This window comes from Oncorhynchus masou, chromosome 28, assembly GCF_036934945.1.
Source record: "Oncorhynchus masou masou isolate Uvic2021 chromosome 28, UVic_Omas_1.1, whole genome shotgun sequence".
NCBI classification, from domain to species: Eukaryota; Metazoa; Chordata; class Actinopteri; order Salmoniformes; family Salmonidae; genus Oncorhynchus; species Oncorhynchus masou.
The window spans coordinates 2,743,730-2,806,420 of record NC_088239.1 but is presented as its reverse complement, the minus strand read 5'-3'; the positions used below and the strand labels follow the sequence as shown (position 1 = coordinate 2,806,420).

Here is a 62,691-nt window from a genome sequence, read left to right as displayed (position 1 = left end):
ATGTTTTCAGAAAATGGACAGGGACTCTGCTGTCCTTGTTTACCCCTTACTCTGCTGTCCTAGCTTCAGGGAGAAGATGGACAGGGACTCTGCTGTCCTAGCTTCAGGGGTAGATGGGCAGGGACTCTGCTGTCCTAGCTTCAGGGGGAAGATGGGCAGGGACTCTGCTGTCCTAGCTTCAGGGGGAAGATGGGCAGGGACTCTGCTGTCCTAGCTTCAGGGGGAAGATGGGCAGGGACTCTGCTGTCCTAGCATCAGGGGGAAGATGGGCAGGGACTCTGCTGTCCTAGTATCAGGGGGAAGATGGACAGGGACTCTGCTGTCCTAGCATCAGGGGGGAGATGGACAGGGACTCTGCTGTCCTAGTATCAGGGGGTAGATGGACAGGGACTCTGCTGTCCTAGTATCAGGGGGAAGATGGACAGGGACTCTGCTGTCCTAGCTTCAGGGGGAAGATGGGCAGGGACTCTGCTGTCCTAGCTTCAGGGGGAAGATGGACTCTGCTGTCCTAGCTTCAGGGGGAAGATGGACAGGGACTCTGCTGTCCTAGCTTCAGGGGGAAGATGGACAGGGACTCTGCTGTCCTAGCTTCAGGGGGAAGATGGACAGGGTCTCTGCTGTCCTAGCTTCAGGGGGAAGATGGACAGGGTCTCTGCTGTCCTAGCTTCAGAGGGAAGATGGACTCTGCTGTCCTAGCATCAGGGTGAATATGAACTATGCTGTCCTAGCTTCAGGGGGAAGATGGACATGGTCTCTGCTGTCCTAGCTTCAGAGGGAAGATGGGCAGGGTCTCTGCTGTCCTAGCTTCAGAGGGAAGATGGGCAGGGACTCTGCTGTCCTAGCTTCAGGGGGAAGATGGACTCTGCTGTCCTAGCTTCAGGGGGAAGATGGGCAGGGTCTCTGCTGTCCTAGCATCAGGGGGAAGATGGACTCTGCTGTCCTAGCTTCAGGGGGAAGATGGACTCTGCTGTCCTAGCATCAGGGGGAAGATGGAGTCTGCTGTCCTAGCTTCAGGGGGAAGATGGGCAGGGTCTCTGCTGTCCTATCATCAGGGGGAAGATGGACTCTGCTGTCCTAGCTTCAGGGGGAATATGGACTCTGCTGTCCTAGCTTCAGGGGGAAGATGGGCAGGGTCTCTGCTGTCCTAGCATCAGGGGGAAGATGGACTCTGCTGTCCTAGCTTCAGGGGGAAGATGGACTCTGCTGTCCTAACATCAAGGGGAAGATGGACTCTGCTGTCCTAGCTTCAGGGGAAGTCTGGTTCCACCATTGGGGTGCAAGGGCAGAGAAGAGCTTGAACCAAGAGGTAGGGCCAAGAGACCTGAGGTGGCAGAACGGAGTGTTGTGGTTGGGGTGTAGGGTTTGAGCATAGTCTGAAGGTAGGTAGGGACAGCTCATCTTGCTGTTCCGTAGGTAAGCACCATTGTCTTGTAGTGGATGTGAGCTTCAACTGGAAGCCAGTGGACTGTGAGGAGGAGTGGGGTGACATGAGAGAACTTGGGAAGGTTGTAAACCAGGAGGGCTGCTGGGTTTGATGACACAAGCGTGGAGCCCTGACAACAGCGAGTTGCAGCGAGTTGCAGTAGTCCAGAGATGACAAATGCCTGGATTAGGACCTGCACCTCTTCCTGTGTGAGGTAGGGTCGTACTCTACGGATGTTCCTCCTCCTGTGTGAGGTAGGGTCGTACTCTACGGATGTTCCTCTTCCTGTGTGAGGTAGGGTCAAACTCTACGGATGTTCCTCTTCCTGTGTGAGGGAGGGTCGTACTCTACAGATGTTCCTCTTCCTGTGTGAGGTAGGGTCGTACTCTACGGATGTTCCTCTTCCTGTGTGAGGTAGGGTCGTACTCTACGGATGTTCCTCTTCCTGTGTGAGGTAGGGTCGTACTCTACAGATGTTCCTCTTCCTGTGTGAGGTAGGGTCGTACTCTACGGATGTTCCTCTTCCTGTGTGAGGGAGGGTCGTACTCTACGGATGTTCCTCTTCCTGTGTGAGGTAGGGTCAAACTCTACGGGATGTTCCTCTTCCTGTGTGAGGTAGGGTCGTACTCTACGGATGTTCCTCTTCCTGTGTGAGGTAGTGTCGTACTCTACAGATGTTCCTCTTCCTGTGTGAGGTAGTGTCGTACTCTACAGATGTTCCTCTTCCTGTGTGAGGTAGTGTCGTACTCTACAGATGTTCCTCTTCCTGTGTGAGGTAGGGTCGTACTCTACAGATGTTCCACTTCCTGTGTGAGGTAGGGTCTCTTCCTGTGTGAGGTAGGGTCAAACTCTACGGGATGTTCCTCTTCCTGTGTGAGGTAGTGTCGTACTCTACAGATGTTCCTCTTCCTGTGTGAGGTAGTGTCGTACTCTACGGATGTTCCTCTTCCTGTGTGAGGTAGGGTCAAACTCTACGGATGTTCCTCTTCCTGTGTGAGGTAGGGTCGTACTCTACGGATGTTCCTCTTCCTGTGTGAGGTAGGGTCGTACTCTACAGATGTAAAGACACATGAAGACACACTGGTAACATAACACTATAACTCTATAACACTATAACACTACAACACTACAACACTACAACATAACACTGTAATACTACAACACTATAACACTGCAACACTACAACACTACAACGTAACACTGTAATACTACAACACTACAAACACTACAACACTACAACATAACACTGTAATACTACAACACTACAACACTACCACGTAACACTGTAATACTACATCACTGTAACACTACAACACTACAACACTACAACACTACAACGTAACACTGTAATACTACAACACTACAACACTACAACACTACAACGTAACACTGTAATACTACAACACTACAACACTACAACATTACATAACACTGTAACACTAATATAACACTGTAACACTATAACATAACACTATAACACTACAACGTAACACTGTAATACTACAACACTATAACACTATAACATTACACTATAACACTACAACACTACAACACTATAACACTATAACACAACACTACAACACTACAACACTACAACACTACAACACTACAACACTATAACAATGTTACACCGTAACACTGTAACACTACAACATTACAGTATTAAATAACACTACAATAAAACACCATAACATAACACTTTAACACTATGGCATGAATATATAACACTATAATACTAGAACACTATAAGACTATAACACTTCATTCTATAGCAAGACTCCTGATCTAATATCATCTCCCCTCAACTGCCCTCAGAGTAAATATCATCTCCCCTCAACTGCCCTCAGAGTAAATATCATCTCCCCTCAACTGCCCTCAGAGTAAATATCATCTCCCCTCAACTGCCCTCAGAGTAAATATCATCTCCCCCTCAACTGCCCTCAGAGTAAATATCATCTCCCCTCAACTGCCCTCAGAGTAAATATCATCTCCCCTCAACTGCCCTCAGAGTAAATATCATCTCCCCTCAACTGCCCTCAGAGTAAATATCATCTCCCCTCAACTGCCCTCAGAGTAAATATCATCTCCCCTCAACTGCCCTGAGAGTAAATATCATCTCCCCTCAACTGCCCTCAGAGTAAATATCATCTCCCCTCAACTGCCCTCAGAGTAAATATCATCTCCCCTCAACTGCCCTCAGAGTAAATATCATCTCCCCTCAACTGCCCTCAGAGTAAATATCATCTCCCTCAACTGCCCTCAGAGTAAATATCATCTCCCCTCAACTGCCCTCAGAGTAAATATCATCTCCCCTCAACTGCCCTCAGAGTAAATATCATCTCCCCTCAACTGCCCTCAGAGTAAATATCATCTCCCCTCAACTACCCTCAGAGTAAATATCATCTCCCCTCAACTGCCCTCAGAGTAAATATCATCTCCCCTCAACTGCCCTCAGAGTAAATATCATCTCCCCTCAACTGCCCTCAGAGTAAATATCATCTCCCCTCAACTGCCCTCAGAGTAAATATCATCTCCCCTCAACTGCCCTCAGAGTAAATATCATCTCCCTCAACTGCCCTCAGAGTAAATATCATCTCCCCTCAACTGCCCTCAGAGTAAATATCATCTCCCCTCAACTGCCCTCAGAGTAAATATCATCTCCCCTCAACTGCCCTCAGAGTAAATATCATCTCCCCTCAACTGCCCTCAGAGTAAATATCATCTCCCCTCAACTGCCCTCAGAGTAAATATCATCTCCCCTCAACTGCCCTCAGAGTAAATATCATCTCCCCTCAACTGCCCTCAGAGTTAATATCATCTCCCCTCAACTGCCCTCAGAGTAAATATCATCTCCCCTCAACTGCCCTCAGAGTAAATATCATCTCCCCTCAACTGCCCTCAGAGTAAATATCATCTCCCCTCAACTGCACTCAGAGATAATATCAGCTCCCCTAAACTGCACTCAGAGTAAATATCATCTCCCCTCAACTGCCCTCAGAGTAAATATTAGCCTGCGCAGAGAAGCACCACATTAAATTTCACTTAACTAGAGTTTTCCCCATTAGTTATCACTATCAATGTTTACATTTACTGTGAGAATTGTGGTTGAATCAAAGCAATGTTAGCCACTTCCAATGCAACATACCGAAACAAAACAAACTATGCAAGACTTAGTATGCAAAACTAACTATGCAAGATAATTTGTTGTAGGCAGAACGCATCGGAGTAGGATTCTATTGCATTGATATGCATGATTCAGCCCATACTCTACACAGACCAGTGAGATGTAACCAATCAGAGCTGCAGTAGGTCAGGCCTATACTCTACAGACCAGTGAGATTTAACCAATCAGAGCTGCAGTAGGTCAGGCCTATACTCTACACAGACCAGTGAGATGTAACCAATCAGAGCTGCAGTAGGTCAGGCCTATACTCTACAGACCAGTGAGATTTAACCAATCAGAGCTGCAGTAGGTCAGGCCTATACTCTACACAGACCAGTGAGATGTAACCAATCAGAGCTGCAGTAGGTCAGGCCTATACTCTACACAGACCAGTGAGATGTAACCAATCAGAGCTGCAGTAGGCCTTTTGCAAATAGACCATTACCATATATGGATCTGTGTCATTGACTTTGAACTGGACTGTGTTTACAGTATGAGCGGTCGTGAGTAGACGCACTTGTTTGGAGATCAAGCGAGAGCTGCATGTAGCCACGTGTGCACAGTTATAGATCATTTGTAGTCACCAATGGGGGAGAGATTGCTTCCTACGAGAGCACAAAACGTGGACTTTTCTAAGCATCTTTGAAAAGCGAATTGGATGAAGAGCTTTTTCTTTTGTCTTAAAGGTGTTTTATTTTTTATTTTTTTGGTTGTTGTATAAACTAAGTAGCCAATAGGCAGAGGGTAGCATCATTTGTCTGATTCTCTGTAATAATGGTAGACCGGAAATTTGCTCAGTGTCGAAAAAAACGAGAGGGAACATTTGTGATGAGTACAATGTGTTGTCTTTATCTGCTGTGGTCTAGTACTGTGTTTTGCTAGCTAGGACCATCTACTTTAAGTGTTGCCTGTTCCCCCAATGTCCTACTTAGTGTGTGAACTGCTGACTGATCATAATTTGCAGTTAGTTGTTGACACATCACCCAAGATTAAGGAGCAGGGCAATTTGTTGATATTGTTGTGTTGGTAATCAGAGGCTGTATTGGAGGGGAAGTGGTTTCACCTCTGCTAGACAATTAGGAATTATTTTTAGTACTTCAGTCTCCCCTGGTTTCTCAGCGGTGGTCGTGTCAGCGGTGGTCGTGTCAGCGGTGGTCGTGTAAGCGGTGGTCGTGTCAGCAAAACTAAGACCGTCTTCGAGGAAGGTTCCACACCACTCTCTCACTTGAGTAGCTTACCTAGTTATTTTCTGATGATCTCATTTTGCTCTTTTGTAGCTTTGTCAACTCTGTGTGTTTTCTAAACCTGTTCACTCTTCTCCCTGTAGGCTTTACAGATACTCCCCACCCCTTGGCTGCAACTCTTCTAATTTAGTTCACCCCTGGTGCACAACCCTTTTGGGAACTGCCCTTCAGACCTTTGACTTTTTGGCCCTGACGGAGACCTGGATCACCCCAGAGAACACTGCTACTTCAGCTGGTCTCTCTTCACCTCACTATGTTTCTCTTATAGTCTGAGAGCATCTGGTCGTCACGGTGATGGCACAGGGCTACTCATTTCTCCTAAGTGGAGATGACCTCTTTTCTGGCTGTGACATGCTGTCACTTTCACTTGTCCACTCAAACTTAACATTATTGTCATCTATCTCCCACCAGGTGCCCTTGGAGAGTTCCTCAATGACCTTGACACCTTGGAGAGGTGACGATGGCTCACCGCTCTTAGTACTCGATGACTTCAACCGCTCACCGCTCTTAGTACTCGGTGACTTCAACCGCTCACCACTCTTAGTACTCGGTGACTTCAACCGCTCACCGCTCTTAGTACTCCATGACTTCAACCGCTCACCGCTCTGAGTACTCGATGACTTCAACCGCTCACCGCTCTTAGTACTCGGTGACTTCAACCGCTCACCGCTCTTAGTACTCGGTGACTTCAACCGCTCACCGCTCTTAGTACTCCATGACTTCAACCGCTCACCGCTCTTAGTACTCGATGACTTCAACCGCTCACCGCTCTTAGTACTCGATGACTTCAACCGCTCACCACTCTTAATACTCCATGACTTCAACCGCTCACCGCTCTTAGTCCTCGGAAACTTCAACCGCTCACCGCTCTTAGTACTCCATGACTTCAACCGCTCACCGCTCTTAGTACTCGGTGACTTCAACCGCTCACCGCTCTTAGTACTCCATGACTTCAACCGCTCACCGCTCTTAGTACTCGATGACTTCAACCGTTCACCGCTCTTAGTACTCCATGACTTCAACCGCTCACCGCTCTTAGTACTTGATGACTTCAACCGCTCACCGCTCTTAGTACTCGATGACTTCAACCGCTCACCGCTCTTAGTACTCGATGACTTCAACCGCTCCCGCTGTTAGTACTCGATGACTTCAACCACTCACCGCTCTTAGTACTCGGTGACTTCAACCGCTCACCGCTCTTAGTACTCCGTGACTTCAACCGCTCACCGCTCTTAGTACTCCATGACTTCAACTGCTCACCGCTCTTAGTACTCGATGACTTCAACCGCTCACCGCTCTTAGTACTCCATGACTTCAACCGCTCACCGCTCTTAGTACTCGATGACTTCAACCGCTCACCGCTCTTAGTCCTCGGTGACTTCAACCGCTCACCGCTCTTAGTACTCGATGACTTCAACCGCTCACCGCTCTTAGTACTCCATGATTTCAACCGCTCACCGCTCTTAGTCCTCGGTGACTTCAACCGCTCACCGCTCTTAGTACTCGGTGACTTCAACCGCTCACCGCTCTTAGTCCTCGATGACTTCAACCGCTCACCGCTCTTAGTACTCGATGACTTCAACCGCTCACCGCTCTTAGTACTCGATGACTTCAACCGCTCACCGTTCTTAGTACTCGATGACTTCAACCGCTCACCGCTCTTAGTACTCGGTGACTTCAACTGCTCACCGCTCTTAGTACTCGATGACTTCAACCGCCACCGCTCTTAGTACTGTGACTTCAACCACTCACCGCTCTTAGTACTCGATGACTTCAACCGCTCACCGCTCTTAGTACTGGTGACTTCAACCGCCACCGCTCTTAGTACTCGATGACTTCAACCGCCACCGCTCTTAGTACTCCATGATTTCAACCGCCACCGCTCTTAGTACTGATGACTTCAACCGCCACCGCTCTTAGTACTCGATGACTTCAACCGCTCCCGCTGTTAGTACTCGATGACTTCAACCGCCACCGCTCTTAGTACTCGGTGACTTCAACCGCCACCGCTCTTAGTACTCCGTGACTTCAACCGCTCACCGCTCTTAGTACTCGGTGACTTCAACCGCCACCGCTCTTAGTACTGGTGACTTCAACCGCCACCGCTCTTAGTACTCCGGACTTCAACCGCTCACCGCTCTTAGTACTGATGACTTCAACCGCCACCGCTCTTAGTACTCCATGACTTCAACCGCTCACCGCTCTTAGTACTCGATGACTTCAACCGCTCACCGCTCTTAGTCCTCGGTGACTTCAACCGCTCACCGCTCTTAGTACTCGATGACTTCAACCGCTCACCGCTCTTGGTACTCGGTGACTTCAACCGCTCACCGCTCTTAGTCCTCGATGACTTCAACCGCTCACCGCTCTTAGTACTCGATGACTTCAACCGCTCACCGCTCTTAGTACTCGGTGACTTCAACTGCTCACCGCTCTTAGTACTCGATGACTTCAACCACTCACCGCTCTTAGTACTCGATGACTTCAACCGCTCACCGCTCTTAGTACTCGGTGACTTCAACCGCTCACCGCTCTTAGTACTCGATGACTTCAACCGCCACCGCTCTTAGTACTCGGTGACTTCAACCGCCACCGCTCTTAGTACTCGATGACTTCAACCGCTCACCGCTCTTAGTACTGATGACTTCAACCGCTCACCGCTCTTAGTACTCGATGACTTCAACCGCCACCGCTCTTAGTACTCGATGACTTCAACCGCTCACCGCTCTTAGTACTCGATGACTTCAACCGCTCACCGCTCTTAGTACTCGATGACTTCAACCGCTCACCGCTCTTAGTACTCGGTGACTTCAACCGCTCACCGCTCTTAGTACTCGGTGACTTCAACCGCTCACCGCTCTTAGTACTCGGTGACTTCAACCGCTCACCGCTCTTAGTACTCGATGACTTCAACCGCTCACCGCTCTTAGTACTCGATGACTTCAACCGCTCACCGCTCTTAGTACTCGGTGACTTCAACCGCTCACCGCTGTTAGTACTCGATGACTTCAACCGCTCACCGCTGTTAGTACTCGATGACTTCAACCGCTCACCGCTCTTAGTACTCGATGACTTCAACCGCTCACCGCTCTTAGTACTCGATGACTTCAACCGCTCACCGCTCTTAGTACTCGATGACTTCAACCGCTCACCGCTCTTAGTACTCGGTGACTTCAACCTCCCGATGTCTGCCTTTGCTCAATTTCTTTGCAACTGTCTCTCCCCCTCCTTTCATCTTGACCTCACCCTTTCCCAGAAGCCTCCAACTCAACGACTTCCTCTTTACTAGAGGTCTACTAATCTAACTGCAACCCCCCCCAGGCTCCTGAGTGGTGCAGCGGTCTAAGCACTGCATCTCAGTGCAAGAGGTGTCACAACAGTCCCTGGTTCGAATCCAGTCTGTATCACATCCAGCTGTGATTGAGATTCCAATAGGGCGGCGCACATTTGGCCACAGTAGGCAGTCATAGTAAATAAGAATTTGTTCTTAACTGACTTGCCTAGTTAAATAACTACTTTGTTTCCTTTTCTCCAACCCTTAGCCCCTGACCAGATGGTCAAGCGCCATCGCAATCTTTGCTCGCTCTCCCACTACTCTATCCTCTTCTATCCTATGATCTCTGCCTTCTGATAAATTCTTCTCCCTCCTGTCTCCTGATTTTTGCCTCTTTGACTCAACTCCTTTCCCCCTGGCCAGCTCGGCCCTCCCCTCCTGCTCCGTGGCTGAGTGAGGTTGATGACATCCGCTCCTCATTCACTTAGCCTATTGGGACCAGTGGACTCTACACCACCTCTTTCTCCCCTCTCTCCAGATGAAGTCCTGCAACTAGTGAGGTCTGGCCATACAACAACCTGCCAGCTCGACCCCATCCACTCCTCTGTTCTCCAGACCATCTCTGGAGGCCTTCTCCCTTTTTTCTCCCATCAACTCTTCCGTGGCTGCGTCAACTCATCTCATGTCAAACTATAGACCTGTGTCCCTCCTTTTCTCTCTCCTCAGTTCTCATCCTCCTAGATCTATCTGCTGCCTTCGACACCGTGAACCATCAGATCCTCCTCTCCACCCTCTCAGGACTGGGAGTCTCAGGCTCTATCAGATCCTCCTCTCCACCCTCTCAGGGCTGGGTGTCTCAGGCTCGATCAGATCCTCCTCTCCACTCTCACAGGGCTGGGCGTCTCAGGCTCTATCAGATCCTCCTCTCCACCCTCTCAGGGCTGGGCGTCTCAGGCTCTATCAGATCCTCCTCTCCCCCCTCTCAGGGCTGGGCGTCTCAGGCTCTATCAGATCCTTCTCTCCACCCTCTCAGGGCTGGGTGTCTCAGGCTCCATCAGATCCTCCTCTCCACCCTCTCAGGGCTGGGTGTCTCAGGCTCTATCAGATCCTCCTCTCCACCCTCTCAGGGCTGGGTGTCTCAGGCTCTATCAGATCCTCCTCTCCACCCTCTCAGGGCTGGGTGTCTCAGGCTCTATCAGATCCTCCCCTCCACCCTCTCAGGGCTGGGCGTCTCAGGCTCTGCCTCCTCTCCACCCTCTCAGGGCTGGGAGTCTCAGGCTCTATCAGATCCTCCCCTCCACCCTCTCAGGGCTGGGCGTCTCAGGCTCTGCCTCCTCTCCACCCTCTCAGGGCTGGGTGTCTCAGGCTCTATCAGATCCTCCCCTCCACCCTCTCAGGGCTGGGTGTCTCAGGCTCTATCAGATCCTCCTCTCCACCCTATTAGGGCTGGGTGTCTCAGGCTCTATCAGATCCTCCTCTCCACCCTCTCAGGGCTGGGTGTCTCAGGCTCTATCAGATCTTCCCCTCCACCCTCTCAGGGCTGGGTGTCTCAGGCTCTATCAGATCCTCCCCTCCACCCTCACAGGGCTGGGTGTCTCAGACTCTATCAGATCCTCCTTACCACCCTCACAGGGCTGGGTGTCTCAGACTCTATCAGATCCTCCTTACCACCCTCACAGGGCTGGGTGTCTCAGACTCTATCAGATCCTCCTTACCACCCTCACAGGGCTGGGTGTCTCAGACTCTATCAGATCCTCCTCTCCACCCTCACAGGGCTGGGCGTCTCAGGCTCTATCAGGTCCTCTCCACCCTCTCAGGGCTGGGTGTCTCAGGCTCTATCAGATCCTCCTCTCCACCCTCTCAGGGCTGGGCGTCTCAGACTCTATCAGATCCTCCTCTCCACCCTCTCAGGGCTGGGCGTCTCAGGGTCTATCATCTCCACCCTCTCAGGGCTGGGCGTCTCAGGCTCTATCATCTCCACCCTCTCAGGGCTGGGAGTCTCAGGCTCTATCAGATCCTCCTCTCCACCCTCTCAGGGCTGGGTGTCTCAGGCTCTATCAGATCCTCCTCTCCACCCTCTCAGGGCTGGGCTTCTCAGGCTCTATCAGATCCTCCTCTCCACCCTCTCAGGGCTGGAGGTCTCAGGCTCTATCAGATCCTTCTCTCCACCCTCTCAGGGCTGGTTGTCTCAGGCTCTATCAGATCCTCCTCTCCACCCTCTCAGGGCTGGAGGTCTCAGGCTCTATCAGATCCTTCTCTCCACCCTCTCAGGGATGGGCACAGTGTTGCCATCCCAGAGTACAAAGAACCTTGGTGTGACCCTGGACAACACCCTGTTCTCTGCAAACATCAAAGCAGTGACCCACTCCTGCAGGTTCAGGCTCTACAACATCCGTAGAGTATGACCCTACCTCACACAGGAAGTGGTGCAGGTCCTAATCCAGGCACTCGTCATCTCCCGTCTGGACGACTGCAACTCGCTGTTGTCAGGGCTCCCCGCTTGTGCCATCAAACTCCTGCAACTAATCCAGAACGCTGCAGCCCTCCTGGTTTTCAACCTTCCCAAGCTCTCCAACGTCACCCCGCTCTTCCGCACACCAAGAGGAATTGTCCCTCCCTACCTTCAGGCTATGCTCAAACCCAACACCCCAACCCGAACACTCAGTTCTGCCACCTCTGGTCTCTTGGCCCCCTACGGGAGGGCAGGTCCTGCTCTGCCCAGTCCAAACTCTTCTCGGTTCTCGCACCCCTGCAGTTAGGACATCAGAGTCCCTGCCCATCTTCTGAAAGCATCATAATTAATCCCTCACCTCGACCTCAACTTAACCCCCCCTCATCAGTCAATTGTTTTAAGTGTCACATGTTGAATGTCCTTCCCTGTAACTGTGCTGAAAATCTATTAATTTGATTTTGAAAAACACACATTATTTACTAATTGTTGGTAACAGTGATTAGTCTGCTGTTTGAGTCAGCATCAAGGGTGCTTTGCTATTCTTGGGGATGACTTTTGATTCCCTCCAAATAGGAGTGGCAATATAGTCTGCTATCTTCCAAGCTGTCAGACCCCAGTGGCATGTCATTTCTGATAGACCTCTTCCACACTCACTTTACAATGGTTGTCTTTCATAATCCGGTCAGTTATGCATGGATGTGTTGGTTCAGAATTAGTTGTTGGCATTTCGTGCCTGAATTTGCTTTTGCCAATGAAAAAGTCATTTTGTGACGAATGAGCCATCTGATTCAATGAATGATGGAGCCGCTTTGTTTGCCCAAGGTTTCATTGACGGTGCTTTTTACTGTCATTCTCTTTGTAATTTCTCTTTGTTTCGTAATGTTTCTTCTTTTTGCTTAGTCACATGATTTCTCAGTATGTATGACGATCAGCTGTGTAGCCTTATTTGCCATTCCTTTTGCCTCATCCCTCTCAAACATGTTTTTGTTCCTCATTAATCCAATTCCTCATTAATCCAATTCCTCATTAATCCAATTCCTCATTGATCCAATTCCTCATTGATCCAATTCCTCATTGATCCAATTCCTCATTAATCCAATTCCTCATTAATCCAATTCCTCATTGATCCAATTCCTCATTGATCCAATTCCTCATTGATCCAATTCCTCATTAATCCAATTCCTCATTAATCCAAGGGGATTTAAAAAAAATAATTTTCTTAATGGATTTATGCTTATTAGTAGCTTCAAGAAACAATTTCATAAATGTGTCAAGTATGGTGTCTGGTTGCTCCTCATTACAGACCAGCAAACATTCTTTACATCTTCAACTTAGGAATCATTACAACACCTCTTATACGCTTGTTTGGGCTTTTAGGCTGGGTTTCTGTATAAGCACTTTGTGACATCTGCTTATGTAAAAAGGGCTTTATAAAAAAAATATTTGATACATTAGGCCCAGCCTTTAGAACTTTGGTTTTCTAGATATGATAGATATGATATTATAATCACTACATCCTATGGATCTGGATACTACTTGTCTTGCCCGACTCATGCCTCTCCCTTGAGATGAATGAGCAGGCGAAGGTTACCCCAGCTTCAGGCCTATTACCTACGGATGTTGCCGTTCCAGCCCGGTTCCAATTCTAGTGACCCGCTGGTACCACCCGCTGGTACCACCCGCTGGTACCACCCGCTGGTACCACCCGCTGGTACCACCCGATGATACCAACCGCTGATACCACCCGCTGGTACCACCCGATGATACCACCCGCTGATACCAACCGCTGATACCAACCGCACCACTGGTTTTACACTCTGCAGCCGACAGCTGAAAGGAGAAACCTTTATTAAAAAACACTCAGCGAGATGCTCGGGGGGTAGGGCGACCCATAGTTCATCAGGCTCTAGAGTATACTGTTTCCCTCGGCAACGGTTATCATTAAATAAATATTAGTTTGACACCTACGGGTACGCATCACCCACCCTTCATCTGTGGACCTGGAGTTACTCAACGTAATGGGACCTAGTGTCCTACAAAAACAAGAAGGTATCTGTCACGCCCTGGTCGAAGTATTTTATGTTTTTCTTCATTTATTTGGTCAGGCCAGGGTGTGGCATGGGTTTTTGTATGTGGTGTGTTTTGTATTGGGATTGTAGCTTCGTGGGGTGTTCTAGATAAGTCTATGGCTGTCTGAAGTGGTTCTCAATCAGAGGCAGGTGTTTATCGTTGTCTCTGATTGGGAACCATATTTAGGCAGCCATATTCTTTGAGAGTTTCGTGGGTGATTGTCCTGATGTCCCTGTTCTGTGTTTATTTACACCAGTATAGGCTGTTTCAGTTTTCGTTACGTTCATTGTGTTTGTTGTTTTGTAATTTATTCGTGTTTACGTCAGTTTATTAAACATTGATCGCAATCTACACGCCGCATTTTGGTCCGACTCTCCTTCACACCGAGAAAGCCGTAACAGAATCACCCACCACAACAGGACCAAGCGGCGTGTCAAAAGGCAGCAGCAGCAGAAGATACATAATAAGGATTTCTGGACTTGGGAGGAAATGCTAAACGGAGGAAGACGCGAGGAGGAAGAACTGAAGGCGGTGAAAGCGGAGAGGCGCTGGTATGAAGAGGCAGCACGGCGACGCGGATGGAAGCCGAGAGTCAGATTTCTTGGGGGGGGCTCACAGGGAGTATGGCGACGTTAGGTAGGAGACCTACGCCAACTTCCTGTAGTTACCGGGGGCTAGAGAGACCGGGCAGGCACCGTGTTATGCTGTGGTGCGCACGGTGTCTCCAGTGTGGGTGCATAGCCCGGTGCGTATCGGCCGGGCTAGACTGAGCGTCGAGCCAAATGCCATGGCACCAGCCTTGCACACGGTATCCCCGGTTCGCCTGCATAGCCCAGTGCGGGCTATTCCACCTCGCCCACCTCGCCGCACTGGCAGAGCGACCGGGAGTATTCAACCAGGTAAGGTTGGGCAGGCTCGGTGCTCAAGAGCTCCAGTGCGCCTGCACGGTCCGGTCTACCCTGTACCACCTCCACGCACCAGCCCTCCGGTGGCAGCTCCCCCACCAGGCTTCCTGTGCGTGTCCTCGGCCCAGTACCACCAGTGCCAGCACCACGCATCAGGCCTACAGTGCGCCTCGCCTCTCCAGCGCTGCCAGAGCCTTCCTCCTCTCCTGCGCTGCCGGAGTCTCCCGCCTGTCCAGCGCTGCCAGAGCCTTCTGCCTCTACAGCCAGACTCTTCCAGATCCGCCAGTCAGCCAGACTCTTCCAGATCTGCCAGTCAGCCAGACTCTTCCAGATCCGCCAGTCAGCCAGGAACTGCCAGAACCGCCAGCCAGCCAGGATCTGCCAGATCCAACTACCTGCCTGAGCTTTCTCTCAGTGCCGAGCTGCCCCTCAGTGCCGAGCTGCCCCTCAGTGCCGAGCTGCCCCTCAGTCCAGTGGGGTTCTGGGTGAGGACTACTAGGCCATGGTCGGCGGCGAGGGTGGACTATCTAAGGACTCGAGGAGGAGGGACTAAGACTTTGATAGAGTGGGGCCCACGTCCTGCGCCGGAGCAGCCGCCATGGACAGACGCCCACCCGGACCCTCCCCTATGGTTTTTGGTGCGTCCGGGAGTCCGCACCTTGGGGGGGGGGGCTGGGTTCTGTCACGCCCTGGTCGAAGTATTTTGTGTTTTTCTTCATTTATTTGGTCAGGCCAGGGTGTGGCATGGGTTTATTGTATGTGGTGTGTTTTGTATTGGGATTTTAGCTTAGTGGGGTGTTCTAGATAAGTCTATGGCTGTCTGAAGTGGTTCTCCATCAGAGGCAGGTGTTTATCGTTGTCTCTGATTGGGAACCATATTTAGGCAGCCATATTCTTTGAGTGTTTCGTGGGTGATTGTCCTTAGTGTCCTTATGTCCCTGTTCTGTGTTTATTTACACCAGTATAGGCTGTTTCGGTTTTCGTTACGTTCATTGTGTTTGTTGTTTTGTAATTGATTCGTGTTTACGTCAGTTTATTAAACATGGATCGCAATCTGCACGCCGCATTTTGGTCCGACTCTCCTTCACACCGAGAAAGCCGTAACAGTATCGTTACCATGTCAGCCTTAACATCCTAAAACATTTCTACGTTTCCTATTTGTAGAAAGACAGAGGAACCCTCTAGTTCGGTCAGCCTGACTGGTTAGGGTCAACAAGATTGTTCTGGGGGGAATCCACTTTCTTTTAGTTATTCAAGCACAGCCCTTTACACTTTACTGTCTCTTCTAGAGGAAATGTGTTCCTCAAGAAGAATATGAAAGATATGTCCCTCTGTGGGTAAAGAGCCTCTGATGTCTTAGAAGAATTCAGAAGATGTAACAGACTTCAACACCAACGTTCCAAAAGTTGAATGAAAAAACAACAGTAGTAGAAACCGCAAAAATAACAACAAAAAGCTCCTCTAAGCAAAACGACCATTCTAACCGTTAAACAATTACTTATATATACTGTCAATCAATAAATCAATCAAATGTATTTATAAAGCCCTTTTTACATCAGCCGATGTCACAAAGTGCTGTACAGAAACCCAGCCTGAAACCCCAAACTGCAAGCAATGCAGGTGTAGAAGCATGGTGGCTAGGAAACTCCCTAGAAAGGCCAGAACCTTTTAGAAACCTAGAGAGGAACCAGGCTCTGAGGGGTGGCCAGTCCTCTTCTGGCTGTGCTGGGTGGATATTATAACAGAACATGGCCAAGATGTTCAAACGTTCATAAATGACCAGCAGGGTCAGATAATAATAATCACAGTGGTTTCAGAGGGTGCAACAGGTCAGCACCTCAGGAGTAAATGTCAGTTGGCTCTTCATAGTCGATCATTCAGAGTTAGAGACAGCAGGTGCGGTAGAGAGAGAGTTGAAAACAGCAGGTCTGGGACAGGTAGCACGCCCAGTGAACAGGTCAGGGTTCCATAGCCGCAGGCAGAACAGTTGAAACTGGAGCAGCAGCACGACCAGTTGGACTGGGGACAACAAGGAGTCATCATGCCAGGTAGTCCTAAGACTTGGTCCCAGGGCTCAGGTCCTCCGGGAGGGAGAGGGAGACAATTAGAGTGAGCATACTTCATTTCACACACCGGATAAGACAGGAGAAATACTCCAGACATAACAAACTGACCCTAGACCCCTGTCATATTCCCCTACACAACTCCTCCCTCAAAATCGGCTACATCTGGTCCATACTGGACACCCCCGCCCCAAACCCCCAGTCCTTGTTGCTCACGTTATCTTCCAGAAGGACGTCAAAGGAGGAGGTTGTAGAAGTTCATGTTTAATCACACCTCTCTAGGCCTCCGTTCTGGTAATTCCCCCGGCTCCACCTTTGACTCTGCTGATGCTGGTGTCGAAGGTGAAGGTCCTGTTTTACTTTCACAACGACTTCCTGCCTTTATGGCTTCCTGCTCCCTCTGATCCAGAATCAGCTGTATAGACCTCCGAATACAACAGGTGTAGACCTTACAGTGAAATGCTTACTTTCAAGCCCTTAAACAACAATGCAGTTAAATAAAAATACCTATAAAAAAAGTAAGCGATAAGAATAACAACTTATTGAAGAGCAGCATTAAATAACAATAGCGGGGAGAAATACAGGGGAGGGTGGAGCAATGCAAATAGTCTGGGTAGCCATTTGATTAGCTGTTCAGGAGTCTTATGGCTTGGGGGTAGAAGCTGTTCTGGAGCCTCTTGGACCTAGACTTGCCTGCTGTGCGGTAGCAGAGAGAACAGTCTATGACTAGGGTGGCTGGTGTAATTGACCATTTTTATGGCCTTCCTCTGACACTGCCTGGTATAGAGGTCCTGGACGGCAGGAAGCTTGGCCCCGGTGATGTACTGGGCAGTACGCACTACCCTCTGTAGTGCCTTGCGGTCGGAGGCCGAGCAATTGCCATACCAGGCGGTGATGCAACCTGTCAGGGTACTCTCGATGTTGCAGCTGTAGAACCGTTTGAGGAGCTGAGGACCAATGCCAAATCTTTTCAGTCTCCTGAGGGGGAATAGGTTTTGTCGTGCCCTCTTCACGACTGTCTTGGTGCGCTCAGCAGGAGTGAGGGTTACATCCAAACCTCGGGTCACCACATTCTTTAGGGCAGATTTCTTTAGCATTAGTAAAGATGTGATCAATACGTGGATGATGTCGTTATTGTGTTGTTTGTAAATACCCTGGTAGGTTGACTGCAGGAACTGGTTACAGTTGGAAGATTTTTCGTTGAGTGGGCAGCTTGATGAAAGCCAATCAATATTTAAATCACCCAGAAAATATACATATCTGTTGATATCACAAACATTATCAAGCATTTCACACATATTATCCAGATACTGACTGTTAGCACTAGCTAGCTGTCTTCTGTGATATGTGGTTGTGTTGACTTGTATTTCCGTCCACTTCAACTTCGTGTCTAATTCCAGTGCTTTTTTTCTTTGTTGTGCTAGTCCATAATGCGTGTCTCCCTCCTTCCTAGGAGAGAAACCGTATATCTGTGAGATCTGTGGGAAGAGTTTCACCAGTCGTCCCAACATGAAGCGTCACCGCCGGACCCATACGGGGGAGAAGCCGTACCCTTGCGAGGTGTGTGGTCAGAGGTTCCGTTTCTCCAACATGCTCAAAGCGCACAAGGAGAAGTGCATCCGGGTCAGCAACCCCATGGTAACTGACAACAACGACTCGCTGGGCATCGACCCCTCCTCCCCAACTGTTTCTGCGGACCCTGCTGCGATTGGTCAGGTGGTTTTAGGGGCGGTGCTCCCGGGGGCAATGCACCACCATGCCACGCCCCTCTCCCTCCCCCTGATCCACTCCCTGGGGGGGCTGCCCCACACCCCCGCCCCCCACCTCCCCCTTTTCCACCCTTCTTCTCTGGCAGGATGGGCTCCAACATCTAGCTAACGCACTCCGCTCTGCTAACAGACCAGACCGCTAGCATCCATCTACTCTACAACGCTCTGCTAACAGACCGCTAGCATCCATCTACTCCACAACGCTCTGCTAACAGACCGCTAACATCCATCTACTCCACAACACTCTGCTAACAGACCGCTAACATCCATCTACTCCACAACACTCTGCTAACAGACCGCTAGCATCCATCTACTCCACAACGCTCTGCTAACAGACCGCTAGCATCCATCTACTCCACAACGCTCTGCTAACAGACCGCTAGCATCCATCTACTCCACAACGCTCTGCTAACAGACCGCTAGCATCCATCTACTCCACAACACTCTGCTAACAGACTGCTAGCATCCATCTACTCCACAACACTCTGCTAACAGACTGCTAGCATCCATCTACTCTACAACGCTCTGCTAACAGACTGCTAGCATCCATCTACTCCACAACACTCTGCTAACAGACCAGACTGCTAGCATCCATCAACTCTACAACACTTTGCTTACAGACCGTTAGCATCCATCTACTCTACAACACTTTGCTTACAGGCTGCTAGCATCCATCTACTCTACAACGCTCTGCTAACAGACTGCTAGCATCCATCAACTCTACAACACTTTGCTTACAGACCGTTAGCATCCATCTACTCTACAACCAGTCAGCCAACCCCCCCGCCCCCCTCCACCGACTTCTGAAGTAATCAGACTATCTATGAGAGGAGGGGGATTTACAGGAGCAGAGCGAGACATGGATGGAAGGAGGATTCCTTCATATAACCACATCTCAGCCTGAAGACCAAGGCATCTTAACTCGGCTCTGGTCTCTGTGTGGATTCTGCAGTCTGAAGACCAAGGCATCTTAACTCGGCTCTGGTCTCTGTGTGGATTCTGCAGCCTGAAGACCAAGGCATCTTAACTCGGCTCTGGTCTCTGTGTGGACTCTGCAGCCTGAAGAGGTGAAGGATCATACAGAGGCTTCTTGTAACATAAACAGTATAAATGCATACACCTACCATGTGGAAATGTTTTTACTGTGTGGAATAGTTCATCTCTGCCCTGGCCGTTGAGAGTTCAGAGGGACTTGTAAAATGACAACATGCATTACATCTGTCGTTTCATTGTTTTCATTCTGCTTACCACAAAGCCACACCCTTTAATAAGACCATGCTTGTAGCACAATGTAACATTAACACCTCCTCCGACAAACTAGTTACTGGTGAGATTAATGACCCCTTCTCATATTAACTAGCTATTTACTGGGTTGATTTTGGGGCCTAAACTCCTCCCCTAGTTGGTCTGTGTGGAATTAGTTCTCTACAAAAGGTTCTAGGTGTTCTGTGTACAGTGAGTTCACTCTGAAAGTTTACCTCTCTGTCCTAACAGAGGTATATGGAGCCAGACGTCTCCTGCAGAGCCCTGTCTCCCTCTTCTCCTGATCCTCATCCTCCTCTCCCCTACCCTTCTCTCTCCTCCCCTCCTCTATTGTCATCCTCCTCTCTCCCTCCTCTTCAGACGTCTCCTGCAGAACCCTGTCTCTCTCTTCTCCTGATCCTCATCCTCCTCTCCCCTACCCTTCTCTTTCCTCCCCTCCTCTAACGTTATCCTCCTCTCTCCCCCCATCATCAGACGTCTCCTGCAGAGCCCTTTCTCCCTCTTCTCCTGATCCTCATCCTCCTCTCCCCTCTCTTTCCCTCCTCTTCAGACGTCTCCCGCAGAGCCCTGTATCTCTCCTGTCCTCACCAGACGTTGCCTACAGAGCCCTCTCTCCTCCGTTCTCATCCTCCTCTCCCCTCTCTCTTTCCCTCCTCTTCAGACATCTCCAGCAGTGCCCTGTCTCTCCTCTCCTCACCCTCTATCCTCCTCTCCCTGTTCTCACAGTTGTAGTCCATTCCTCACAGTGAATGGACTCTATTAGCCATCAGACCAGACCAACAGGAACCATCATTCTCTTAGCCACCTGTTCTTCTGATCTGTCTGTTAAAACACGCATCTGGCATCGCAATAACCAACTCCCGTGAGCTCACATGCTAGTGAGATTATTATAAAGCCTCTAAAATCAATCCTGCATCTTATTTTGAACCTTAGTGTTATTTAAGATGTACTCTTTTTGTGTGTTAAATGTTAAAATTGTGACAGTTTGTGTAATTTGTGTGTGGCAACATTATGCCATTATATAAGGTGTTTTAGAAGGTTATGACTAGACAGTCACGTTGGAAAGGTTATGACTAGACAGTCACGTTGGAAAGGTTATGACTAGACAGTCACGTTGGAAAGGTTATGACTAGACAGTCACGTTGGAAAGGTTATGACTAGACAGTCACGTTGGAAAGGTTATGACTAGACAGTCACGTTGGAAAGGTTATGACTAGACAGTCAGGGTTAGGGTTTTGCAGTGCACAGGAGAATGCAGTAAAGTGTGTGTGTGTGTGTGTGTGTGTGTGTGTGTGTGTGTGTGTGTGTGTGTGTGTGTGTGTGTGTGTGTGTGTGTGTGTGTGTGTGTGTGTGTGTGTGTGTGTGTGTGTGTGTGTGTGTGTGTGTGTGTGTGTGTGTGTGTGTGTGTGTGTGTGAGAATGATCAGTAAAGGTTGTGTGAAACAGTCAATCTGACCCTGAATAGATGAACAATCAGCCAATCAGCTTGAGATTCCCAAAGTGGGAAGTAAAGTGGAGAGACATTTATCTGACTTGTCGTCTATTGCTGATGTTTAGAAACCACTGTACAGAGCTTGGATTGTAGCCTATTCCTGCTCTTTTCAAGTAGTGTAAAGTACTGAAGTAAAAATACTTTAAAGTACTAGTACTACTTAAGTAGTTTTTGGGGGGTATCTGTACTTTACTATTTATATTTTTTACAACTTTTACTTTTACTTCACTATGTTCCTAAAGAAAATAATGTACCTTCTACTCCATACATTTTGCCTGACACCCAAAAGTAGTCATTACATTTTGAATGCTTAGCAGGACAGAAAATGGTCCAATTCACACACAAGAGAACGTCCCTGGTCGTCCCTACTGCCTCTGGTCTGGAGGACTCACTAAACACACATGCTTTGTTTGTAAATGATGTCTGAGTGTTGGTGTTGCCCCTGGCAACCATACATTTTTTTTTTACATGAAATTTGTGCCATCTGGCTTGCTTAATATAAGGAATTTGTTATTATTCGTAATTTTACGTTTGATACTTCAGTATTTTTAAAAATAAATGCTTTTAGACTTTTACTCAAGTAGTATTTTACTGGGTGACTTTCACTTTTACTTGAGTAATTTTCTATTAAGGTATATTTACTTTTACTCAAGTATGACAATTGGATACTTTTTACTCCACTGATGACATCACGGACGCTAGCCCGAAATCTATCAAATTTCACATTTTTTTTAAATGCTGTTAAGAAAAACCAATCATATCTGCTCAATGGTCTACTATCTGAGGAACAGTTTAGATATATTGGAGAAAGGTGAATTATTCCTTATGAAGGTGAATTATTCCTTATGAAGAAGATACAGTGTAATTGGTTCCACTAGTTTACTCAACTTTTCGGTCAAAGTTTTACATGAACGTAAACATTTTAGTTGGCCCAAACTTAGCTCCAACATCAGAAAATGTAAGCAAAAATGTTGCTGATTTAAAAACGTGTTTGCTCAAATTGTCTCATATGTTCATTCAACTATATATCTGACCTAATAGACGGCTGTGGAACCAGTTACTTAATGATATTTAGTTGGAACAACTCCTTTTTTATTTATTGCAATTTTTATAGTATATTAGATAGAACTCTGGAGAATTTGTATACCTGTAATCTATTGCGCTAATCCCAAGCTAGCTCTGTAAACTTAGTTAAAGGCAATCATAGCAAACATATTGTCTCCCCAAAATGTGCAATCTTTGGCTTCACAATGGCAAAATGTGTAGAATAGCAGGAAATTAGCTTTAAAACTGCACATTTTTCTCTTTGCACCATGGAAAAATGTGTAGTTGCAGGAAAAATGCTTTAAAACGAAAAATGTTTATCTCAGTCTCATGACACAATGTACAGAATAGCATTATTAAACTGCACATTTTTTTCCCTGTGCCCCATGGCAAAATGTGCTAAAATGTAGAAAGTTAGCAGTAGTCTGGCTCTGGAAGAGCAGGAGAAGAGGAGGAGATGTACAATTATATAATCATCTCCAGAGTACTGTGGGACTGTCATGAGATTTTCCCCATCAATAGACAATAGCAGCTATTATATTATCCATGGGTCTATCTCTATAGTAGATTCTGTTATATTATCTATGAGTCTATCTCTTAGTAGATTATGTTATATTATCTATGAGTCTATCTCTATAGTAGATTCTGTTATACTATCTATAGGTCTATCTCTATAGTAGATTCTGTTATATTATCTATGAGTCTATCTCTATAGTAGATTCTGTTATACTATCTATGGGTCTATCTCTATAGTAGATTGTTATACTATCTCTGGGTCTATCTCTATAGTAGATTGTGTCATATTATCTATGGGTCTATCTGTATAGATAGTTGATGGAAATGAGATGCCATGGAACTGAATGTGATGTAGGTGGGTATTGGGTTAGTTAGGGCTGGTTGGTGGATATTGGGTTAATTAGGGCTGGTTGGTGGGTATTGGGTTAGTTAGGGCTGGTTGGTGGGTATTGGGTTAGTTAGGGCTGGTTGGTGGATATTGGGTTAATTAGGGCTGGTTGGTGGGTATTGGGTTAGTTAGGGCTGGTTGGTGGGTATTGGGTTAGTTAGCTCTGGTTGGTGGATATTGGGTTAGTTAGGGCTGGTTGGTGGGTATTGGGTTAGTTAGGGCTGGTTGGTGGGTATTGGGTTAGTTAGGGCTGTTTGGTGGATATTGGGCTTGTTAGGGCTGGTTGGTGGGTATTGGGTTAATTAGGGCTGGTTGGTGGATATTGGTTAAGGACGAATGGTTGGTGGATATTGGGTTAGTTAGGGTTGGTTGGTGGGTATTGGGTTAATTAGGGCTGGTTGGTGGGTATTGGGTTAATTAGGGCTGGTTGGTGGGTATTGGGTTAGTTGGGGCTGGTTGGTGGGTATTGGGTTAGTTGGGGCTGGTTGGTGGGTATTGGGTTAGTTAGCTCTGGTTGGCGGGTATTGGGTAAGTTAGGGCTGGTTGGTGGATATTGGGTTAGTTATGGCTGGTTGGTGGGTATTGGGTTAGTTAGGGCTGGTTGGTGGGTATTGGGTTAGTTAGGGCTGGTTGGTGGATATTGGGTTAATTAGGGCTGGTTGGTGGATAATGGTTAAGGACGAATGGTTGGTGGATATTGGGTTAATTAGGGCTGGTTGGTGGGTATTGGGTTAGTTAGGGTTGGTTGGTGGATAATGGTTAAGGACGAATGGTTGGTGGATATTGGGTTAGTTAGGGCTGGTTGGTGGATATTTGGTTAATTAGGGCTGGTTGGTGGGTATTGGGTTAGTTAGGGTTGGTTGGTGGATATTTGGTTAATTAGGGCTGGTTGGTGGATATTTGGTTAGTTAGGGTTGGTTGGTGGATATTGGGTTAATTAGGGCTGGTTGGTGGGTAATGGGTTAGTTAGGGTTGGTTGGTGGGTATTGGGTTAGTTAGGGCTGGTTGGTGGGTATTGGGTTAGTTAGGGCTGGTTGGTGGGTATTGCGTTAGTTAGGGCTGGTTGGTGGATATTTGGTTAATTAGGGCTGGTTGGTGGGTATTGGGTTAGTTAGGGCTGGTTGGTGGGTATTGGGTTAGTTAGGGTTGGTTGGTGGGTATTGGGTTAGTTGGGGCTGGTTGGTGGGTATTGGGTTAGTTAGCTCTGGTTGGCGGGTATTGGGTAAGTTAGGGCTGGTTGGTGGGTATTGGCTTAGTTATGGCTGGTTGGTGGGTATTGGGTTAGTTAGGGCTGGTTGGTGGGTATTGGGTTAGTTAGGGCTGGTTGGTGGATATTGGGTTAATTAGGGCTGGTTGGTGGATAATGGTTAAGGACGAATGGTTGGTGGATATTGGGTTAATTAGGGCTGGTTGGTGGATATTTGGTTAGTTAGGGCTGGTTGGTGGGTATTGGGTTAGTTAGGGTTGGTTGGTGGGTATTGGGTTAGTTAGGGCTGGTTGGTGGGTATTGGGTTAGTTAGGGTTGGTTGGTGGGTATTGGGTTAGTTAGGGTTGGTTGGTGGGTATTGGGTTAGTTAGGGCTGGTTGGTGGGTATTGCGTTAGTTAGGGCTGGTTGGTGGATATTTGGTTAGTTAGGGTTGGTTGGTGGGTATTGGGTTAGTTAGGGCTGGTTGGTGGGTATTGCGTTAGTTAGGGCTGGTTGGTGGATATTTGGTTAATTAGGGCTGGTTGGTGGGTATTGGGTTAGTTAGGGCTGGTTGGTGGGTATTGGGTTAGTTAGGGCTGGTTGGTGGGTATTGCGTTAGTTAGGGCTGGTTGGTGGGTATTGGTTAAGGAGGAATGGTAGTGGTGGTACTACTGCTATAGCACTTTGGGTCAGAATGTGGTTGCAACTTTCCAGGATCGTCCAACCAGGATTTCTAGAAACCTGGGGAATGTATTCAACATTCGTGGAAGGTTGCAACCCTACATCAGAACGATGTGTAAATGTACATCAATAGCCAAATGAGTAACAAGAGAAAGTAGTATTGAATAGGTACTATTACACAGAGAGCATTACTTTACAGCCATCTCTTTATAGTCTTTGCACTCTAAGATGCTTGGTGATGGATCGGTGCTTGATTGGCTCACAATCAATATATTTACTGTATCTTAAAGAGTTTTCAGTGCTGTGTTGCCATTAGAGAGAGATAAGCATCCCTAGTATCAGATCTGAAGGATTGTGGGTAATGGAACTTGGTATTTAATTGTGTGAGTATGTTTATGTTTTTCATGAAAAAGCACTTACTGGCCAACCCTGTTAATTGATCAAATGCTTTGAATCTGTGTGATCATGTCTAACATGATAATGGATAAGTTCCACTCGAAGGAAAGAGAAGGGACATTTAAATGGTCCCTGTTTAGTTAACATGTCCTTAAACCAGGGTATGTTGGAGCTGATGAGTTGGTTCTCAGAAGTGTGATTGTTTGCATTTTGCATTCATTATAAAAAATAAAAAATGTTTGTCAAAAAGTGAAACCAGGCTGGTCCCGCCGGCCAGCTAGGTTAGGGCCGGGACGTTGAGTGTTTTTTGTAAAGCCTGTTGGGATTTGTAGTTCTTGGGATAAGCTAAAAGATAGAGGCTGTAGTCCAGTAGGGTTGATTCTGTGGCCTTCAGCTGGAAGAAAAGTGGTTTGAATTTCGACCTCTGAGGAATTTACTTTTCTATGTTCCTTCTGGCTGGTGAGAAGACCGTGTGTATATTAAGGCTTATGGAGACAGAGTTAATGTTTTCACAATGGAGGGTCATTGTTTCCTTATGGTCTGTTCTAGTGTTACATCTAATGTTTCAAAGAGAGGTTGGTGGTTCTGCACATGTGAGGTTGGGTTAGTGGGTCTAGTAAACGTCCAGTTCCGAGGAAAAGAAAGGCTGACATTTACCATAATAGAAATCAACAATGTCATACCCGAATCAAAACAATTTAAAGGTTTTCATGTACCTAACTACCGCTTCCTACTGCTGCATTAAAACCAGTCATATTGTGTCTACCATTTGTTGATTCTATACATTACAGTGTAAACCCAATGTCTTAGTAGACTGGTCTACATAGACCATGACTATACAGTAGTTGTATGGGCTAGCTATATAAACACCGTACTTAAACAATGAGCACTATAGTGTCTAGAGGTGCTATTAACATTACATGTATCCTATCGGTTTGTGATTATCATGTGTAACACAGGAGACTAATTCAATATTAAACAATACAGATATATTATTCCAAAATTGTTTCATGTTGTTATTTCTGTGTGTAGAGCGGAGTGATGTTTGAATTAAATGTTTTGGTTTCATATGATTAAATTGACTGTTATGTTTTATTGATGGCATTCACTAGCTGAAATTATTCTATACTGTGTTGATACCACTGGTGCAGCAGCTGTAAAGACTGCCCACTGTAGGACCCAGCACTACTCTCTCTGAACCCTGTTCAGCAGGACATCTTGGAAACTTCAGACAGAAATATGTTATGTAGAACAAACACGCCCCTCTGACATGTAGACCAAGGAATCCTATTGGCTCTATTTGTGGCATTTCTATCTGCAATGATCACAACATTGGAAACTGAAGGTGGCCCAGTTCTCATCTGGCTCCTGTGTCATACTGAGGGATTTACTAGTGTCACAGCTGATGGACATTTAATGAATGAATTCAACAATAACACAGATGATTTATCTTCAGTTAGACCATTTTAATTGACACAATGTATCTACACAGTGAAAAGCATTCATTCTTTCCCCACTCCAGAAGTCTGCTCTACGTCTGCTCCCGTGAACTGCTAGCATTATATGTGAGTTAAACTCTGTTAAACTCAGAGGAGTTGATTTGGACACAGCGAGTTTGGGGGGTACCAGAGAGCATCACAGTAGAGTCCTCTAGAAGTGTTGATAATAGAGTCCTCTAGATGTGTTGTAATAATAGAGTCCCCTAGAAGTGTTAATAGTAGAGTCCTCTAGAAGTGTTGATAATAGAGTCCTCTAGAAGTGTTAATAATAGAGACCTCTAGATGTGTTGTAAAAATAGAGTCCTCTAGAAGTGTTGATAATAGTCCTCTAGAAGTGTTGATAATAGAGTCCTCTAGAAGTGTTGATAATAGAGTCCTCTAGAAGTGTTGATAATAGAGTCCTCTAGAAGTGTTGATATTAGAGTCATCTAGAAGTTGTTGATAATAGAGTCCTTTAGAAGTGTTGATAATAGAGTCCTCTAGAAGTGTTAATAATAGAGTCCTCTAGAAGTGTTGTAATAATAGAGTCCTCTAGATGTGTTGATAGAGTCCTCTAGACCTGTTGATAATAGAGCCCTCTAGTTTTGTTGATAATAGAGTCATCTAGAAGTGTTGATAATAGAGTCCTCTAGATGTGTTGATAATAGAGTCCTCTAGAAGTGTTGATAATAGAGTCCTCTAGAAGTGTTGATAATAGAGTCCTCTAGAAGTGTTGATAATAGAGTCCTCTAGACCTGTTGATAATAGAGTCCTCTAGACCTGTTGATAATAAAGTCCTCTAGACCTGTTGATAATAGAATCCTCTCGACCTGTTGTAATAGTAGAGTCCTCTAGAAGTGTTGATAATAGAGTCCTCTAGAAGTGTTGATAATAGAGTCCTCTAGAAGTGTTGATAATAGAGTCCTCTAGATGTGTTGATAATAGAGTCCTCTAGAAGTGTTGATAATAGAGTCCTCTAGACGTGTTGATAATAAAGTCCTCTAGACCTGTTGATAATAGAATCCTCTCGACCTGTTGTAATAGTAGAGTCCTCTAGAAGTGTTGATAATAGAGTCCTCTAGACGTGTTGATAGTAGAGTCCTCTAGACCTGTTGATAATAAAGTCCTCTAGACCTGTTGATAATAGAATTCTCTAGACCTGTTGATAATAGAATCCTCTAGAAGTGTTGATAATAGAGTCCTCTAGAAGTGTTAATAATAGAATCCTCTAGAAGTGTTGATAATAGAGTCCTCTAGACCTGTTGATAATAAAGTCCTCTAGACCTGTTGATAATAGAATCCTCTAGACCTGTTGTAATAGTAGAGTCCTCTAGAAGTGTTGATAATAGAGTCCTCTAGAAGTGTTGATAATAGAGTCCTCGAGAAGTGTTGATAATAGAGTCCTCTAGAAGTGTTGATAATAGAGTCCTCTAGAAGTGTTGATAATAGAGTCCTCTAGATGTGTTGATAATAGAGTCCTCTAGAAGAGTTAATAATAGAGTCCTCTAGAAGTGTTCATAATAGAGTCCTCTAGAAGTGTTAATAATATAATCCTCTAGACCTGTTGATAATTGAGTCCTCTAGACATGTTGTAATAATGGAGTCCTCTAGAAGTGTTGATAATAGAGTCCTCTAGATGTGTTGATAATATAGTCCTCCAGAAGTGTTAATAATAGAATCCTCTTGAGATGTTGTAATAATAGAGTCCTCTAGATGTGTTGATAATAGAGTCCTCTAGACCTGTTTATAATGGAGCCCTCTAGTTTTGTTGATAATAGAATCCTCTAGAAGTGTTGATAATAGTCCTCTAGAAGTGTTGATAATAGAGTCCTCTAGATGTGTTGATAGTAGAGTCCTCTAGAAGTGTTGATAATAGAGTCCTCTAGATGTGTTGATAATAGAGTCCTCTGGACCTGTTGATAATAAAGTCCTCTAGACCTGTTGATAATAGAATCCTCTAGACCTGTTGTAATAGTAGAGTCCTCTAGAAGTGTTGATAATATAGTCCTCTAGAAGTGTTAATAATAGAATCCTCTAGAAGTGTTGATAATAGAGTCCTCTAGACCTGTTGATAATAAAGTCATCTAGACCTGTTGATAATAGAATCCTCTAGACCTGTTGTAATAGTAGAGTCCTCTAGAAGTGTTGATAATAGAGTCCTCTAGAAGTGTTGATATTAGAGTCATCTAGAAGTTGTTGATAATAGAGTCCTCTAGAAGTGTTGATAATAGAGTCCTCTAGAAGTGTTGATAATAGTCCTCTAGAAGTGTTGATAATAGAGTCCTCTAGAAGTGTTGATAATAGAGTCCTCTAGAAGTGTTGATAATAGAGTCCTCTAGAAGTGTTGATATTAGAGTCATCTAGAAGTTGTTGATAATAGAGTCCTCTAGAAGTGTTGATAATAGAGTCCTCTAGAAGTGTTGATAATAGAGTCCTCTAGAAGTGTTGATAATAGAGTCCTCTAGATGTGTTGATAATAGAGTCCTCTAGAAGTGTTGATAATAGAGTCCTCTAGAAGTGTTAATAATAGAGTCCTCTAGAAGTGTTGATAATATAGTCCTCTAGAAGTGTTAATAATAGAGTCCTCTAGAAGTGTTAATAATATAATCCTCTAGACCTGTTGAAAATAGAGTCCTCTAGACATGTTGTAATAATAGAGTCCTCTAGAATTTTGATAATAGAGTCCTCTAGAAGTGTTAATAATAGAGTCCTCTAGAGGTGTTGATAATAGAGTCCTCTAGAAGTGTTAATAATATAATCCTCTATACCTGTTGATAATTGATTCCTCTAGACATGTTGTAATAATGGAGTCCTCTAGATGTGTTGATAATAGAGTGCTCTAGACCTGTTGATAATAGAGTTCTCTAGAAGTGTTGATAATAGAGTCCTCTAGATGAGTCCTCTAGATGAGTCATCTAGATGTGTTAATAATAGAGCCCTCTGGATGTGTTAATAATAGAGTCCTCTAGAAGTGTCAATAGTACAGTCCTCTAGACGTGTTCTAATAATAGAGTCCTCTAGATGTGTCAATAATAGAGTCCTCTAGAATTGTTAATAATAGAATCCTCTAGACGTGTTGTAATAATAGAGTCCTCTTGAAGTGTCAATATTAGAGTCCTCTAGAAGTGTTAATAATATTGTCCTCTAGACGTGTTGTAATAATAGAGTCCTCTAGACATGTTGTAATAATAGCATCCTCTAGATGTGTTGATAATAGAGTCCTCTAGATGTGTTAATAATAGAGTCCTCTAGATGTGTTGATAATATAGTCCTCTGGACGTGTTGTAATAATAGAGTCCTCTAGACATGTTGTAATAATAGCATCCTCTCGATGTGTTGATAATAAAGTCCTCTAGAAGTGTTGATAATAGAGTCCTCTAAAAGTGTTGATAATAGAGTCCTCTAGAAGTGTTGATAATAGAGTCCTCTAGAAGTGTTGATAATATAGTCCTCTAGATGTGTTGATAATAGAGTCCTCTAGAAGTGTTAATAATAGAGTCCTCTAGAAGTGTTGATAATAGAGTCCTCTAGAAGTGTTAATAATAGAGTCCTCTAGAAGTGTTAATAATATAATCCTCTAGACCTGTTGATAATAGAGTCCTCTAGACATGTTGTAATAATAGAGTCCTCTAGAATTTTGATAATAGAGTCCTCTAGAAGTGTTAATAATAGAGTTCTCTAGAAGTGTTGATAATAGAGTCCTCTAGAAGTGTTAATAATATAATCCTCTATACCTGTTGATAATTGATTCCTCTAGACATGTTGTAAAAATGGAGTCCTCTAGATGTGTTGATAATAGAGTGCTCTAGACCTGTTGATAATAGAGTTCTCTAGAAGTGTTGATAATAGAGTCCTCTAGATGAGTCCTCTAGATGAGTCCTCTAGATGTGTTAATAATAGAGCCCTCTGGATGTGTTAATAATAGAGTCCTCTAGAAGTGTCAATAGTACAGTCCTCTAGACGTGTTCTAATAATAGAGTCCTCTAGATGTGTCAATAATAGAGTCCTCTAGAAATGTTAATAATAGAATCCTCTAGACGTGTTGTAATAATAGAGTCCTCTTGAAGTGTCAATATTAGAGTCCTCTAGAAGTGTTAATAATATTGTCCTCTAGACGTGTTGTAATAATAGAGTCCTCTAGACATGTTGTAATAATAGCATCCTCTAGATGTGTTGATAATAGAGTCCTCTAGATGTGTTAATAATAGAGTCCTCTAGATGTGTTGGTAATATAGTCCTCTAGACGTGTTGTAATAATAGAGTCCTCTAGACATGTTGTAATAATAGCATCCTCTCGATGTGTTGATAATAGAGTCCTCTAGATGTGTTAATAATAGAGTCCTCTAGATGTGTTGATAATATAGTCCTCTAGATGTGTTGATAATAGAGTCCTCTAGATGTGTGAATAATAGAGACCTCTAGATGTTTTGATAATAGAGTCCTCTAGATGTGTTAATAATAGAGTCCTCTAGATGTGTTGATAATATAGTCCTCTAGACGTGTTGTAATAATAGAGTCCTCTAGACATGTAATAATAGCATCCTCTAGATGTGTTGATAATAGAATCCTCTAGATGTGTTAATAATAAAATCCTCTAGATGTGTTGATAATAGAGTCCTCTAGATGTGTGAATAATAGAGTCCTCTAGATGTGTTGATAATAGAGTCCTCTAGATGTGTTAATAATAGAGTCCTCTAGATGTGTTGATAATATAGTCCTCTAGATGTGTTGATAATAGAGTCCTCTAGATGTGTGAATAATAGAGACCTCTAGATGTTTTGATAATAGAGTCCTCTAGATGTGTTTATACTAGAGTCCTCTAGATGTGTTGATAATATAGTCCTCTAGACGTGTTGTAATAATAGCATCCTCTATATGTTTTGTGGTGTTGGAAGAGGTGCAGCTCCTGTGTTTCCAGTCTTTTTATTATTTTATTGAATATTTAAACATACAATTTACCTGCAGTTAAGCCACTCAACATTTACATTCCAGTCTTTCAAGCTGTGCTAAAACAGATATGCTATTTTATGTGTATATATATAATATCTATTTTTTTTGTATTTTGTTTATTTTTTTATTAGAAATATACAGTGGAGAGAACAAGTATTTGATACACTGCCGATTTTGCAGGTTTTCCTACTTACAAAGCATGTAGAGGTCTGTCATTTTTATCATGGATACACTTCAACTGTGAGAGACGGAATCTAAAACAAAAATCCAGAAAATCACATTGTATGATTTTTAAGTAATTAATTTGCATTTTATTGCATGACATAAGTATTTGATCACCTCCCAACCAGTAAGAATTCCGGCTCTCACAGACCTGTTAGTTTTTCTTTAAGAAGCCCTCCTGTTCTCCACACATTACCTGTATTAACTGCACCTGAACTTGTTACCTGTATAAAAGACACCTGTCCACATACTCAATCAAACAGACTCCAACCTCTCCACAATGGCCAAGACCACAGGGATAAAATTGTAGACCTGCACAAGGCTGGGATGGGCTACAGGACAATAGGCAAGCAGCTTCGTGAGAAGGCAACAACTGTTGGCGCAATTATTTGAAAATGGAAGAAGTTCAAGATGACGGTCAAACACCCTCGGTCTGGGGCTCCATGCAAGATCTCACCTCGTGGGGCATCAATGATCATGAGGAAGGTGAGGGATCAGCCCAGAACTACACGGCAGGATCTGGTCAATGACCTGAAGAGAGCTGGGACCACAGTCTCAAAAAAAACATTAGTAACACACTACGCCGTCATGGATTAAAATCCTGCAGCGCACGCAAGGTCCCCCTGCTCAAGCCAGCACATGTCCAGGCCCATCTGGATGATCCAGAAGAGGAATGGGAGAAGGTTATGTGGTCTGATGAGACAAAAATAGAGCTTTTTGGTCTAAACTCCACTCGCCGTGTTTGGAGGAAGAAGAAGGATGAGTACAACCCCAAGAACACCATCCCAACCGTGAAGCATGGAGGTGGAAACACAATTCTTTGGGGATGCTTTTCTGCAAAGGGGACAGGACGACTGCACCGTATTGAGGGGAGGATGGATGGGGCTATGTATTGCGAGATCTTGGCCAACAGCCTCCTTCCCTCAGTAAGAGCATTGAAGATGGGTCCTGGCTGGGTCTTCCAGCATGACAACGACCCGAACCAAACAGCCTGGGCAAATAAGGAGTGGCTCCGTAAGAAGCATCTCAAGGTCATGGAGTGGCCTAGCCAGTCTCCAGACCTGAACCCAATAGAAAATCTTTGGAGGGAGCTGAAAGTCCGTATTGCCCAGCGACAGCCCCGAAACCTGAAGGATCTGGAGAAGGTCTGTATGGAGGAGTGGGCCAAAATCCCTGCTGCAGTGTGTGCAAACCTGGTCAAGAACTACAGGAAATGTATGTTCTCTGTAATCGCAAACAACGTTTTCTGTACCAAATATTAAGTTTGGCTTTTCTGATGTATCAAATACTTACGTCATGCAATAAAATGCAAATGAATTACTTAAAAATCATACAATGTGATGTTCTGGATTTTGTTTTAGAATCCGTTTCTCACAGTTGAAGTGTACCTATGATAAAAATGACAGCCCTCTACATGCTTTGTAAATAGGAAAACCTGCAAAATCGGCAGTGGATCAAATACTTGCTCTCCCCACTGTATCTGTATGTACAGTATCAGTCAAAAGTTTGGATACATCTACTCATTCCAGGGTTTTTCTTTATTGGTTTTTCTTTTTTGGTTTCCACAGTGAAGCATGGAGGAGGAGGTGTGGGGGTGCTTTCTGGTGACACTGTCTGTGATTTATTTAGAATTCAAGTCCAACTTAACCAGCATCGCAACCACAGCATTCCGCAGTGATACACCATCCCATCTGGTTTGCACTTATTGGGACTATCATTTGTTTTTCAACAGGAAATCAACCCAGCACACCTCCAGGCTGTGTAAGGGCTATTTGACCAGGAAGGAGAGTGATTGACCTGGCTTCCACAATCACGGGACTTCAACCCAATTGAGATGGTTTGGGATGAGTTGGACCGCAGAGTGAAGGAAAAGCAGCATATCTGGGAACTCCTTCAAGAAGGTTGGAAAAGCATTTCAGGTGCAGCTGGTTGAGAGAATGCCAAGAGTGTGCAAAGCTGTCATCAAGGCAAAAGATGGCAACTATGAAGAATCTCGACTATAAAATATATTTTGATTTGTTTAAAATGTTTTGCTTACTACATGATGCCATGTGTTAATTCATAGTTTTGATGTCTTCACTATGTCTCTACTATGTAGAAGATAGTAAAAATAAAGAAAAACCCTTGAATGAGTAGGTCTGTGTGTCCAAACTTTTGACTTGTACTGTATATATATTTTTGTTGTTGTTAGTTTTTAACCCCTATTTCTCCCCGATTTTGTGATATCCAATTGTGATCCAATTACTATTTTGTCTCATCGCTGCAACTCCCCAAAGGGCTTGGGAGAGGCTAGAGTTAAATCATGCATCCTCTGAGAAACTTAACTTGGAAGCCAGCTGCACCAATGTGTCGGAGGAAACACTGTTCAACTGATAACCTGACGGCACCCGGCCCACCACAAGTAGTGGCAAGGGCGTGATGAGCCCAGTACAGCCCTCCGGCCAACAAACCCTACCCTAATCCGGACGATGATGGGCCAATTGTGCGCCGCCCTATGGGATTCCCAGTCACGGACAGTTGTGACACAGCTTGGGATCGAACCCGGGTCTGTAGTGATGCCTCAAGCACTGAAATGCAGTGCCTTAGACTGCTTCCTGCGCTACTCGGGAGGCCCCAAAGATGCTTTTCAATGTGACCTCTCACAAACTCCCTCCAGGTCAAACACAACAGAATTGATCAAATAACAGATGTCATGGGTTGGAACAGGTGGCACTGTGAAAAATGTAACATCTTTACAACTTGGTGAGTCTCATGGTGTTGAGGAGTGTTACATCTTGGTGAGTCGAAGCGTGTTGAGTCGTGCCCCCAAGATGGTGGCCCCAGAGGCGTATTGGATCTCCCTCAGAACACCCACCCACTTCCTTTCCCCTTCGTCATACCTGCAGGAGGAGAGGATGTCAGTTAAGAGGACAGAACAGGATGTCAGGCAAGAGGACAGGACAGGAGGTCAGGTAAGAGGACAGAACAGGATGTCAGGTAAGAGGACAGAGGACAGAACAGGAGGTCAGTTAAGAGGACAGAACAGGGTGTCAGGTAAGAGGACAGAACAGGATGTCAGGTAAGAGGACAGAACAGGATGTCAGGTAAGAGGACAGAACAGGATGTCAGGTAAGAGGACAGAACAGGATGTCAGGTAAGAGGACAGAACAGGATGTCAGGTAAGAGGACAGAACAGGATGTCAGGTAAGAGGACAGAGGACAGAACAGGAGGTCAGTTAAGAGGACAGAACAGGGTGTCAGGTAAGAGGACAGAACAGGATGTCAGGTAAGAGGACAGAACAGGATGTCAGTTAAGAGGACAGAACAGGGTGTCAGGTAAGAGGACAGAACAGGAGGTCAGTTAAGAGGACAGAACAGGAGGTCAGGTAAGAGGACAGAACAGGAGGTCAGGTAAGAGGACAGAACATGACGTAATGTAAAAGGACAGAACAGGATGTCAGAACAGGGTGTCAGGTAAGAGGACAGGACAGGATGTCAGGTAAGAGGACAGAACAGGGTGTCAGGTAAGATAACAGAACAGGATGTCAGGTAAGAGGACAGAACAGGATGTCAGGTAAGAGGACAGAACAGGGTGTCAGGTAAGATAACAGAACAGGATGTCAGGTAAGAGGACAGAACAGGAGGTCAGGTAAGATAACAGAACAGGATGTCAGGTAAGAGGACAGAACAGGAGGTCAGGTAAGATAACAGAACAGGATGTCAGGTAAGAGGACAGAGGACAGAACAGGATGTCAGGTAAGAGGACAGAACAGGATGTCAGGTAAGAGGACAGAACAGGATGTCAGGTAAGAGGACAGAACAGGAGGTCAGGTAAGAGGACAGAACAGGATGTCAGGTAAGAGGACAGGACAGGATGTCAGGTAAGAGGACAGAACAGGGTGTCAGGTAAGATAACAGAACAGGATGTCAGGTAAGAGGACAGAACAGGATGTCAGGTAAGAGGACAGAACAGGGTGTCAGGTAAGATAACAGAACAGGATGTCAGGTAAGAGGACAGAACAGGAGGTCAGGTAAGATAACAGAACAGGATGTCAGGTAAGAGGACAGAGGACAGAACAGGATGTCAGGTAAGAGGACAGAACAGGATGTCAGGTAAGATAACAGAACAGGATGTCAGGTAAGAGGACAGAACAGGATGTCAGGTAAGAGGACAGAACAGGATGTCAGGTAAGAGGACAGAGGACAGAACAGGATGTCAGGTAAGAGGACAGAACAGGATGTCAGGTAAGAGGACAGAACAGGATGTCAGGTAAGAGGACAGAGGACAGAACAGGATGTCAGGTAAGAGGACAGAACAGGATGTCAGGTAAGAGGACAGAACAGGATGTCAGGTAAGAGGACAGAGGACAGAACAGGATGTCAGGTAAGAGGACAGAACAGGGTGTCAGGTAAGAGGACAGAACAGGATGTCAGGTAAGAGGACAGAACAGGAGGTCAGGTAAGAGGACAGAACAGGAGGTCAGGTAAGAGGACAGAACAGGGTGTCAGGTAAGAGGACAGGACAGGAGGTCAGGTAAGATAACAGAACAGGGTGTCAGGTAAGAGGACAGAACAGGATGTCAGGTAAGAGGACAGAACAGGATGTCAGGTAAGATAACAGAACAGGATGTCAGGTAAGAGGACAGAACAGGATGTCAGGTAAGATGACAGAACAGGAGGTCAGGTAAGAGGACAGAACAGGATGTCAGGTAAGAGGACAGAACAGGATGTCAGGTAAGAGGACAGAACAGGAGGTCAGGTAAGAGGACAGAACAGGATGTCAGGTAAGAGGACAGAACAGGATGTCAGGTAAGATGACAGAACAGGATGTCAGGTTAGAGGACAGAGGACAGAACAGGAGGTCAGTTAAGAGGACAGAACAGGAGGTCAGGTAAGAGGACAGAACAGGATGTCAGGTAAGAGGACAGAACAGGAGGTCAGGTAAGAGGACAGAACAGGATGTCAGGTAAGAGGACAGAACAGGAGGTCAGGTAAGAGGACAGAGGACAGAACAGGATGTCAGGTAAGAGGACAGAACAGGATGTCAGGTAAGAGGACAGAACAGGAGGTCAGGTAAGAGGACAGAACAGGATGTCAGGTAAGAGGACAGAACAGGAGGTCAGGTAAGAGGACAGAACAGGATGTCAGGTAAGAGGACAGAACAGGAGGTCAGGTAAGATAACAGAACAGGATGTCAGGTAAGAGGACAGAACAGGATGTCAGGTAAGAGGACAGAACAGGGTGTCAGGTAAGAGGACAGAGGACAGAACAGGATGTCAGGTAAGAGGACAGAACAGGGTGTCAGGTAAGATAACAGAACAGGATGTCAGGTAAGAGGACAGAACAGGATGTCAGGTAAGAGGACAGAACAGGGTGTCAGGTAAGAGGACAGAACAGGATGTCAGGTAAGAGGACAGAACAGGGTGTCAGGTAAGAGGACAGAACAGGGTGTCAGGTAAGAGGACAGAACAGGATGTCAGGTAAGAGGACAGAACAGGATGTCAGGTAAGAGGACAGAACAGGAGGTCAGTTAAGAGGACAGAACAGGATGTCAGGTAAGAGGACAGAACAGGGTGTCAGGTAAGAGGACAGAACAGGATGTCAGGTAAGAGGACAGAACAGGATGTCAGGTACGAGGACAGAGGACAGAACAGGATGTCAGGTAAGAGGACAGAACAGGAGGTCAGTTAAGAGGACAGAACAGGGTGTCAGGTAAGAGGACAGAACAGGAGGTCAGTTAAGAGGACAGAACAGGGTGTCAGGTAAGAGGACAGAACAGGATGTCAGTTAAGAGGACAGAACAGGATGTCAGGTAAGAGGACAGAGGACAGAACAGGATGTCAGGTAAGAGGACAGAACAGGAGGTCAGTTAAGAGGACAGAACAGGATGTCAGGTAAGAGGACAGAGGACAGAACAGGATGTCAGGTAAGAGGACAGAACAGGAGGTCAGGTAAGAGGACAGAACAGGAGGTCAGTTAAGAGGACAGAACAGGATGTCAGGTAAGAGGACAGAACAGGGTGTCAGGTAAGATAACAGAACAGGGTGTCAGGTAAGAGGACAGAACAGGATGTCAGGTAAGAGGACAGAACAGGATGTCAGGTAAGAGGACAGAACAGGATGTCAGGTAAGAGGACAGAACAGGGTGTCAGGTAAGATAACAGAACAGGATGTCAGGTAAGAGGACAGAACAGGATGTCAGGTAAGAGGACAGAACAGGGTGTCAGGTAAGAGGACAGAACAGGATGTCAGGTAAGAGGACAGGACAGGAGGTCAGGTAAGAGGACAGGACAGGATGTCAGGTAAGAGGACAGAGGACAGAACAGGATGTCAGGTAAGAGGACAGAACAGGAGGTCAGGTAAGAGGACAGAGGACAGAACAGGAGGTCAGGTAAGAGGACAGAACAGGAGGTCAGGTAAGATAACAGAACAGGATGTCAGGTAAGAGGACAGGACAGGAGGTCAGGTAAGAGGACAGAACAGGAGGTCAGGTAGGAAAACAGAACAGGATGTCAGGTAAGAGGACAGGACAGGAGGTCAGGTAAGAGGACAGGACAGGAGGTCAGGTAAGAGGACAGAACAGGATGTCAGGTAAGAGGACAGAACAGGATGTCAGGTAAGAGGACAGAACAGGATGTCAGGTAAGAGGACAGAACAGGAGGTCAGGTAGGAAAACAGAACAGGATGTCAGGTAAGAGGACAGGACAGGAGGTCAGGTAAGAGGACAGAACAGGACGTCAGGTAAGAGGACAGAACACGAGGTCAGGTAAGAGGACAGAACAGGATGTCAGGTAAGAGGACAGAAAATGGGGGCAGGTAAGAGGACAGAACAGGAGGGCAGGTAAGAGAACAGAACAGGTCAGGTAAGTGGACAGAACAGGAAGGACGTTTGGTAAGAAAACAGAACAGGACATCAGTTAAGAAGACAGAACATGAGGACAGAATAGGAGGTCAGGTAAGAGGACAAAACAGGAGGTCAGGTAAGAGGACAGAACAGGAGGTCAGGTAAGTTGACAGAACAGGAAGGACATCAGTTAAGAGGACAGAACAGGACGTGAGGTAAAAGGACAGAACAGGACGTGAGGTAAAAGGACAGAACAAGAGGTCAGGTAAGAGGACAGAACAGGGTGTCAGGTAAGAGGACATAACAGGGTGTCAGGTAAGAGGACAGAACAGGGTGTCAGGTAAGAGGACAGAACAGGACGTGAGGTAAAAGGACAGAACAAGAGGTCAGGTAAGAGGACAGAACAGGGTGTCAGGTAAGAGGACAGAACAGAACGTCAGGTAAGAGGACAGAACAGGGTGTCAGGTAAGAGGACAGAACAGGGTGTCAGGTAAGAGGACAGAACAGAACGTCAGGTAAGAGGACAGAACAGAACGTCAGGTAAGAGGACAAAATAGTAGGTCAGGTAAGAAGACAGAACAGGGAGTCCTTTAAGAGGACAGAGCATAACGTCTGTTAAGAGGACAATCACAGGATTCTGTAGTGACCATAGTGAAATTATTTGCATTGGTGGCCCAGTGTGTCAGTCTTGCTACCAGGACTTTAACTATATCCCTTACCTTCCCTGTCTCCAACCATAGCCCTGACTTTCCCTGCCTGGAACCATAACCCTGATCTTCCCTGCCTTCAACCATTGCCGTGACCTTCCCCGCCTCCAACCAGAGCCAAAAACCTTCCTTCCAACCATAGCCCTGACCTTCCCAGCCTCCAACCATAGCCCTGATTTCCCTGCCTACAACCATAGCTCTGACCTTCCCTACCTCCAACCATAGCCCTGACTCTCCCTGCCTCCAACCATAGCCCTGAACTTCACTGCCTCCAACTGTAGCCCTGATTTTCCCTGCCTCCAACCATAGTCCTGACCTTCCTTCCAACCATAGCCCTGAACTTCCCTGCCTCCAATCACAGCCCTGACTCTCCCTGCCTCCAACCATAGCCCTGACCTTTCCCGCCTCCAACCATAGCCCTGACCTTCCCTGCCTCCAACTATAGCACTGATTTTCCCTGCGTCCAACAATAGCCCTGAACTTCCCTGCCTCCAACCATAGTCCTGACCTTCCTTCCAACCATAGTCCTGACCTTCCCTGCCTCCAACCATAGCCTTGACCTTCCCTGCCTCCAACCATAGACTTGACCTTCCCTGCCTCCAATCATAGCCCTGACTCTCCCTGCCTCCCACCACAGCCCTGACTCTCCCTGCCTCCAACCATAGCCCTGACCTTCTATACCTCCAATCATATCACTGACTCTCTCTGCCTCCAACCATATCCCCGACCTTCCCTGCCTCCCACAATAGCCCTGACTCTCCCTGCCTCCAACCATAGCCATCACTTTCCGTGCCTCCTAACCATAGCCCTGACTCTTCCCTGCCTCCAACCATAGCCCTGACCTTCCCTGCCTCCAACCACATTCCTTACTCTCCCTGCCTCAAACCATAGCCCTGACCTTCCCTCCCTCCAACCATATCACAGACTCTCTGCATCCAACCATAGCCCCGACCTTCCCTGCCTCCAACAATAGCCCTGATTCTCCATGCCTCCAATCATAGCCCTGACCTTCCTGCCTCCAACCATAGCCCTGTCTCTCTCTGCCTCCAACCTTAGCACTGACTCTCCCTGCCTCCAACCACAGCCCTGACTCTCTCTGCCTCCAACCACAGCCCTGACTCTCCCCTTCTCCAACCATATCCCTCACTCTCCCTACCTCCAAATATAGCCTTGACCTTCCCTGCCTCCAATCATAGCCCTGCCTCTCCCTGCCTCCAACTATATCCCTGACTCTCTCTGCCTCCAAACTTAGCCCTGACCTTCCCTGCCTCCAACTATAGCCCTGACTCTCTCTGCCCCCAACCATAGCCTTGACTCTCCCTGCTTCCAACCATAGCCCTGCCTCTCCCTGCCTCCAACTATATCCCTGACTCTCCCTGCTTCCAACCATAGCCCTGCCTCTCCCTGCCTCCAACTAAATCCCTGACTCTCTCTGCCTCCAACCTTAGCCCTGACCTTCCCTGCCTCCAACTGTAGCCCTGACTCTCTCTGCCCCCAACCATAGCCCTGACTCTACCTGCTTCCAACCATAGCCCTGCCTCTCCCTGCCTCCAACTATATCCCTGACTCTCACTGCCTCCAACCTTAGCCCTGACCTTCCCTGCCTCCAACTGTAGGCCTGACCTTCCCTGCCTCCAACCATAGCCCTGCCTCTCCCTGCCTCCAACTGTATCCCTTACTCTCCCTGCCTCCAATCATAGCCCTGACTCTCCCTGCCTCCAACAATAGCCCTGACTCTCCCTGCCTCCAACCAAAGCCCCGACTCTCTCTGCCTCCAACCATAGCCCTGACTCTTCCTGCCTAAACCACAGCCCTGACTCTCCCTGTCTCCAATCATAGCCCTGACCTTCCCTGCCTCCAACCATAGCCCTGACCTTCCCTGCCTCAAACAATAGCCCTGACCTTCCCTGCCTCCAACCATAGCCCTGACCTTCCCTGCCTCCAACCATAGCCCTGACCTTCCCTGCCTCCAATCATAGCCCTGACCTTCCCTGCCTCCAACCATAGCCCTGACCTTCCCTGCCTGAAACCATAGCCCTGACCTTCACTGCTTCCAACCATAGCCCTGACTCTCCCTGCCTCCAACCATAGCCCTGACTCTCCCTGCCTCCAAACATAGCCCTGACTCTCTCTGCCTCCAACCATAGCCCTGACTCTCCCTGCCTCCAACCATAGCCCTGACTCTTCCTGCCTCCAACCATAGCCCTGACTCTCTCTGTCTCCAACCATAGCCCTGACCTTCCCTGCATCCAACCATAGCCTTGACTCTCTCTGTCTCCAACCATAGCCCTGACTCTCCCTGCCTCCAACCTTAGCCCTGACTCTCCCTGCCTCCAACCACAGCCCTGACTGTCCCTGCCTCCAACCATAGCCATGACTCTCCCTGTCTCCAACCATAGCTCTGACTCTCCCTGCCTCCAACCTCAGCCCTGACTCTCCCTGCCTCCAACCATAGCCCTGACTCTCTCTGCTCCAACCTTAGCCCTGACTCTCCCTGCCTCCAATCATAGCCCTGACTCTCCCTGCCTCCAACCATAGCCCTGACTCTCCCTTCTCCAACCATATCCCTCACTCTCCCTACCTCCAAATATAGCCTTGACCTTCCCTGCCTCCAATCATAGCCCTGCCTCTCCCTGCCTCCAACTATATCCCTGACTCTCTCTGCCTCCAACCTTAGCCCTGACCTTCCCTGCCTCCAAACATAGCCCTGACTCTCTCTGCCTCCAACCATAGCCCTGCCTCTCCCTGCCTATACTATATCCCTGACTCTCCCTGCTTCCAACCATAGCCCTGCCTCTCCCTGCCTCCAACTATATCCCTGACTCTCCCTGCTTCCAACCATAGCCCTGCCTCTCCCTGCCTCCAACCATATCCCTGACTCTCTCTGCCTCCAACCTTAGCCCTGACCTTCCCTGCCTCCAACTGTAGCCCTGACTCTCTCTGCCCCCAACCATAGCCCTGACTCTACCTACTTCCAACCATAGCCCTGCCTCTCCCTGCCTCCAACTATATCCCTGACTCTCTCTGCCTCCAACCTTAGCCCTGACCTTCCCTGCCTCCAACTGTAGCCCTGACCTTCCCTGCCTCCAACCATAGCCCTGCCTCTCCCTGCCTCCAACTATATCCCTTACTCTCCCTGCCTCCAATCATAGCCCTGACTCTCCCTGCCTCCAACTATATCCCTGATTCTCTCTGCCTCCAACCTTAGCCCTGACCTTCCCTGCCTCCAAAAATAGCCCTGACTCTCTCTGCCCCCAACCATAGCCCTGACTCTTCCTGCTTCCAACAATAGCCCTGCCTCTTCCTGCCTCCAACTATATCCCTGACTCTCACTGCCTCCAACCTTAGCCCTGACCTTCCCTGCCTCCAACTGTAGGTCTGACCTTCCCTGCCTCCAACCATAGCCCTGCCTCTCCCTGCCTCCAACTGTATCCCTTACTCTCCCTGCCTCCAATCATAGCCCTGACTCTCCCTGCCTCCAACCATAGCCCTGACTCTCCCTGCCTCCAACCATAGCCCCGACTCTCTCTGCCTCCAACCATAGCCCTGACTCTTCCTGCCTAAACCACAGCCCTGACTCTCCCTGTCTCCAATCATAGCCCTGACCTTCCCTGCCTCCAACCATAGCCCTGACCTTCCCTGCCTCAAACAATAGCCCTGACCTTCCCTGCCTCCAACCATAGCCCTGACCTTCCCTGCCTCCAACCATAGCCCTGACCTTCCCTGCCTCCAATCATAGCCCTGACCTTCCCTGCCTCCAACCATAGCCCTGACCTTCCCTGCCTGAAACCATAGCCCTAACCTTCACTGCTTCCAACCATAGCCCTGACTCTCCCTGCCTCCAACCATATCCCTGACTCTCCCTGCCTCCAAACATAGCCCTGACTCTCTCTGCCTCCAACCATAGCCCTGACTCTCCCTGCCTCCAACCATAGCCCTGACTCTTCCTGCCTCCAACCATAGCCCTGACTCTCTCTGTCTCCAACCATAGCTCTGACCTTCCCTGCATCCAACCATAGCCTTGACTCTCTCTGTCTCCAACCATAGCCCTGACTCTCCCTGCCTCCAACCTTAGCCCTGACTCTCCCTGCCTCCAACCACAGCCCTGACTGTCCCTGCCTCCAACCATAGCCATGACTCTCCCTGTCTCCAACCATAGCTCTGACTCTCCCTGCCTCCAACCTCAGCCCTGACTCTCCCTGCCTCCAACCACAGCCCTGACTCTCCCTGCCTCCAACCATAGCCCTGACTCTCTCTGCTCCAACCCTAGCCCTGACTCTTCCTGCCTCCAACCATAGCCCTGACTCTCTCTGCCTCCAACCTTAGCCCTGACTCTCCCTGCCTCCAATCATAGCCCTGACTCTCCCTGCCTCCAACCATAGCCCTGACTCTCCCTGCCTCCAACCATAGCCCTGACTCTCTCTGCCTCCAACCATAGCCCTGACTCTTACTGCCTCCAACCACAGCCCTGACTCTCCCTGCCTCCAACCACAGCCCTGACTCTCCCTGCCTCCAATCATAGCCCTGAAATTCTCTGCTTCCAACCATTACACTGACTCTCTCTGCCTCCAATCATAGCCCCGACCTTCCCTGCTTCCAACAACAGCCCTCATTCCTCCTGTCTCCAACCATAGCCCTGCAATTCTCTGCTTCCAACCATTACACTGACTCTCCCTGCCTCCAACCATAGCCCTGACTCTTCCTGCCTCCAACAACAGCCCTGACCTTCCCTGCCTCCAACCACAGCCCTGACTTCTCCTGCCTCCAACCATAGTCCTGATTCTCCCTTCCTCCAACCATAGCCCTGACCTTCCCTGCCTCCAATCATAGCCCTGACCTTCCCTGCCTCCAACCATAGCCCTGACCTTCCCTGCCTGAAACCATAGCCCTGACCTTCACTGCTTCCAACCATAGCCCTGACTCTCCCTGCCTCCAACCATAGCTCTGACTCTCCCTGCCTCCAACCTCAGCCCTGACTCTCCCTGCCTCCAACCACAGCCCTGACTCTCCCTGCCTCCAACCATAGCCCTGACTCTCTCTGCTCCAACCCTAGCCCTGACTCTTCCTGCCTCCAACCATAGCCCTGACTCTCTCTGCCTCCAACCTTAGCCCTGACTCTCCCTGCCTCCAACCACAGCCCTGACTCTCTCTGCCTCCAACCACAGCCCTGACTCTCCCCTTCTCCAACCATAGCCCTAACTCTCCCTACCTCCAAATATAGCCCTGACGTTCCCTGCCTCCAATCATAGCCCTGCCTCCAAATATAGCCCTGACTCTCTCTGCCTCCAACTGTAGCCCTGACTCTCCCTGCCTCCAACCATAGCCCTGACCTTCCCTGCCTCCAACCATAGCCCTGCCTCTCCCTGCCTCCAAACTTATCCCTGACTCTCCCTGCCTCCAAACATAGCCCTGACTCTCTCTGCCTCCAACCATAGCCCTGACTCTCCCTGCCTCCAACCGTAGCCCTGACTTTCCCTGCCTCCAACCGTAGCCCTGACTCTCCCTGCCTCCAACCGTAGCCCTGACTCTCCCTGCCTCCAACCGTAGCCCTGACCTTCCCTGCTTCCAACAACAGCCCTCACTCCTCCTGCCTCCAACCATAGCCATGCAATTCTCTGCTTCCAACCATTACACTGACTCTCCCTGCCTCCAACCATTGTCCTGACCTTCCCTGCCTCAAACCACAGCCCTGACTTCTCCTGCCTCCAACCATAGTCCTGATTCTCCCTTCCTCCAACCATAGCCCTGATCTTCCCTGCCTCCAACCATATCCCTGACTCTCCCTGCCTCCAACCATATCCCTGACTCTCCCTGCCTCCAATCATAGCCCTGACTCTCCCTGCCTCCAACCATAGCCCTGACTCTCCCTGCCTCCAACCATAGCCCTGACTCTCTCTGCCTCCAACCATAGCCCTGACTCTTACTGCCTCCAACCACAGCCCTGACTCTCCCTGCCTCCAACCACAGCCCTGACTCTCCCTGCCTCCAATCATAGCCCTGAAATTCTCTGCTTCCAAACATTACACTGACTCTCTCTGCCTCCAATCATAGCCCCGACCTTCCCTGCTTCCAACAACAGCCCTCACTCCTCCTGTCTCCAACCATAGCCCTGCAATTCTCTGCTTCCAACCATTACACTGACTCTCCCTGCCTCCAACCATAGCCCTGACTCTTCCTGCCTCCAACCACAGCCCTGACCTTCCCTGCCTCCAACCACAGCCCTGACTTCTCCTGCCTCCAACCATAGTCCTGATTCTCCCTTCCTCCAACCATAGCCCTGACCTTCCCTGCCTCCAATCATAGCCCTGACCTTCCCTACCTCCAGCCATAGCCCTGACCTTCCCTGCCTGAAACCATAGCCCTGACCTTCACTGCTTCCAACCATAGCCCTGACTCTCCCTGCCTCCAACCATAGCCCTGACTCTCCCTGCCTCCAACCATAGCCCTGACTCTCCCTGCCTCCAACCACAGCCCTGACTCTCCCTGCCTCCAAACATAGCCCTGACTCTCTCTGCCTCCAACCATAGCCCTGACTCTCCCTGCCTCCAACCATAGCCCTGACTCTTCCTGCCTCCAACCACAGCCCTGACTCTCCCTGCCTCCAACCACAGCCCTGACTCTCTCTGCCTCCAACCACAGCCCTGACTCCCCTTCTCCAACCATATCCCTCACTCTCCCTACCTCCAAATATAGCCCTGACCTTCCCTGCCTCCAATCATAGCCCTGCCTCCAACTATAGCCCTGACTCTCCCTGCCTCCAACCATAGCCCTGACCTTCCCTGCCTCCAACCATAGCCCTGACTCTCCCTGCCTCCAACCATAGCCCTGACTCTCCCTGCCTCCAACCATAGCCCTGACTCTCCCTGCCTCCAACCGTAGCCCTGACTCTCCCTGCCTCCAACCATAGCCCTGACTCTCCCTGCCTCCAACCGTAGCTCTGACTCTCCCTGCCTCCAACCACAGCCCTGACTCTCCCTGCCTCCAACCATAGCCCTGACTCTCTCTGCTCCAACCCTAGCCCTGACTCTTCCTGCCTCCAACCATAGCCCTGACTCTCTCTGCCTCCAACCTTAGCTCTGACTCTCCCTGCCTCCAACCACAGCCCTGACTCTCTCTGCCTCCAACCACAGCCCTGACTCTCCCCTTCTCCAACCATATCCCTCACTCTCCCTACCTCCAAATATAGCCCTGACCTTCCCTGCCTCCAATCATAGCCCTGCCTCCAACTATTGCCCTGACTCTCTCTGCCTCCAACTGTAGCCCTGACTCTCCCTGCCTCCAACCATAGCCCTGACCTTCCCTGCCTCCAACCATAGCCCTGACTCTCCCTGCCTCCAACCGTAGCCCTGACTCTCCCTGCCTCCAACCATAGCCCTGACTCTCCCTGCCTCCAACCATAGCCCTGACTCTCCCTGCCTCCAACCGTAGCTCTGACTCTCCCTGCCTCCAACCACAGCCCTGACTCTCCCTGCCTCCAACCATAGCCCTGACTCTCTCTGCTCCAACCCTAGCCCTGACTCTTCCTGCCTCCAACCATAGCCCTGACTCTCTCTGCCTCCAACCTTAGCTCTGACTCTCCCTGCCTCCAACCACAGCCCTGACTCTCTCTGCCTCCAACCACAGCCCTGACTCTCCCCTTCTCCAACCATATCCCTCACTCTCCCTACCTCCAAATATAGCCCTGACCTTCCCTGCCTCCAATCATAGCCCTGCCTCCAACTATTGCCCTGACTCTCTCTGCCTCCAACTGTAGCCCTGACTCTCCCTGCCTCCAACCATAGCCCTGACCTTCCCTGCCTCCAACCATAGCCCTGACTCTCCCTGCCTCCAACCGTAGCCCTGACTCTCCCTGCCTCCAACCATAGCCCTGACTCTCCCTGCCTCCAACCACAGCCCTGACTCTCCCTGCCTCCAACCCAACGTCAGTTTGTACCTCACCTCCAGATGTCATTCATCTCCTTGGGGAGGAGTTCCTCCTTGTCCTCGCTGGGCATCATGGCGAACCCTCCAACAGCGTAGAGACCCCCGGCCACCGACGCCAGACTGAGTGAGCTACGACCCTGAGGGAACTCCACAAAGTCTGACCACCTGGACACATTGATAATGGGTTTAACAGCCATATGAGTAAAGGTAAATCAGGCACTGTTCATTGTTGTCTTGAATCATCATCAGCTCCCAGAGAGAATATGTTGGCAGCACAGTGAACTCAGACTTCGGAACACTTTCAGTCATCTGAAATCTGCCTTGTTGGTGTTACTATCGTAGACCTCCATGAAGTCTGTGAAAGACACACACACACAAACACACACACACACACACACACACACACACACACACACACACACACTTTGTGGCTGCAGGCCTGCGACTGACTTGTTGGTGTTGATGTCGTAGACCTCCATGGTGTCTGTCAAAGACACACACACACACACACACACACACACACACACACACACTTTGTGGCTGCAGGCCTGCGACTGACTTGTTGGTGTTGATGTCGTAGACCTCCATGGTGTCTGTCAAAGACACACACACACACACACACACACTTTGTGGCTGCAGGCCTGCGACTGACTTGTTGGTGTTGATGTCGTAGACCTCCATGGTGTCTGTCAAAGACACACACACACACACACACTTTGTGGCTGCAGGCCTGCGACTGACTTGTTGGTGTTGATGTCGTAGACCTCCATGGTGTCTGTCAGGCCGGTGTCTGTGACGCCTGCTGCTACGTAGATCTTGTCTTTGTGGATGGTGGCTCCAAACAGAGAGCGGGCCAGCTGCATCGGAGCCAGCTCCTTCCACTCAAACCGCTGTGCATAGTACACACACATCCTCTTCGTCACCTTCCTACAGGACAGACACACATCCTAGTAGTAGCAGCAGCAGTAGTAATAGTTGTTGTTGTTAGTGATCATACTGTCCTAACTGAGCTCTACACGGTGACTGAGCTGTACACCAACAGTGTGGAAGAGAATGCAGTATCACGTCAATAACTCACTTGCTATCCGATTTTCCTCCGATCACATAGATAAGTCCGTCGTGAGACACAGTAGCGTGGCCGTAGACGGGGTACGGTATGGGGTCAGACTCGCCCCATTTAAAAGACCTGAGGAGGACAAACACAGAGAGGTACACATTAGACTGCTAGCTCAGACTACATTTGAACAATTTGACAAAATCCTGATTACATTACTCTTCTGAGGCAGCAGGTTGAATGACTCTTCCATTGTGTTGTGATTCATATCTCTATTGTTTATTTATTTATTTATTTTTCACCTTTATTTAACCACGTAGGCCAGTTGAGAACAAGTTCTCATTTACAACTGCAACCTGGCCAAGATAAAGCAAAGCAGTTTTACACAAACAACACTGAGTTACACATGGAATAAACAAACGTACAGTCAATAACACAATAGAGAAATGTATATACAGTGTGTGCAAATGGAGTAAGATTATGGAGGTAAGGCAATAAATAGGCCGTAGTGGCGAAATAATTACAATTTGATGATGTGCAAGTAGAGATACTGGGGTGCAAAAGAGCAAAAATAAATAACAGTATGGGGATGAGGTAGTTGGATGGGCTATTTATAGATGGGCTATGTACAGGTGCAGTGATCGGTAAGTGTCACGGCCTCCGCCGAAGTCGGCTCCTCTCCTTGTTCGTGCGGCGTTTGACGTCTCCGGCTTTCTAGCCATCGCATCTTCATTTCTCATTTATCCATTTGTTTTGTCTTGTTCCCTCCTGGTTTTCATTCCCCAATCACACTACATGTAGTTATTCCTCTGTTCCCCCTCATGTCTTTGTGTTACGTGTTTTATGTTGACGCCCTTTACTGGTATGCGTTTATTCTGTGTTTTATTATGTTATTGTGTTTATATAGTATTATTGTGACTGTTTTCACGTTTGCACTTTTGCCTGTGGGCTGGAGTTTATGACGCAGTGGCGTCAGTCTGTTGGTTTCTCCTGCCTAAATAAAGTGTGAGCCTGTTCACAACTCTCTGCTCTCCTGCACCTGACTCCGCTCCCAGTACGCACACACCTGACAGTAAGCTGCTCTGACAACTGATGTTTAAAGTTAGTGAGGGAGATATGAGTCTCCAGCTTTCAGTGATTTTTGCAATTCGTTCCAGTCATTGGCAGCAGAGAACTGGAAGGACAGGCGGCCAAAGGAGGAATTGGCTTTGGGGGTGACCAGTGAGATATACCTGCTGGAGCGTGTGCTACGGGTGGGTGTTGGCTTTGGGGATGACCAGTGAGATATACCTGCTAGAGCGCGTGCTACGGGTGGGTGTTGCTGTGGTGACCAGTGAGCTGAGATAAGGCAGGGCTTTAGCAAGCAAAGACTTATAGATGACCCAGAGCCAGTGGGTTTGGCGACGAATATGAAACGAGGGCCAGCCAACGAGAGCATTCAGGTCACAGAGACAGGACAGTTACTGGATGCTTTTACTGGTGCCGTCACATAGACTGTAACTTACTGTCTGTCATAGACCAGCACTGAGTCCAGTGTACTGGACTCCTGCTCCTTCAGCTCCTTCCCTCCCACCATGAAGATGCTGTTCTCCGCCTCAGCCAGGCCAAACAGGAAACGGGGCGAGGGGATGGGGGGCATGCCCAGCCAATCAGCACTCACTGGGTCGTACTGGGAGGTCACAGATGTCAGAGGTCAGAGACAGGGCAGCTGTCTACATGCTGAGATATTGACAGGACAGACAGATCTATGGACAGCCAGGCAGCCAGCCAGCCAACCAGCCAGCATCTCTGTAATGGAAACAGCCACATTATAGCATCTATAATGTGGAGGAGGTAGGTCTTTCCTGCTCTATGGCATCTTCAATAGGATCCCAGAGAGCGAGAGAGAATGGTGTGTTGACTTGGTGACCATGCAGAAGATACCTCTACTCAATGACTTGGTGACCATGCAGAAGATACCTCTACTCACTGACTTGGTGACCATGCAGAAGATACCTCTACTCAATGACTTGGTGACCCAACAACCTGCCCGCTTGACCCTATCCCCTCCTCTCTTCTCCAGACCATTTCCGGAGACCTTCTCCCTTACCTCACCTCGCTCATCAACTCATCCCTGACCGCTGGCTACGTCCCTTCCGTCTTCAAGAGAGCGAGAGTTGCACCCCTTCTGAAAAAACCTACACTCGACCCGTCCGATGTCAACAACTACAGACCAGTATCCCTTCTTTCTTTTCTCTCCAAAACTCTTGAACGTGCCGTCCTTGGCCAGCTCTCCCGCTATCTCTCTCAGAATGACCTTCTTGATCCAAATCAGTCAGGTTTCAAGACTAGTCATTCAACTGAGACTGCTCTTCTCTGTATCACGGAGGCGCTCCGCACTGCTAAAGCTAACTCTCTCTCCTCTGCTCTCATCCTTCTAGACCTATCGGCTGCCTTCGATACTGTGAACCATCAGATCCTCCTCTCCACCCTCTCCGAGTTGGGCATCTCCGGCGCGGCCCACGCTTGGATTGCGTCCTACCTGACAGGTCGCTCCTACCAGGTGGCGTGGCGAGAATCTGTCTCCTCGCCACGCGCTCTCACCACTGGTGTCCCCCAGGGCTCTGTTCTAGGCCCTCTCCTATTCTCGCTATACACCAAGTCACTTGGCTCTGTCATAACCTCACATGGTCTCTCCTATCATTGCTATGCAGATGACACACAATTAATCTTCTCCTTTCCCCCTTCTGATGACCAGGTGGCGAATCGCATCTCTGCATGTCTGGCAGACATATCAGTGTGGATGACGGATCACCACCTCAAGCTGAACCTCGGCAAGACGGAGCTGCTCTTCCTCCCGGGGAAGGACTGCCCGTTCCATGATCTCGCCATCACGGTTGACAACTCCATTGTGTCCTCCTCCCAGAGCGCTAAGAACCTTGGCGTGATCCTGGACAACACCCTGTCGTTCTCAACTAACATCATGGCGGTGGCCCGTTCCTGTAGGTTCATGCTCTACAACATCCGCAGAGTACGACCCTGCCTCACACAGGAAGCGGCGCAGGTCCTAATCCAGGCACTTGTCATCTCCCGTCTGGATTACTGCAACTCGCTGTTGGCTGGGCTCCCTGCCTGTGCCATTAAACCCCTACAACTCATCCAGAACGCCGCAGCCCGTCTGGTGTTCAACCTTCCCAAGTTCTCTCACATCACCCCGCTCCTCCGCTCTCTCCACTGGCTTCCAGTTGAAGCTCGCATCCGCTACAAGACCATGGTGCTTGCCTACGTAGCTGTGAGGGGAACGGCACCGCAGTACCTCCAGGCTCTGATCAGGCCCTACACCCAAACAAGGGCACTGCGTTCATCCACCTCTGGCCTGCTCGCCTCCCTACCACTGAGGAAGTACAGTTCCCGCTCAACCCAGTCAAAACTGTTCGCTGCTCTGGCCCCCCAATGGTGGAACAAACTCCCTCACGACGCCAGGACAGCGGAGTCAATCACCACCTTCCGGAGACACCTGAAACCCCACCTCTTCAAGGAATACCTAGGATAGGGTAAAGTAATCCTTCTCACCCCCCCCCCTTAAATGATTTAGATGCACTATTGTAAAGTGGCTGTTCCACTGGATGTCAGAAGGTGAATTCACCAATTTGTAAGTCGCTCTGGATAAGAGCGTCTGCTAAATGACTTAAATGTGACCATGCAGAAGATACATCCACTCAATGACTTGGTGACCATGCAGAAGATACATCTACTCAATGACTTGGTGACCATGCAGAAGATACATCTACTCAATGACTTGGTGACCATGCAGAAGATACATCTACTCAATGACTTGGTGACCATGCAGAAGATACATCTACTCAATGCAGATCCAAAGGAATTATCCAAGTAAAATGTGATAATAACATGATAATAACATCCTACCTGTATTAATAACAGGTATATAATAATTATAACATCCTACCTGTATTAATAACAGGTATATAATAATTATAACATCCTACCTGTATTAATAACAGGTATATAATAATTATAACATCCTACCTGTATTAATAACAGGTGTATAATAATTATAACATCCTACCTGTATTAATAACAGGTATATAATAATTATAACATCCTACCTGTATTAATAACAGGTATATAATAATTATAACATCCTACCTGTATTAATAACAGGTGTATAATAATTATAACATCCTACCTGTATTAATAACAGGTATATAATAATTATAACATCCTACCTGTATTAATAACAGGTGTATAATAATTATAACATCCTACCTGTATTAATAAAAGGTAAATAATAATTATAACATCCTACCTGTAAGAAGTAGGAGCTGAGAGGATCCTCCTTGTTCAGCTCATTGTAGAACAGCCCCCCAGCAACAAAGATTTGGTTCTCCTTGGTGACAAGGGAGGCATGGTTCTTGGGGATCTGAGTGGAGAGCGAGGCAACGTAACAGTCGTTCCCTGTGGGGTCGTACGCCACCGCCCCCGTGTCACTCACCATGAACACCAGGTCTCTCAGGAACATCCCAAAACGCAGTTGATCATTCAAGATCCCCGGGAGTAGAGCCTCCTCCTCCTCCTCTTCCTCTCCCTCCTTCTCCTCTCCTCCCTTCTGCTCTGACTTATTTTCTTCCGTCTTCTTCTTTGTTTTCTTCTGAGGCGGGAGGTCAGGCAGTTTTCCAGCACGAGCATCTCTGACCATTTGAAGCCTCTTCTCCATTTCAGGGTTGGAGCAGATCCACTCATGCTTCTCCACCTGGTGGGACAGGGAGATTTATCAGAATCACCTGCTTCTCCACCTGGTGGGACAGGGAGATTTATCAGAATCACCTGCTTCTCCACCTGGTGGGACAGGGAGATTTATCAGAATCACCTGCTTCTCCACCTGGTGGGACAGGGAGATTTATCAGAATCACCTGCTTCTCCACCTGGTGGGACAGGGAGATTTATCAGAATCACCTGCTTCTCCACCTGGTGGGACAGGGAGATTTATCAGAATCACCTGCTTCTCCACCTGGTGGGACAGGGAGATTTATCAGAATCACCTGCTTCTTTACCTGGTGGGACAGGGAGATTTATCAGAATCACCTGCTTCTCCACCTGGTGGGACAGGGAGATGTAATACAACAATCACATGCTTCTCCACCTGGTGGGACAGGGAGATGTAATACAACAATCACATGCTTCTCCACCTGGTGGGACAGGGAGATGTAATACAACAATCACCTGCTTCTCCACCTGGTGGGACAGGGAGATGTAATACAACAATCACCTGCTTCTCCACCTGGTGGGACAGGGAGATGTAATACAACAATCACATGCTTCTCCACCTGGTGGGACAGGGAGATGTAATACAACAATCACATGCTTCTCCACCTGGTGGGACAGGGAGATGTAATACAACAATCACATGCTTCTCCACCTGGTGGGAGAGGGAGATTTATCAGAATCACCTGCTTCTCCACCTGGTGGGACAGGAGATGTAATACAACAATCACATGCTTCACCACCTGGTGGGACAGGGAGATTTATCAGAATCACCTGCTTCTCCACCTGGTGGGACAGGGAGATGTAATACAACAATCACCTGCTTCTCCACCTGGTGGGACAGGGAGATTTGTCAGAATCACATGCTTCTCCACCTGGTGGGACAGGGAGATTTATCAGAATCACCTGCTTCTCCACCTGGTGGGAGAGGGAGATTTATCAGAATCACCTGCTTCTCCACCTGGTGGGACAGGGAGATGTAATACAACAATCACATGCTTCTCCACCTGGTGGGACAGGGAGATGTAATACAACAATCACATGCTTCTCCACCTGGTGGGACAGGGAGATGTAATACAACAATCACATGCTTCTCCACCTGGTGGGACAGGGAGATGTAATACAACAATCACATGCTTCTCCACCTGGTGGGACAGGGAGATGTAATACAACAATCACATGCTTCTCCACCTGGTGGGAGAGGGAGATTTATCAGAATCACCTGCTTCTCCACCTGGTGGGACAGGAGATGTAATACAACAATCACATGCTTCTCCACCTGGTGGGACAGGGAGATTTATCAGAATCACCTGCTTCTCCACCTGGTGGGACAGGGAGATGTAATACAACAATCACCTGCTTCTCCACCTGGTGGGACAGGGAGATTTATCAGAATCACATGCTTCTCCACCTGGTGGGACAGGGAGATTTATCAGAATCACCTGCTTCTCCACCTGGTGGGACAGGGAGATTTATCAGAATCACCTGCTTCTCCACCTGGTGGGACAGGGAGATTTATCAGAATCACCTGCTTCTCCACCTGGTGGGACAGGGAGATTTATCAGAATCACCTGCTTCTCCACCTGGTGGGACAGGGAGATTTATCAGAATCACATGCTTCTCCACCTGGTGGGACAGGAGATGTAATACAACAATCACATGCTTCTCCACCTGGTGGGACAGGGAGATTTATCAGAATCACCTGCTTCTCCACCTGGTGGGACAGGGAGATGTAATACAACAATCACCTGCTTCTCCACCTGGTGGGACAGGGAGATTTATCAGAATCACATGCTTCTCCACCTGGTGGGACAGGGAGATTTATCAGAATCACCTGCTTCTCCACCTGGTGGGACAGGGAGATTTATCAGAATCACCTGCTTCTCCACCTGGTGGGACAGGGAGATTTATCAGAATCACCTGCTTCTCCACCTGGTGGGACAGGGAGATTTATCAGAATCACCTGCTTCTCCACCTGGTGGGACAGGGAGATTTATCAGAATCACATGCTTCTCCACCTGGTGGGACAGGGAGATTTATCAGAATCACCTGCTTCTCCACCTGGTGGGACAGGGAGATTTATCAGAATCACCTGCTTCTCCACCTGGTGGGACAGGGAGATGTAATACAACAATCACCTGTTTCTCCACCTGGTGGGACAGGGAGATTTATCAGAATCACCTGCTTCTCCACCTGGTGGGACAGGGAGATTTATCAGAATCACCTGCTTCTCCACCTGGTGGGACAGGGAGATTTATCAGAATCACCTGCTTCTCCACCTGGTGGGAGAGGGAGATTTATCAGAATCACATGCTTCTCCACCTGGTGGGACAGGGAGATGTAATACAACAATCACCTGCTTCTCCACCTGGTGGGACAGGGAGATGTAATACAACAATCACCTGCTTCTCCACCTGGTGGGACAGGGAGATGTAATACAACAATCACATGCTTCTCCACCTGGTGGGACAGGGAGATTTATCAGAATCACCTGCTTCTCCACCTGGTGGGACAGGGAGATTTATCAGAATCACCTGCTTCTCCACCTGGTGGGACAGGGAGATTTATCAGAATCACCTGCTTCTCCACCTGGTGGGACAGGGAGATTTATCAGAATCACCTGCTTCTCCACCTGGTGGGACAGGGAGATTTATCAGAATCACCTGCTTCTTTACCTGGTGGGACAGGGAGATTTATCAGAATCACCTGCTTCTCCACCTGGTGGGACAGGGAGATGTAATACAACAATCACATGCTTCTCCACCTGGTGGGACAGGGAGATGTAATACAACAATCACATGCTTCTCCACCTGGTGGGACAGGGAGATGTAATACAACAATCACCTGCTTCTCCACCTGGTGGGACAGGGAGATTTATCAGAATCACCTGCTCCTCCACCTGGTGGGACAGGGAGATGTAATACAACAATCACCTGCTTCTCCACCTGGTGGGAGAGGGAGGTTTAATACAACAATCACCTGCTTCTCCACCGGGTGGGACAGGGAGATGTAATACAACAATCACATGCTTCTCCACCTGGTGGGACAGGGAGATTTATCAGAATCAACTGCTTCTCCACCTGGTGGGACAGTGAGATGTAATACAACAATCACCTGTTTCTCCACCTGGTGGGACAGGGAGATTTATCAGAATCACCTGTTTCTCCACCTGGTGGGACAGGGAGATTTATCAGAATCACCTGCTTCTCCACCTGGTGGGACAGGGAGATTTATCAGAATCACCTGCTTCTCCACCTGGTGGGACAGGGAGATTTATCAGAATCACCTGCTTCTCCACCTGGTGGGACAGGGAGATTTATCAGCATCACCTGCTTCTCCACCTGGTGGGACAGGGAGATTTATCAAAATCACCTGCTTCTTTACCTGGTGGGACAGGGAGATTTATCAGAATCACCTGCTTCTCCACCTGGTGGGACAGAGAGATTTATCAGAATCACCTGCTTCTCCACCTGGTGGGACAGAGAGATTTATCAGAATCACCTGCTTCTCCACCTGGTGGGACAGGGAGATTTATCAGAATCACCTGTTTCTCCACCTGGTGGGACAGGGAGATTTATCAGAATCACCTGCTTCTCCACCTGGTGGGACAGGGAGATTTATCAGAATCACCTGCTTCTCCACCTGGTGGGACAGGGAGATTTATCAGAATCACCTGCTTCTCCACCTGGTGGGACAGGGAGATTTATCAGAATCACCTGCTTCTCCACCTGGTGGGACAGGGAGATTTATCAGAATCACCTGCTTCTCCACCTGGTGGGACAGGAGATGTATCAGAATCACCTGCTTCTCCACCTGGTGGGACAGGGAGATGTAATACAACAATCACATGCTTCTCCACCTGGTGGGACAGGGAGATGTAATACAACAATCACCTGCTTCTCCACCTGGTGGGACAGGGAGATGTATCAGAATCACCTGCTTCTCCACCGGGTGGGACAGGGAGATGTAATACAACAAACACATGCTTCTCCACCTGGTGGGACAGGGAGATGTAATACAACAATCACATGCTTCTCCACCTGGTGGGACAGGGAGATGTAATACAACAATCACATGCTTCTCCACCTGGTGGGACAGGGAGATGTAATACAACAATCACCTGCTTCTCCACCTGGTGGGACAGGGAGATTTATCAGAATCACCTGCTCCTCCACCTGGTGGGACAGGGAGATGTAATACAACAATCACCTGCTTCTCCACCTGGTGGGAGAGGGAGGTTTAATACAACAATCACTTGTTTCTTCACCTGGTGGGACAGGGAGATTTAATACAACAATCACCTGCTTCTCCACCGGGTGGGACAGGGAGATGTAATACAACAATCACATGCTTCTCCACCTGGTGGGACAGGGAGATTTAATAAAACAATCACCTGCTTCTCCACCTGGTGGGATAGGGAGATTTATCAGAATCACCTGCTTCTACACCTGGTAGGACAGGGAGATTTAACACCAGACCATACTGCTCACCATCTCAGTAAAGTAGTCCTTGTGGACCAGTCTGAGTCTAACACAGTCCATCAGTCCGGGTAGTTCCTTCAGCCTGTTCTCCACATCTTGACCGACCCACTTCTCCACGGCCTCAAACACCTCTTCCTCCGTTTCTACATTCAGTGTGTCCGCTGTCAAGATAGCTGCCAGCTCGCTGGGCCCCAGCGTCAGGAACTCATCGTCACGGGAGATGAGCTGGAAGCGTTCGCAGGCGTAGTTGCGAGCGGAGACAGCGAGGCGAGGACAGTCCAGCATCAGGCCCAGTCGGAATATAGCCAGACAGTTACTGAGACTGAGTTTCTTCTGGAGGAAGGAGACACACACTGTGAAGATCGAGGGGATCTGGAACATGTTGGCTACAGAGAAGATGTCCTGGACATTCTGCTCTGTCACGTTAATGGTGGAGGTATAGAGGTACTTCAGAATCAGACCCATGACCCCCGGCTCTACATCCTCCAACACCACCTCTCTCTTCTTCTCCTCTTCCAGATCCGACAGGAACAGGGCCCTAAAGAAGGACGAGCAGGCACACAGCACCAGACGGTGGCAGGGGAACTCCTTGCCCTTGACCTTCAGGACACAGTCCACCAGCTTGTCATTCTCCAGTAGATCATAGAGTCCGTCCTGCAACAGGGTCTGCTGGTACAGCCTGGGCTCCTCCGTTGGGTCGATGGACAGAGCCATGGTGCCTCGGTCCAGGGGGACAACTCCCAGTCGATAAGCAGGGAACAAGAGACCTAGGGCGTCTTGGTCCTTGGTGTCTGTCCTGTCTGTCTCCTGTCCACACGGCAGAGCTCCGAGCTCAGGCTCTCTTCACTGCCCAGCCTGGAAAGAGGAGTTAAGGGTTCGGCCTTTGTGGTATAAGGAGGCTCGGTCTTTGTGATTTGAACCATAAGGAGTGTACTCCGGGGCGGCTGGTCTCTCTCCCTCAGCTGTCCCGACCCTTTAACTCCTGCTGCAACTGGTAGGTTATATATAGCCTTGTTCTCAGTGTGGGGCACTCGGTGGAATCCATTCTGGAACATGTGAAATGTAATAGACCCCTCATCACCACCCGCCATCCCCCTCCCCGCTCGGACAGCTGACACTGCCTCATGCGAGATCAGTTCTTCCTGAGTCATGTGGGCTTAAGTTAGTGGCTTCCTCCTCTCTACTCCTTCCCTTTCACCTTCCTCCTCTCCACTCCTTCTCCTCCTCCTTCCTTCTCTCCACTCCTTCCCTTTCACCTTCCTCCTCTCCACTCCTTCTCCTCCTCCTTCCTCCTCTCCACTCCTTCTCCTCCTCCTTCCTCCTCTCTACTCCTTCCCTTTCACCTTCCTCCTCTCCACTCCTTCTCCTCCTCCTTCCTTCTCTCCACTCCTTCCCTTTCACCTTCCTCCTCTCCACTCCTTCTCCTCCTCCTTCCTTCTCTCCACTCCTTCTCCTCCTCCTTCCTTCTCTCCACTCCTTCCCTTTCACCTTCCTTCTCTCCACTCCTTCTCCTCCTCCTTCCTTCTCTCCACTCCTTCTCCTCCTCCTTCCTCCTCTCCACTCCTTCCCTTTCACCTTCCTTCTCTCCACTCCTTCTCCTCCTCCTTCCTTCTCTCCACTCCTTCCCTTTCACCTTCCTCCTCTCCACTCCTTCTCCTCCTCCTTCCTTCTCTCCACTCCTTCCCTTTCACCTTCCTCCTCTCCACTCCTTCTCCTCCTCCTTCCTTCTCTCCACTCCTTCCCTTTCACCTTCCTCCTCTCCACTCCTTCTCCTCCTCCTTCCTTCTCTCTACTCCTTCCCTTTCACCTTCCTCCTCTCCACTCCTTCTCCTCCTCCTTCCTCCTCTCCACTCCTTCTCCTCCTCCTTCCTTCTCAATCCTTCCCTTTCACCTTCCTCCTCTCTACTCCTTCCCTTCCTCCTCTCTACTCCTTCCCTTTCACCTTCCTCCTCTCTACTCCTTCCCTTCCTCCTCTCTACTCCTTCCCTTTCACCTTCCTCCTCTCTACTCCTTCCCTTTCACCTTCCTCCTCTCTACTCCTTCCCTTCCTCCTCTCTACTCCTTCCCTTTCACCTTCCTCCTCTCTACTCCTTCCCTTCCTCCTCTTTACCTTCCCATTCTCCTCTCCCTTCCATCCAACTTCCTCCTCTCCACTCCTTCCCTTCTTCCTCTTTACCTTCCCATTCTCCTCTCCTTCCCTTTCACCTTCCTCCTCTCCACTCCTTCCCTTCCCCCTTTCCCCTCTCCAATCCTTCCCTCCAACCTTACTCCTCTCCACTCCTTCCCTTCCCCCTTTCCCCTCTCCAATCCTTCCCTCCAACCTTACTCCTCTCCACTCCTTCCCTCCAACCTTCCTCCTCTCCACTCCTTCCCTTCAACCTTCCACCTCTCCATTCCTTCCCTTCCTCCTCTCCACTCCTTCCCTTCCACCTTCCTCCTCTCCACTCCTTCCCTCCAACCTTCCACCTCTCCACTCCTTCCCTCCAACCTTCCTCCTCTCCACTCCTTCCCTCCAACCTTCCACCTCTCCACTCCTTCCCTCCAACCTTCCTCCTCTCCACTCCTTCCCTTCAACCTTCCTCCTCTCCACTCCTTCCCTTTCACCTTCCTCCTCTCTACTCCTTCCCTTTCACCTTCCTCCTCTCCACTCCTTCCCTTTCACCTTCCTCCTCTCTACTCCTTCCCTTTCACCTTCCTCCTCTCTACTCCTTCCCTTTCACCTTCCTCCTCTCTACTCCTTCCCTTCCTGCTCTCTACTCCTTCCCTTTCACCTTCCTCCTCTCTACTCCTTCCCTTTCACCTTCCTCCTCTCTACTTCTTCCCTTCCTCCTCTTTACCTTCCCATTCTCCTCTCCCTTCCATCCAACTTCCTCCTCTCCACTCCTTCCCTTCTTCCTCTTTACCTTCCCATTCTCCTCTCCTTCCCTTTCACCTTCCTCCTCTCCACTCCTTCCCTTCCCCCTTTCCCCTCTCTACTCCTTCCCTCCAACCTTCCTCCTCTCCACTCCTTCCCTCCAACCTTCCTTCTCTCCACTCCTTCCCTTCAACCTTCATCCTCTCCATTCCTTCCCTTCCTCCTCTCCACTCCTTCCCTTCCTCCTTCCTCCTCTCTACTCCTTCCCTTCCCCCTTCCTCCTCACCACTCCTTATACCTTCCTTCCTCCTCTTAACTCCTTTGCTTCAGATGTGACAGAAGTGGACAGGTGAAAGTAGAGACCTGGTAGTTGTCCATCCACCATATTGCGTTCAACACTTCATATATGTTTAGATGAGCGATGATGGAGTAGCGATGAGATGAGGAAGCCACTGTCGAGTATTTAGTGGCTCTCCGATAGGTTCGAGCACACCAGTTACTTTTGATTTTAACCCCCCCCCCTTGTTCAGGACACATTATTCCATCTCTGTTAGTCACATGTCTGTGGAACTTGTTCAGTTTATGTCTCAGTTGTTGAGTCTTGTTATGTTTATACAAATATTTACACATGTTTAGTTAGCTTAAAATAAACGCAGTTGAGAGCGAGAGGATGTTTCTTTTTTGCTGCGTTTATCTATAGCTAACATCAGTTAACATGGTCGATTGTTGAGCAAAACAGTGTTTGTGTCTGATAATGGTACCAGTTGTGTCACGCCCTGACCTTAGAGAGCCTTTTTATGTCTCGATTTGGTTTGGTCAGGGTGTGATTTGGGGTGGGCATTCTATGTTTTGTTATCTATGATTTTTGTATTTCTATGTTTCAGGGACAGCTGTCTATCGTTGTCTCTGATTGGGAACCATACTTAGGTAGCCCGTTTTCCCTCCTTTCTTTGTGGGAAGTTGACTTTGTTTAGGGCACATAGCCTTTGAGCGTCACAGTTTGTTTTTGTAGTGCAATTTGTTTGTTCGGCGTCACTTTGAGTAATAAAAGAAAATGTACGCTCACCACACTAAACCTTGCTTCTCCTCTTTCAACAGCTGTGACAAGTTGTTTCTGAGCTGATCATACTTTTAGGTTTAACTTAGTCGGTAATGTCACTGTCAGAGGCCATAATAATGTAGCTTAGACAGGCTTTTCTTGCCATATAATGAAGCAACTGAGTGTCCAGCTTGAAACTCAGTAATATTGCTTGCAGATTTAATCTTTTTTTTATAGATTTTGGTTTTGAAATAGGTGTACTACCGGTCAACATTTTTAGAACACCTACTCATTCAAGGGTTTTTCTTTATTTTTACTATTTTCTACATCGTGGAATAATAGTGAATACATTAAATAGCCACCCTTTGCCTTGATGGCAGTTTTGCCAACTCTTGGCATTCTCTCAACCAGTTTCATGAGGTGGTCACCTGGAATGCATTTCAATTAACAGGGGAGCCTTCTTAAAAGTTAATTTGTGGAATTTCTTTCCTTCTAAATGCATTTGAGCCAATCAGTTGTGTTGTGACAAGGTAAGGTGGTATACAGAAGATAGCCCTATTTGGTAAAAGACCAAGTCCATTTTATGGCAAGAACTGCTCAATTAAGCAAAGAGAAGAAGGAAGACGTTTTTTGTGTCCCCAACTGATTGTGTTTTTTGTTTGTTTATTTGTGTTTTTTGCCACGAAGACAGCATTCAATGAGCTGTATTCTGCCATAAGTAAACAAGAAAACACTCACCCAGAGGCGGGTGCTCCTAGTAGCCGGGGACTTTAATGCAGGGAAACTTAAATCCATTTCACCAAATTTCTATCAGCATGTTAAATGTGCAACCAGAGGGAAAAAGCTCTGCGTAAAAAGCTCTCCCTCGCCCTCCATTTGGCAAATCTGACCATAATTCTATCCTCCTGATTCCTGCTTACAAGCAAAATTTAAATTATTCCACGATGTAGAAAATAGTACAAATAAAGAAAAACCCTTGAATGAGTAAGTGTTCTAAAACTTTTGACCGGTAGTGTAGATTAAGCCAGGGTTACATCGAATTTTGTTGTATTTTGTTTTCCTGTTTTTACG

The 62,691-nt window shown here is 48.0% G+C and overlaps 2 protein-coding genes across 2 annotated transcripts in view; one reads left to right on the top strand and one right to left on the bottom strand.

Moving 5' to 3' along the window:
- zbtb47b (zinc finger and BTB domain containing 47b) overlaps window positions 1-26,332 on the top strand; it is a 169,459-nt gene extending 143,127 nt beyond the window's left edge. The window contains 2 exon segments of the mRNA XM_064941131.1: window positions 18,048-18,416; window positions 18,419-26,332. Of these exon segments, the coding sequence (XP_064797203.1) occupies window positions 18,048-18,416; window positions 18,419-18,468 (419 nt within the window). The 3' untranslated portion in view covers window positions 18,469-26,332.
- A 7,105-nt stretch (window positions 26,333-33,437) lies between these two features.
- On the bottom strand, window positions 33,438-58,570 carry klhl40b (kelch-like family member 40b). The gene is made up of 7 exons (XM_064941132.1): window positions 57,737-58,570; window positions 52,792-53,235; window positions 49,991-50,154; window positions 48,510-48,617; window positions 48,173-48,358; window positions 47,447-47,596; window positions 33,438-34,858 (listed from the first exon to the last, which is right to left on the bottom strand). The coding sequence occupies exons 1-7, from the start codon at window positions 58,439-58,441 to the stop codon at window positions 34,747-34,749; spliced, it is 1,869 nt and encodes a 622-aa protein (XP_064797204.1). The 5' UTR covers window positions 58,442-58,570; the 3' UTR covers window positions 33,438-34,746.
- Between the last annotated feature and the right edge of the window lie 4,121 nt (window positions 58,571-62,691).

What these genes read in the sequence shown, in the direction of transcription:
- klhl40b (XM_064941132.1), bottom strand. Translation starts at nt 58,441, where the DNA reads ATGGCTCTGTCCATCGACCCAACGGAGGAGCCCAGGCTGTACCAGCAG. An exon ending in GTGCTGGTCTATGACAGACA is followed by an intron (nt 48,618 to 49,990) that starts GTAAGTTACAGT and finishes TGTCCTCCTCAG; the next exon opens with GTCTTTTAAATGGGGCGAGT. An exon ending in GGAGGAAAATCGGATAGCAA is followed by an intron (nt 48,359 to 48,509) that starts GTGAGTTATTGA and finishes TCTGTCCTGTAG; the next exon opens with GAAGGTGACGAAGAGGATGT.